Here is a 72,089-nt window from a genome sequence, read left to right on the forward strand (position 1 = left end):
ACCCTCCCACTACGACGAGGCATCGTCTGTGGTTGTGTATCATGTGTGACACGTGTTGCGGCTCTTGTGGTACTTCATCTTGTCCTGTTCTCAAGTAGACATGTCCTCTCTAAGTTCTTCTAAAACAACTTTACATCGGGCTTGTGATCCATTATATAGTCTTCTTCTAAAAAGCGGGCATTGGTGCTAACAATGACCTTCCGGTCTTTAGGACTATAAATAAACCACCTTTCGCTCCTTTGGGATATCCTACAAACACGCGAACTTCAGACGAGATTCTAACTTATCATCATCTCGTTTCAAGACATGTGCTGGACTACCCATATCCGAATATGTCTTAGACTGGTTTCGCCCATTCCACAATTCTATGGGAGTAGAAGAAACTGATTTAGAAGGTACTTCAGAACGTATACTGCTGCTTCCAGAGCATATCCCCAAAACGAATTTGGTAATTCAATAACTCATCATTGATCTAACCATCTCCATAAGAGTCCTATTCCTTCGCTCGCTACACCATTCGCAGGGTGTTCCGGTGCGCATAATTGGGATTGAATCCGCCTCCGATAAGTAATTCCTAAACCTCCTAAGAGGTATTCGCCACCACGATCCGATCGGAGTGTCTTGATACTTTTACCTAGTCGCTTTCTCCACATCGACCTTGTATTCTTTGAACTTATCAAAGCACTCTGACTTATGCGCATTAGGTAAATGTATCCATATCTTGAATAATCGCTATGAAAGAGACAAAATATTCAAAACCTCCTCTTGCCCGGACATAGACCACACAAATCCGAGTGAACCAACTCTAACACTTCTTTGGCTCTATACCCTTGGCCTTGAACGCCTCTTGGTCATTTTACCTTCTAAGCAAGATTCACAAGTTGGAAAATTTTCCAACTCTAATGAACTTAAAGTCCATCAGCTATAAGCCTCTGAATCCTACTTAAGTTAATATGACCAAGCCTTAGATGCCAAAGATATGCTTGATTCATTTCTGAAGGTTCTTTTCTCTTATTAGAATTAGAAGATGAATTATAAATTTCCATGTTTTGCTTTGTGGAAGAATTTGGATTTAAAATATACAAATTGCCAACTAATGCACCAGAACAGATAATCACTTTATTTCTTTTAATAACTACATCATTACTGAAAGAAACTGAATATCCATCTAAAAATAGTTTAGAAACTGAAATTAAATTCTTTCTAAAACTGGGTACATAAAGACAATTTCTTAAAACCAAATTTCTATTTCTACTAAAAGATAAGTAGACGTCTCCCACTGCAACAGCTGCCACCTTAGTAGCATTGCCCATGTAGACGGTAATCTCCCCTTCAGATAGTCGTCGGGTTTCCTGGAACCCCTGCAAGGAATTGCAGACATGATCAGTGGCTCCCGTATCTACACACCAGGTGCTGGTAGATAACACCGCTAAACATGTTTCAACAACTAGAGTATGAGATATACCTTTGTTTTGGTTCTTACGAGGACAGTCCGCCTTCCGTCCTGCCTGCTTATAGATGAAGCACTTGCCCTTGGCTTCTTCATTCCACTTTAAATCCCGTACACTGAGATTTATTCACTTTCTTTGCTGAACCAGTTTGTTTCTTCTTCTTACCTTTCGTTTAGAAGTAGAACCATTTTCAAGATAGTGAATTTGAGCATTGTGACGAAATAACCCTTCTGCTTGAAGTTCGTCAGTAGTTCCCCTAATGAATAAATCCTTTATTCATATTATAGTTCAAACGGAACTGCTTCTAGCTAGGGTTTGGAGGATCATATCGATCCGGGTTTCCCATCAATTTCTCCTCCAAGGATCCGTATTTCGTTCAGATAAGCCATCATGTTTAGGATATGATCCTTACAGGAGTACCCTCTTGCATGGTGGCTGCCATTATCTTTCTCATAGCTTCTTGTCTAGAAGCCCTATCCTGATGACCAAAGAGTTCCTTGAGATTATATCATAAATCGTTGGTAAATCTTTATGTCGATGTTGCAATACATTTGACATTGAAGCCAAAATGTAACACCGCCATCTCATCCGCTTTTACCCATTTCCTATGATATTCAATCTCCTCTTGGGTAGATTCACCAAAGTGCATCAGGCAATGCTCAACAAGATAAATTTATAGCTTTCAAAGAAAACAATATCCGTGTTTCTTTTCCAATCTATGTAATTTGGTCCAAGAAGTCTATTTTGTTGAAGTATGATGGACAAGGTTGAAAGTCATCCTAAGAATCACAAATAACTTTTGGTCGAACTCTAAATTTAGAATAATATTGATTCCTCAAACAATATTATTTTAAATTAACCAACACCTTAAAACACCGTGAATTTTGTATGCCACGTTAATGTGGACGATACAAATTCAACATTTGTAAAGGAGGGTTTTAACCCATTAATTTTATTATCTTGTCAACCTAACTTTTGACAAATAAAATTAATAGTTGGTATTATTTGGTCACACAAATAATATCAGTGACTCCGATTGGGAGGATACTATTAGATGTGTCTAAGTGTACACCATTACTTGACACTAAGTCCATTAATAAGATTATGCCCCTTCCGCTGGGGAAGATCACACGCCTTAATTAACTTCCTCTAGTCATCCAAAATGGAAGTCTGTTCTAGTGATCCGCAAACAAGCTCATCCGTTATGGAGGAAGGCACTCGAGCCAACGCGCAAGCTTGTTTGCATCACTTACAAACCAGAATGGAGACCATGGGATTTACTTAAAATTCCTCTCCCACTTAGTTATTTATAAATGAGGAATTTTAACTATGCTAGCCTACTAAACTTGTAAACTAACATGCACACACAAGACAATATAAAAGCAATAAATAGAAAATCTAATTTTCAACTATTATGGCTTTTATCTTTAATTGTCCTCCGTGTGTTGTCATCCCAAGCTGCTGCCATATTTGGCCACCGCCATCGGGTCTAACTGTCGCATCCATCTTGCTCCGAGTTCCACTGCGCCTCGGTCCTTAGAAGGTTCCACGCTTTGCAAGATTCGATCCATGACATAAATAGAATTTTACATTTTGATCCTATATTCCATAAAAGGAATGTACATGTATCTAGATCAAAAATAAAATCTAATAAAACTAAATACAGCTCCTCTGTATTTTAATACAATCATGCACACACATATAAATTGCCCTTGACATGTCCAAGGGTCCAATCACACACATAATTAACTAAAAGCCATAATAGTTGGATCCTGCATCCATAGAGTTAGCACATCCTACTATTAACCGCCTAAATTATGTATGACATGTGCATAATTAAACTAAATACCAAATACAGAGGCAAAACCCTAGCTCGATACCAATTGTTGGTTGCTACTCTAAAGCCTATAGGTTCCACTGCATAAAAATTTTGTACAAAGGTCGAACCTTTTCCTAGCTACCATGTGTTCTTTTAAATTAAATTTTGGATCTGCTGAACTTAACACGTTTGATCCAAAACTTAATCTATTTGTTCTTTTAGGTTTTGACTTGGATCTCTTGAACTTAACACGTTCGACCCAAGTCTCCTTAAGTTATTAATTCCATTAAATATTAATTTCCATAAAAGGTTCCCAGTACTGACGTGGCGAGGCACATGGCCTTCTTGGATATGGGAGCAACCACCACCGACTAGACAAAACCTTTAATAGAAAGCTAATATTTAATTTCCTAAAATAACTTTAGGTTAACCAAAGAGAACAATCAAATCACAAGGAAAAGAAAGAAACAAAAGAACACAACTTCGAAAAAACATATTCGAAATACTAGAACGTAAGCCTCTTGTATTTGGTATTATTTCCATAAATAACTAGCATGATGCGGAAATAGAAATTACTAGTTATACCTTGTAGAAAAACCTCTTGATCTTCTACCGTATTCCTCTTCTAACCTCGGACGTTGTGTGGGCAACGATCTACCAAGATGAGAAACCACCAACCACCTTCTTCTCCTCCAAGCAAGGTTCGGCCACAAAGGAAGAACTTTACCAAAGAAGAAAATCAAAATACTAACCAAGCTCCAAGAGATGCTAGCTTTCTTCTTCTTCTTCTTCTCCAAGTAGTATCCGCCACCACAAGAACTCCAAGAGAGATGAAGTATTCGCCACCACAAGAGGAAGAGAGGAGAGGGTAATGGCCGCCACAACACCAAGGAGAAAGGAGAGAAAACAATAGAGGTTGTGTCTTGTGAAGGCACCTCACCCCTTCTTTTATATTCTTGGCCTAGGCAAATTAGGAAATTTAATTACAATAAAATTTCCTTAATTTCGACATGATTTATTTGAGAAAATAAAATAAAATTTCCCAAATAAACTCTAATGGTCGGCCACATCAAGAGGAAGCAAATTGGACAAGTTTTAATCAACAATTAAAACTTTCCTTATTTGTTTCCGGAAATTTTAAAAATAAAATTCTCTTTAAAATCTCTTCATGGTTAATAAAAGGAAATATCTATAATTTTAATTTTATTAACATGTGAATAATTTTAAGAAAAATAAAACTCTCCAATCTATAAATAAGGAAAGAGATCTAATCTCTTTCTTTAATCTTTGTAAATCTTTTACAAGAGAGATATTTTAATTTTAATTCTCTTTAATAAATTATATCTTCCACATAATAAAAATTAAAATTAAAATTCTTTTTTAATTTAATTATGGTCTGCCCTACTAGCTTGGGTTCAAGCTAGGGCCGGCCACCCTAAACCCATGCTTAGGCCGGCCCTAGCTTGGTTCCCAAGCTAGCTTGGCCGGCCCCCTTTAGGTGGGTATAGGTGGGTATAGTACTCTATAAATAAGAGGCTACGATAGGGACCGAGAGGAGGAATTAGTTTTGGTCTCCCGATAAAATTAAGCATCCCGTGTTCGCCCCGAACACACAACTTAATTTTATCAATAATAATTCATTCCACTATAGAACTATTATTGAACTACCGCACCAATCCCAAATTACATTTTTGGGCTCCTTCTTATTATGAGTGTGTTAGTCTCCCTGTGTTTAAGATATCGAATGTCCACTAATTAAGTGAGTTACTGACAACTCATTTAATTAATATCTAAGTCCAAGAGTAGTACCACTCAACCTTATTATCATGTCGGACTAAGTCCACCTGCAGGGTTTAACATGACAATCTTTATGAGCTCCTCTTGAGGACATTATCAACCTAGTATCACTAGGACACAGTTTCCTTCTATAATCAACAACACACTATGAGTGATACCATTTCCCAATTTATCGGGTTTATTGATTCATCGAACTAAATCTCACCCATTGATAAATTAAAGAAATAGATATCAAACATATGTGCTTGTTATTATATTAGGATTAAGAGCACACACTTCCATAATAACTGAGGTCTTTGTTCCTTTATAAAGTCAGTATAAAAGGAACGACCTCAAATGGTCCTACTCAATACACTCTGAGTGTACTAGTGTAATTATATAGTCAAGATAAACTAATACCTAATTACACTACGACCTTCTAATGGTTTGTTCCTTTCCATTTTGGTCGTGAGCTACTGTTTATAATTTATAAGGTACTGACAACATCATCTTCTGTATGTGACACCACATACTATGTTATCTACAATATAAATTAAATGAACAACTACAAAACAAATGTAGATAATTAGACCAAATGTGATTCTTTATTCATAATGAATATTTACAAAACTTAGGCTTTCAGTATACACTCCAACACAACTCAGCTTGACCACGTCAATGCCTATCCACTATTCAATCGACTGAACCCTAGGTTCAGTCGAACCTGATTAGCTCACTGGAAATCCAATCTTTTTGGTTGGAGATTCGGTTGATTGACCCCTGGTTTGATCAACCGATTAAGGTCGAAACTAACCCTGCACAATTATTAGTTTCCCTGCAAAATAGACATTAGAAAATAGGCAGATAACATGTGAAGTAAAACCTGGTTTGATAGTCATTGGACTGTTCGGTTTTGACTTTCGAATTTTACCAGAAACCCTAGGTCAAACTAAGGTCTACTGTTCCCTCTTCAGAGAACGCGTCCTCAACTACTCCTCTCAGGAGAGTTTACCTTTTGCAGACCAGTCCTCCAAACCGTCTGAACTTTTGCTCAACGCCCGAGACTTCAGGTCTTCATGTTGGACGTCCGCTCCACGACCCGTCTAGTCTTTTACCTGGTCCGCGACTACCAAGATTTTCACCAAGAGTCCCCGACTTTAGGATTTTACCCAAAGTTCATGATCCACCAAGACTTTCCACCTAGGGTTACCACCCCTTAGGACTTAGGGTTACATCCCCCTAGAGTTTTCCATAATCTAGGATTACCAACCCCTAGAACCTAGGGTTATCTCCGCTTAGGGTTTTCCACCTACTTAGTATCCACTAGGAATTTTGCCTAAGAACCCATAGGACTTTCCTATAAGCTCAATTGCACTTGTTAGATAACAAGACAATTTAACTTTGAACCCTTTGCCATTATCAAAACATAGATTCGATCATTTGGTGCTCACTACACCAATAATTTGCATCTGCATTATTTCATCGCCGTTAAAATCGGACTTGGTGGATGTATACCACAAGCTGGCGATAGGAAGAGGAGGAGAAGAGGCGGCTATGGAGAAGCAACGAAAAGTAGAAGCGGTAATGTCAACGAAAATCAAGGAGTGGATGAACAAAGGGAGAGAGTGCTTACGGAGAAATATCACTGCCGACGAACAATGAAGAAGAGAATTGGCAAAAGGCGTGCGCGAGGAAGAAGATACGGTGAAGCAGGAGAATGATGGTGAATAAGGGTTTATAAACCTTGGAGACGACTATTCTGAGCCGTCCGATCGAGGACTATGCAAAACAAGGTCAAGATCTAGCTGTTGAATTTAAAACAGCGTTTGTCACATCAATCGCGGATATCCGCCTATCACATCAAAAGTGTGGTGGCAGAAAGCAAGACATGTGGCGCCTAGCGATGGGGAGGCATTAATGAGGTTTAATTAAAGTGCATAGGCGACGTGCTCGACAATAATGACCAAGAAATTAGGATGACGTCAACAACCATTAAAAGATACTCACTCACTAGAGGAAGCGGTGGGAAGTTGAAAAAACGTCAAGTGATGCCCATGAGCACCTCGACCGGACAGCGCGGATTGGGATATAGGCGAGAGGTGGCTCAAAATCCAGGGCAATATGTGAAAGCTGAGCGGCGGCTCTAAACCCGTGGCAGAGAGCAATAGCCGAGCGGCGGTTCTAAACTCATATCAGTAATTGATAGCGGAGCAGTGGCTCTAAACTTATGTCAGTAAGTGATAGCTAGGCGACAACTCTAACTCATGGCGGAAAGCACCTGTAGTATTCACCATAGCTGAGTGGTTGTCCTAAAACCAAGAATGTCTGATTAGCTGTGGAGGTCACCGGAAACACTACTCGTCCAGTCAGTCGGACTTACAACCTCCTTCTATTAGACTTGAGGGGAAGATTTATGATGTGGTGGTAAAGGGGCCCACCAGGTATGAGTAAAAGGAGGAAACAACAACCGACGTGGAAGTCAAAGTCAAGGCTGTCAGAAGCTGGAAATCGCTAGGTCAAAAAAGTTGGCCAAGCAGGTGGCAATGAGTCGAACGGGCTTGAAGGGTCCGATTGGCTAGAAGGCTCATCGAAGTAGATCGCTCATCCACATGGAACAACTATACAGAGAGGACATCAGATACTCGCAACTGTAACGACCCTATAAGGGCTAGTCCGACTGGATCGCATGTTTGGTCGCGCGAGGAACAACCTACTGAGCCAAGCGACGGTAGAGAGGAACAGCTAAGATTAACCATGCAGGGAATCCCGGCCAAGCGACTCCTCCACTCGGCCAAATAATGTGACCCTTCCGCTGACAACAGAGCATGGTCAACAGGCAAATCGTACGACAGAAGCTTCCACTATTATATCAGGGATTTGCACGCCCTGTTAAGTAATGGTGTCAGAAACACTTTCCTAACATGTCTTTTTATAGGGCAGTTGAGAAAATGTGCATGTGTCTTGAGAGGCGTGCACATTTGCTACTGGAGCACTCTATAAAAGGGGGGGGGGGGGTCTAGACATCGACAGAGGTATGCGTTATTTGTACTTAAGCTCTTCTGTTGCTACAGTTCTTTACCATTTTTCCACTATTCTGGTGACTGACTTGAGCGTCGGAAGACCAACATCGAGAACCCCTTCCCTGGCCCGGCACTGACGTTCTTATTTTTGTAGAGCGGAGTAGGGTCTTCACAAGGTCAACTGCTAAGCCACATCCCCAGCTAGCTATCTTTACCATTTTCGGATAGGATCATAAGAGAATTGCACAATGAAGATATTTATAATGTTTATGCCTAATTCTACATCTTTACGATAAGTTATGTGTATGTGTCAATCATCTTAAAGTCATAAACTTTGAAAACTTTCTAAGCATTACTGTTAATGATTTCAAGTTAACATCTTTAGGCACCTATATACTCCGTGTTACTTTAGAAACATGTAACACTTGGAATTGATCCAATCGGAACTCTCTAGATATATTAATAAATTTTGACTAAAATCCATTGATGAACCTAGAAGATTTAGATTTCTGAAAAGTTGACATGTAATGAAAGAGGGTAGTTCAGTAAAAGTATATATATTGTCCATGCCTGATTCTAACATCCATATGATAAGCATGTGTATGTAATTATCAATTACTTGCTTTTAAAAATCATAACTTTTGACTCGGGTATTAGAACTAGACAATATTTTTAAAATCAAATCTCGTTTAGAGATCTACATTTGTTATCAGGTGAAACCCATGATACCTCAATTTCAAACCTAAAAAATATCGTTTAAAATATTTTTGAGTTCATTAAGAGGTTTCGTTTAAAATCCATTGATGGACCTAAACAGTTCCGATCAGAATCATTCCAAATACTATAGATTTTTGAAGTGCTCCAAAGTCTATATATAACAGAAATGTCAACTTGAAGTTATTATAGTAGTGATCAGAAGGTTTTTAAAGTTTATAATTTTAAGATAATTAATAAATACATATAATTTATCGTAAGAATGCCAGAATTAGGCATTGACACTATAAATATATTCACTATGTTATCTTCTTTAATTACATTGCAAACTTTTTAAAAATCTAAATTCCTTAGGCTTATCAATGGATTTCAGTTAAAACTCATTAGTGTACTTCGAGAACTCTAATTAGACTCATTTCAATTGCTGTAGATTTTTATAATTTTCCAGAGTTTAGATATGTCATTCTTTACTATTGTTTAAAAAACTAATATCACAGCTTAACACAATAGATAGTACTAGTCTTTATAAATCAATATTACCGTAGTTAGGGTTGTAAATAAGCTAAGTCAAGCTTTGGGTTATTCAAACTTGTTTAATAAGGTAACCAAGCCGAGTCGAGCCAAGCTTAAAATAAATCAAACTTTTGAAATGAGTGTTCAAGCTTGACTTGGTTTATTTTTTATGAACTTGAGCTTGTTTGAAGCTTGACTTGAGCTTGGCTCGGTTAGATGTTATCAAGCTCTCAATTCAAGTTTGGCTTGAGCTTGGTTCAAGTTTGGTTCGTTTAGATGTTATCAAACTCTCAATTCAAGTTTGTTTGATTATTTGAAACTTTTAGTTGTTTGATTGGTTATTGAGCTTGATAATTTAAATTTATTTATTATTTTATTTTATTATTTATTTAGTATATTGAAAATAATTTTATTAATGAATATGGTTCATGAACATTGTTCACGAACGTTAATGAACTGAACACATATATGTTTGAGTTTATTTATTTAGCTTAACGAGTTGTTTAAACTTGTTTGTTTAATTAAGTTTATATATATTGAACGAACATAAATAAATTTTTACCAAGTCGAATATTGAATTTATTTACGAACGTTTAATTCATTTATAGTCTTAACCGTAGTACTAAATTTTAGAAATTAACATTTTTATGGTACTAATTTCTAAGAATCAGAATAGTCGTGTTGTTGGTTTAAGAAACTAGTACCATAATTGTACTCGTGTAATTAAACCGATGTTGATTTATAAATATTAATATTACAGTAATTGTTTTATACGGTAAAGGAAAGAAAAAATTTTAATACGAGGAAAGAGAATAGAAAACAATTATTTTATATAAAGGAGAGCTGACAGAGAAGAAAAAAAAAAGAAGTACGTAAACGGAAAAAAAGACGCGTATATTTTCAAAACTTAAGGTGCCGTTTAGGCATTTTTAAATTTGAGGCGTCTTTTAAGCCATCCCAAACTTTGGGTGCGCAAAATTACCGTACTTCGCATGCATCAGCTGAGTTATTCAGATTGGTTTATAATTGATCAATTGATATATTTAAAAATTGTACCATATGTTATTAACCAGGCGCATTCCGCCAGATACGCGACTCAAATCATCATGCATCAAACGGCTGGGATTTCTTCATCTCATCCACAAGCAAACATGAGACAAGATCGAACGGCTGGCCCAGTTCGTCAGGCTGCGCCGATTTAAATCGATTGATCTTCCCTCTCACAAAGGCGATAACTTACTGTTTAACTCAGTTGATCTCGACCATTCAATCGGTCGATCGCTTCCTCGTTCCTTGAGGGTATTCGCGGGGTTGGGGTTTCGGCGTCAAAGTCTTTGCCAGGAAGAGGCTGTGCGATGGACGACGAGAAATCGACGATGCCGATGGGGAATCGAGAGCGGGATCGGGAGCTTCTCATCATCCCCGTCGTCGATGACGAAGCCGATGACAAGGCTTCGTCCTCCGCCTCCCCCGCTCGCCTCCACCATCCGCACCACTCTGGTAGAGAGGTGACGACTTTTGCCTCTTCTATGATTTTTTTTTTTTCGCTTGATCTGATCTGTTCTTTATCTCGATTTGATTTGCGACCTCCGCGGGTTCATTGTAATTTTGGGGAGTATTGTGCTTGGGGGTATCTCAGATTTGGGTTGATTTCATGGGTGTTAGGGTTTGCTCCGCAGCCTTATACCAATTTTCTGGAGCTGCTGCTATTTGTTTGACATTATTGAGCTGGAACTCCAAAACATGCCCATGATTTTGTTCATTTTTTTTTAATTATTTACACAGTTTGGAATTAGCATTGGGGAAAAAAAAATCCGTCTCTTCTTCTATTTGTGCCTACTTATTCTACACCATTGGAAGCAATTCTAGCTGTTGTAAAATCGGGTGAGTTAATTGTGAACAGTTGTGTCATACTCCTGACCTGAAAATGTAGGCAAAAGTTGAGAGTTTGTTCACTGTATCAATGATACAGATTAATTGAAAGGAAAACTTGCAAACTGTGATATGTTTTGCACTAATATTCCTGATACTCTTATTTTATTCCTTGTTGTTTTCTTCTTGCTATGAAAGGTCTGCATCATACCTGCATAATCACAAGGATTCATTAAAGAATTCTTGATTTAATATGTAGATACATAGATCTGCATTTTTAATTACTAAATATCATATCAAGAAGATGAAAATCCTTTGATATCCAATTGCTCACATTTAGAAGATCTTGTCAAGGACTATGATAACGTGCAAACTCTATACTTCTAATGCTTATTTTTCACACACTTGGTCTTTCTAAATTAACCAGCTCTACAATTTGCAGGCATTCTATAAAGTAATACGTAGTTGGGCTTCAAAAAAATTCATGACCGGATGGTAAGCTTCTTCAATTGTCCGGCATGATATTGGATTTTCCCATTCTTATCTTTTCTTAAACAAAAAAAAACAAATATATTCTGTTGTTAGGCATTGTGTTTTCCCATTTTCCTCTTTAACAATTGTAATTCCTAAAATTGGACAGCTCATAAGGAGGTTGTCATCGAAGGCTGAGATTGGTATTGAATAGTAAAGGGCCGTTGCAATGAGTGCACTGGACCCAATTATAACAGAAGAACAAAGTGAAACCAAAATATGTTTGCGTGGGTTATATATATATATATATATATATATATATATATATATACAGACATATTTTGGTTTCACTTTGTTCTTCTGTTATAAAGTTCCTTTTTTATGGATCATCAAGCACTGTGAAGTCCAAAAATGAAGTAGATTTAACAGTGGAGGTGGAGATCTTCTCTTAACAATGATATGAAGTAGATAAAGTTATTCTAATAGATAGTTTTGTTTTTTTATTTACTTGTTTATGACAGCACACTATAATGATTGCTAAAAAATCTCTTAAGTAATGTCTATTGTTTCAAACTTTTTAGCTTCATGGCATACTGCTGCATTTATCTTTTGAACAATTTGATGTGGTGGTCGTCCCAGTAAACTTCGATCAAGGTTTTGATTTTCTCAAAATTGCTTTTGTAACTTTCACCAATTTAGTGGACCAAAATATTTGAGAGGATTCATTCAGCAACATTGGTTGGCCATCGGATCAACCTGACTGCAGCTCAAGTGTTAGCTTGCCTTCAAGTACCAGTGTACCACATTTATTGTTCAAGGAACCCTCTAAATTTCTGCTTGGTTGAAAGCCACTAAAATATAATATAAAATAATTAAAAATAATCATAATTTATCATGAGCTACCAAAATTGAACTTCTTTTTCTTGCTAAAGCCTAAATTAAGAACATCAGTGATATGCTTATTTTTGGAGATCTTTTAATGTGATCTTCTCTTGCATCGAAGAGGAAGGATTGGATCTCAGATGCCAAGCCCTTTTACTCGGGGTTTATAATATTATTAAGAATGGAAACTATTTTGAAGTATGCTCTATCTTCTGGTTTGTGATATCTGCAACTTCTACAAGTGTATGAATTTATGCAAGTATATGACACTTGAACTTACGATTACCAATATTATCAATAGTTCTTCTACTCCTGGTTAATCAGAAGAACTAAAAAAACTCTGAATTTCCAGATTTTTTTTCTTCTTTGTTGTTGAAGTTGTTGATCTTTAACTGACTTAGAGCAAGGTTGTATTTTGTGATATGGCCTCTTTGAAAATTCCTCTTCTTCATCAGTTAGCTCTAGTAGCATTCGTTGCTTAGATTTATTTCCCAATTTTTATAGATGTAATCATTGTACATTGTACATTTATAACATCATATATTAATGCTATCTATTAAACCATACAAGTCTTATTTATCAAGTTTTACAATCTCATTCATTGCTGAGATTACAATGGCTAACTGGACCAAGAGAATGCCATCGTCGTGCTATGCTGACATGTGGAGCTAATGGCATAAATTAGGATAAAGGAGGATCTAAGAAGAACAAAAAGTAGAGGAGAGGTTACCCAAAGGAGAAAAGAAATATTTGTGTTTTCCCCCTTGTGTCTCGAATCTTGATGGAGCCAAAGCAAGGAGACAAAATGGAAGTCTGTACTTTCTGCCTTGTCTCTACATAGCTTGAGGATGAAAAAGGCTAAAGTGAGTTTTTGGTTTAGTTGAACCCACATGTCGTGATAGAGCCTAAATGAAAAAAGATGTAGCAAAGTGTCTTAAGGTAGCTTTAATGAGGAGGAAGTGTAGAGCATTCCATGTGTGGTTAGCTAATGAAACATTATGTTTCATATGTGCCAACGGACACAACAATGTAATTAGGTTTGGGCAAAAGTCAAAAGGGCACCTCTTTTTTACGGAATCATCAAATGGGCGTCCTATATTGATTTTTATTATCAAAAAGGCACCTCATTCCCCTATAAAGTGACACAATTGTCCTCCAGTACTGATATCACTATTATCATGTCTCTTGCCTAAGTCGAGCGTGCTGTAGCAGCCATAAAATCGTAGCTGCTACGTAGTAGCTACGAAATTGTAGCTGCTATATAGTAGCTATAAAATCATAGAATGCAGTAACTACGAAATCGTAGCTGCTACATAGTAGCTACGAAATCGTAGCTCTCACACAGTTGTAGTAGCTACGGTTTTGTAGCTCCCATAGTTATAACAGTTATGGTTTCATAACTGCTAAAACATGAATGTTAAATCCTAAACTTCGAGAAGTCATAACTTTTGACTTAGGTTAAACCATGGGATGCACAATATATCAAATCGAAGCTCGTTCAGAAATCTATAACTGGTTACGGGGTGGAACTTGTAATGGCCCGGTGCATTGTTGGAATTGAGACTGGAATGTCAGACGGCTCTAGATTCAAGGGTTTTCTGCTATAGCCGAGCACGAGGGAAAGATCATTTATACTGATCCTCACAAGATTATTTTTGCAAGTAATGGAGACACTACTACAAGTAATGGAGGCACTACTACAAGTATTCCATTAGTTATCTGTCAACGTTCCAACAAAAATACTTGTATGCATAAAAAAACCTCGGTTTCGTGAGGTAAATGCATATAAAATGTACAAATTTGTGTAGCGGCTACGGTTTCGTAGCTACTACAACGTAAATGTTGAACCCTAAACTTTGAGAGCCCATAAGTTGTGATTTGGGTTGAATCTAGGGATGATAATGGCTAGGATTTGGTCGGATTTCATATCTTCCGTACCCATCCCTATCAATTAAATCCATCCTCATACTCATCTCCATACCCATCGGGTATTTAACTTTCATCCACATCCCCATACTGATCCGAGGATCGGGTATTCATACTCTACCCATCACCCTATTACTACCTGCAATTCTTTTTTTAAAAAATAAATAAATTATTTCAATGAATTTATGAATATTTATTAAATTCTTGTACTCGCGCTTCTTCGATTGGGTGAGGATTTCTTGTGGAAAAGAAGATGAGATACGTGTTGGTGACCGGATAAAGAAGCAACTAAGTTTTTTTTCGAGGAGGGAAGCGGGCTAAAGTTTTTTCTTTTCCAACAAAATAAAACAAGGCTTTATATATATATATCAGTGTTTTAAATCGCGTAGCGTTGGTTCATAGCGTTTTTGTCTTGTCATTGCATAGCGTAAATAGCGTAGCGTATAGCGCAAGCTTTTCGTGCACGTCAATGTTTAAATTTTAAAAAATAAAATATACTTATATAAGTAAAATAAAAATAACATAAAGGATCTGGCCACCGATCGCTATTCGTGCGATCCAGCGATCGATCCAGATCCTTTCTGTTCGACCCTGGATCGATCGCTGGATCGATCCAGATGCCCGACTTCTGGAAATCGCGAAATCGTTTTTGCTCCTTCGAGAAAAAAAACGAGAAGGAAAACCTAAACGAAGAAAACGAAAGGAAGGAGAAAAGCTTACCTCCAATCGCTGTCCCTCGCCACCACTCACAGGTCACCGCTCGCCGCTCGCCGCTCGCCGCTCGCTGCTCGCCGATCGCCGCCTGTCGCCTCTGCAGTCTGCCCTACCTTCGCCTCTACCACAGTCACGATTCGACTCACCTTTGCCCTAGCTATTGGTAAGCAATTTGTAATTTTAGCGCCCGCTATGGGGCGCTAGGGCATGATAGCACACGTTATGTGCGCTATCGACGCTTTTGTCCCGAATAGCGTGGGCTATTCGGGACAATCGCGATTCAGCGAACGCTCTGCAGCGTTCGCTGGTCGTAGCGCGCTATGTAGCGCGCTATCGCGATTCAGCGAACGCTCTGCAGCGTTCGCTGGTCGTAGCGTGCTATGTAGCGCGCTATTCGCCGCTATTGAATACACTGATATATATATATATATATAGATCGGGTAGGGTATGGATAGGATTTTACCACATCCGCCCCCATTCTTGAACTCGAAAATACCCATACCCGAATACCCGATTATTTAATTGGGTCTAAAAATACTTCCCATACCCTCCATTCGGGTCGGATATCGGATTTCTCATGGGGAAATTGGCATTCCTAGTCGAATCACGCTACGCATAATATATCAAATTGAAGCTCGTTCAGAGATCTTTAACTGATTATTGGGTTAACGGCTCGGTTTTAGCAACAAAAAAAAACGTCGTTTAAAGCCTTTTTGGAGGCTTCGAACAATGTCTTAAAAAAAATTTCCATGTTGTAGTAGTAGCTATGATTTAGAAGTTACTACAATTGTTAAGCAGCTACGGCTTTGTATCTATTTCAATGCGCTCGATTTAACCGGGAGATATAGGCAAGAAAATAATGAGAACAATACCTAGGGCAGTTGTGTTATTTTATAGGGGATGGGACACCATTTTGATAAAAAATCAACATAGGGTGATCCTGTGATGATTCAGTAAAAAAGGTGCGCCATTTTGACCTTTGCCCATTAGGTTTTTAATATTATTAGTTGTTGAGTGGAACTTTAGGGTTTTCTCCTCTCAAATCCTTAAGTAGATGCCACAATCTTAGTTATATATTATTGGATAATTGCCAATGGGCCCTTAGAGTTATATAATTACAAATGGATCCCAACACTTCCTTTCAAGTTAGTTCAAATATATTAGAGAAACCTACCTTGTTACAAATATATTCAACTCTAAGTCCTTATAATGATCCAGTTATCTAACTAATTGTTTGAATTATATAGGAATTAACAATTTCTTTAGTTTATATTTTCTCCATGATAAAATGACAATCAATTTCTATATGTTTTGTTTTTGTGAATACTAGATTTGAGCTTATATGCATTAATGTTTGATTATCACGGTAAAGCTTTAGAGACTTTGGAAAGGCTTATCCTATCTCAGTCATTGAATGTTTAACCCAAATAAGTTCACATGTTGTGAAGGCCATAGTTCTATATTCTGCCTCTGCATTCGACTTGTCAACCACTCTTTATGTTTTTCTTTCCCAAAAAATAAGTTTACCTTCTAAGAGGATATAATAACCTAATGTAGATCGTTGATCTTAGGAGAGCTTGCCTAATTTGCATCTAAATAACCAATAATCTGAAAACAAAATATCTTTTCCTTGAGTATTTTGAGATTCTTAGGGTGTAAGTCAATGTGGTCCAACCCTTCTCTAGGAGCCTGCATTGGCAAGAACTTCGTGCATTGGGCTGCCCTTAGGGTTTCAAGCCAATGATCATGACATGAGTTCTATAAAAATTGACATGAGTTTTTGTGAGTGACTATGAGATGGTTCACTTTTCCCACTAGCCTACTGTACTTGTACTTGCATGACTTTGATGCTCCTCCTATCTTGGGACTTATCTAACAATAAAGATCCATGGGAGTGCCTACCATATTAGTCCTTAGCATGCCAACCTACTTGAGCATGTCTAATACATGCTTGCATATCTAATACAAATATTTTTATTTTTATTCATTCTAGTTTATTCCAATTATCTCACTAGTTTTATTATGAAGTGTCATATTTATCTTGGTTTAATCATGTTATAATCACCTTTCCTTCCTTTTTTGGCATTTAACAGTGTGATCCTCTTTCCAATTGCAATCACCTTCTACATCACATGGTGGTTTATTCATTTCGTTGATGGATTTTTTTCTCCGATCTATGCTCAACTTGGGATAAACATATTTGGTATGGAAATTGTTATTTGTTATATTTTTGGTCCATTATTTTAATGCTATAATGACATGTTTAATTGTTGTAGATTTGCTGTATTTTAAGCATTTTCCTCCCCATGTTAAGCATTGCTATGTTTTTTTCACCATTGTTCTTCTGTTACTTCTGCATAACTGTCTGTACTGCAATAATCAATTTCTCTTATTGCTTTGTTTCTGAGATTAAGACTGGTTTGTATTTTCTTCTTTTGCCTTTTACCGTTTTGTAATCAATTTTCTTTTAGATCTTCCATGTTAGTATATTATTTCTTCTTATTTTCCCTACTTTGGTTATCTAAGCCCAAACCAGTTTGGCTTGTGTCATGCTTCATATCTCTAGAAATTCACTGCTTCCTGTGGAAGAGTTATAACTGTGGTTCAACTTTAATTGCTCAAGCAAGATGTATGTTTTGGATATCTTGATGTTTAATCTTACTCTGCAAGACCTGGCATCTCCAGTGAATCATTGTCGTACCAACTTGAAAACCCATGTTCTAGAGTAACACATTTAGGGAGGGAGAGCTTTAAGTGATGCTTTGTGATATAATTTACTATCAAGATATTCTGTTATTCACTTTCTTTGACGAGACAAAATACATGTCAGCCCCTATGAATTGTTATTTCTTTTTCTTTACCAAACTTCACTTGCCTTAAATGCATAAACGAATCCTGGTTTTTGACTTTGTCATCTGTCTTGGTTATGTTTTTTATTTTATGGTCGCTATCTTTGTTTTGTGTTTTTGTATTCTAGCAAACAAACATGATATTTTCGTCAGCCTCCAGATACGTAAACATCTACTTGACTGAGAGTGCCACATTTGCACAGATGTGTGCATAAAAAGCATGCATGCATCCTTGCAATTAAATATATTCTTGGTTGATCATTTTGAAGCTTATAAACCTTTTTCTTATTTTGAAATAAATATAGGTGTCAAATACTTTAGCTGAAGCATACTTTATGTATTCTACTTGTCTATGGTTTTTGCGGAACAACATAGTTTGTCTTTCCAGGACTTGGCTTTGTGACTTCCGTAACATTCATCTTCTTGGTTGGAGTGTTCATGTCTTCATGGCTGGGAGCTTCTGTTCTTAGTCTTGGTGAATGGTTTATCAAGAGGATGCCATTTATTCGTCATATCTACAATGCCTCTAAGCAGATTAGTTCTGCTGTATCACCTGGTATATATTCTTGATCACTATTTTCAACCTAATAATTATGACTGATGTCCTCCCTATCTATAGATCAAAATAAGCAAGCTTTCAAGGAAGTTGTAATTATTAGACACCCAAGAGTTGGTGAATATGCTTTTGGATTCATCACCTCCACTGTTATCCTTCAGGTAGTTGTTAATTTTTTCCACTAATAATACATGATGATTCAAATTTTATACCAAGTTTTTTCTTCAGTACATTTTCCTGTTATGTGCTTAAATGTTTTGCCCCTGGCCTATATATATGTATATATTTTCACACACATACACACACCTGATCACATTTACCTTTCTTTTTTGGTTTTTTTGCAATTTGCATTATAGAATGTTTGTCTCACCAGGTTCATTGCTAAGTAATTCAATCTCTGTTCTATTGGTATCACCATATAAAGGTCTTATAAGTTTTGGCTGCACTTCGTGGATCTTTGACTGAAATATCATATGTAGTTGTATTATTATCTTTGTATGTCTTTTTTTTTTTTTTTTGCTCTTGTTGCATCAAATGTGTACAAATATTTTTTCTGTGGACAACTTTTGGTCTAACTATCTCTGTTAATACAATTTGTGTATTTGTGCAAATGAGTTCTTGTCGAGGACCTCATGTTTCCTTCTCATTTGATGTATCAATAGAGTTATTCTGGCGAAGAGGAACTCTGCTGCGTCTATGTACCAACCAACCATCTTTACATTGGCGACATTTTTTTAGTGAACACAATTGATGTCATTAGACCAAATCTTTCTGTTAGCGAAGGAATTGGTAGGCTTATTTGTTTTTCACTGTCAATCCACCTTGCACATACTCAAATATTATGCAATTATATGAATTCTCACGATGTGATTTTACGCCAATGTTCTTCAATGCAGAAATTGTTGTTTCGGGTGGCATGTCAATGCCTCAAATTCTCTCAACCTTGGGTCCGCATACAGCACATAAAAGAGCAAGATCCAGCATAATTTACACTTAGTTGTAGCAATACGTCTGAGTTGATTTCTTTTGTATTCTTGTTTTTTTTGTTTTTTGAAAAAAAAAAAAAGGTTTTTCTTAACTTGTAGCTGTTTTGGCTATAAGCATACTTCTTTTAGTTTCATTTTTTTATTGTAAATAGGTCATTGAAATTTGGTAGAATTCCGTATGCGTGCCGATTGACCTCAATTTCCAGTTTTGCCAATTTAGATTCACTAACATTGTAATTTATGACAGTCAACTATTTCATTTCTGGTACTTATGCATTGTAAAATTCTGTTTTACCAAACAATTTGTTCACCAATATGTTCTTTCAAGCTGTTGTCTTGCAAATTATTTTTTTGTTCGATCACATTAATTACTGATATAATTGAGCATTAGAATGTGTTGTGGTAGATTGTTTTGTATCATACAAAAAATTCACAGTCGTTAGTCTCGAAGGCCTTGCACATCCATAAACACGAGAAGGACGTGCCAACTTATACAAAATCAAAATCAACAGCGAAAGAGCAGCCGGGCTGAAACCAATGATTCATACATCAATGACTACGTCGCACTTTCGGTCAATTGAAGAATCGACTTCGACAAAACACAAACAATAAGTATCTCTATTAAGGTAGAAACTGTTGGTAACCTTAAACACAAGTGAAAAGTAAAATCTGTCAGGGAGATCAGCGGGCCAAAGTGGACACCGATCAAAACCACATTTACTATGAAGATTATGATCACCGAATCCATCAGTTGCTACTTGCAATGCTTCGAATGTGAACCGAAGTGGAGTGCCAGGTGAAGATTGAAACTTGTGTTTCAGATTCAGGTTTGGGAGGAGCAGAACCTCTTGTTGTGATTATAACAGGCTCGGTGGGATCAGATACATGTTCTGAGGATACAGAAAAGGTTTAAGTTGGTATTGAGATGTTTGTGAAGAACGATTTTTATATATAAAGAAAATGCTGAGGTAAATATTATAATGAAGTATTTGTATTTATTTCTGAAAATTGATTAAAAATAATAATAATAAACTATAAAAAAACTACACGCCCGGTGGGACTCGAACCCACAGTCGCCTGATTAGAAGTCAGACGCCTTATCCATTAGGCCACGGGCGCCCTTGCTTAAGTATTCGAAAGATAAAAGATATTAACATTTATAAATAAAAATAACCCTTGTACGTTTTTCGAGCATAATTGTAGCTGATTGAATAAGTTAATACAGTGATCTGGGCTAAGTTAATCTCTATTTTTTTTTTCTCTCAAGTATTTATTCAATAACCGTGTTATCAGTTTGTAAACATCAAGTTAGGATTCTAGTAACTTTTCCCTATGATTACAATATTATGTAAGTATAATTTGGTCCCTGGAAGACTAATTTACTCATGCTTCTTTCGTAACAATAACATGAAGAATTAACTAGATATCCAGGGTCAAATCATAGCTGCGGCACATTATAATAATTTTTCTCCTGTGGAACGACAACCCTCAATTATAAAAAAAAACATGAAAGGTTAGGGTTTAGTGTTATGATGTAGTGACAGGATGCTCATGCAAGTGAGGAAGCAAAATTCTCAATGAAGCAATGAAGCAAGCTTCCACAAGGAACAAAATTCTTCATAAAAAAAACGCCAAGAGAAATTCGTAGGGCAGTGAGGAACAACAGTGAGATTCATGGAGTGATTTGCACAACCACAGAGGAACATCGAACTATAGATGAGAAAAGGCAACACTGAAATCAACTAATGCCATGTGACAGTATCGAGAGTTTGGATGGATGTGCATTGATGCCTCAAAGTAACTACAAATGCTTCATTTCAGATACGACGAATATTATTTAATTTCTTCATCGAGGAATTTATGCTATACAGCATCGATCACACTATATCCAAATAAATTAGAGTTGTTCCTTCTGATCTATGATAAAAGCTGGACAGCTGCGATGGCAGGTATCTTTTCTCGCAGCTTCTGAGTTACCGCAACTCGAACAGTCATGACACCGGCAGCTTGGCCAGTCAGTCGAATCTTGGCAATGGGCTCCTCAATTTCAACAAGCTCAAGCTCTCCCCCACCAGCTCCAGTAAGGTATGGCCTGATCTCATCAAGTACCTAAGATCGAACCAAATTAACTAGTAATTACACTTCCAAGCTATTATCTTACAAGTTCACAGGTTGAATTAGGTATGTACCCCATTTGAGACAATGGCAATACTCAGTTTATATCATATATGATAGAAATAACCACCCAACAGATCAAAAGTGGCCATGAAAGTGATATTAACCGAAAAAAACTGAAAAGGTTAACTAAACTTAAACTATGAATGAAACTTCAGATCAGTAATGTATGATTCTAGGACTTCCCTAAAAAATCTCCATGACTTGTATAACAAGCTATCATAAAGAGTGGCATTGCTTTAACAAGTGTATATTTCATAAAAGGCAGCCCGGTGCACAAAGCTCCTGCCAATGCGGGATCCGGGGAAGAGTCCCTAAGGAAAGTTAGCATGATAGTCCTAGCATCAATTATGTCTCTTCAATTGATTCATTCTCATGAAAACACACCTTAGCTCCTTGAGGTTCTAAAGATTGAGCACAGAACAAGATTGGAAAAGATAAGATTTGGAAAAAAAAAAAGTTTGAAAAAAAAAACCTAAGTTCCAAAACCCGAAATTCAATAAGTTAAAAAAAAAAAAGAAACAAAGTTAGCCGTCAAAAAGAAGGCAAATTTTTAATACATATCATCGGATCACTTGAATTTCAGAAGTCATAATATAATTTATGAGGTGATGCAAATAGCCAATTACCTTCTCGATATTTTCTTGGTTTAGTGGAAGCCCAGTCTCCTCATCAGCTATTGGTTCAACCGCAACAATTTCTGGAATCCTTTCCATTAAGCGGCGCTCAATTCCCATCTTCATTGTCATTACAGAACTTGGACAAGACCCACACGCACCTTGCAATGTTAGCCTTACAACATTTCCATCTATCTCATGAAGTGCTACATTCCCTCCATCAGCAATAAGATATGGCCGTACTTCATCCAATACTAACTCAACATTTTCAGCAGTTAGGGGCAACTCCACTAACTGATTCGGAGCAGCAACTGATTTAACCACTGTAGCAAAGGAAGCAAGGATGTTCATCAGTTTATCACAAAAATCAACTAAAACAGATAAATGAAAATAAGGGCATCCTTTGATTTAGCAAAATTATGATAAATGGGAGGGGCTTGGGATATCTTACATGGATTGACAATTTATTGTGTAGAATACCTTCTATGATAAATGGGTGGGGGCTTGGGATATCTTTGTAAAAGAGAAAGTTTTCTCATCACAATAATCCGCTTACATGTAGATATTTATATACATAAAGAGGGGAAAAGGATCATATAATTATGGCATGTCTATTAATCATTAATTACAATCAATCACAATTCCTATAATCAAGCTAATCTAAATCAATCATAATCCCTACAATTAAGGGAATCTTTAGAAGTACTCAACACTCCCCCTCAAGCTAGAGCATATATATATATCAATCATATTCATCTTATCACAAAGTTCTGAGAATCGTTTTCCTCCTAATGCTTTAGTGAAGACATCGGCAACTTGGTTGGATAATGATGTGAATGGAGTGATAATTTTCTAGCTCATTACACATTCGCAAATAAAGTGATAATCAGCCTCAATACACTTAGTCCTCTTATGAAAAACTAGGTTATTTGCAATGTGAATAGTTGTTTGGTTATTAGAGTAAATTAGCAATGGTTCATTATAGGTGAATCTTAATTCTTCAAGCAGATTCTTCAACTATAATATCTCGGTTATAGTGTGTACTCAACTTTGGCAGTCAATCTAACAACAACAGTTTGTTTTTTACTTCGCCATGTTACTAGACTTCTCCCTACATAAGTGCAATACCCAAAAGTGAACCTTCTGTCGGTCTTAGATCCAACATAGTCGGCACAAGAATAAGCTTCAATATTTAGGTGTCCATTTCTCTTAAATGGAAATCCTTTTCCTAGAGATTTCTTAATGTACTTAAGAATCCTAATAGTGGCTTTGCTTCGCTCAAACACTTGAATTGATATCCATAGGCATATCAACAGGCTTCGTTCCAAACAATCTAGTTTCTTTAAGTAAATCTGTAGCATACTTCCATTGGTATAATGAAACTCAAAATTTGTTGTGAGCAATTTCAATTCCCAGGAAATACTTAAGGCATCCCATATCCCTCGTCACAAAGTGTTATTACAAATGTTTCTTAATTTCGTCTATCCCACATATATCATTGTCAGATATTAGGATGTCATCAACATAAACAATAATAATGATAATCTCATTCATACTCTATCGTATAAACAAAGAATGATATAATTTGCACAGTTTGAAGACAATAACACTGATTATATTACTAAATTTATCAAATTAACCGTTGGGGCTTTGTTTAAGACGATGAACTGAGGAGGTTGCTCCATAAACACAGTCTCGTGCAAATCGCCATAGAGAAAAGCATTCTTCACATCTAGCTGATACATTGGCCAAAATTGATTGATAACAAAGGAGAACAGAACTCTAATAGAATTCCAGAGAGATCCTTTGACCACCAAACGAGTTTTGTATCAATCAATAGTATCATCAACTTTAAATTTCAGAGTAAATATCCAACGACAAACAACGATATAACAGAAGGTGATGCAACCACCAACTCCCAAGTACCACGAGAGATACGGGAAGACATTTCATCATTCATTGCAGTTCGCCAAGCCGAGTGTTGATAAGCCTCAGAGTAAGAAATTGAAACTTATGTAAATGATAGAGAAACAACAAAAGTGCGAAATGCAGGACCAAGGTAATCAAACGAAATATGATTAGACAAAGGATGAATAGTGCAAGATCGAATATCTTTACGAAGAAGAATTGGCAGATCAATATCGAAGGGGCGAGCATCAGGATCTGCAGGAAGAGGAGATGAGGGACATGAATCTAGTTCTGGTCGAGCACACCTCGTGTACACTTGCAATGGTTCAGGAGACAGAGCATATGTAGCGGGAGACATGGATGGTGGAATCGGTATATAGGTGTAACTACGTTTTGTTAGTGGATCAAGACAATGATATCTTTTTTATGTGTGAGAATATCCAAGCAGGATACATTTAATAGAGTGAGGTGACAATTTATCCAAGACAGGAGTAAAATTATGAACAAAACAAACACAACTAAATGAGTGAGGTGAAACAGGGGTGAAAATAAGAGAATGGGATATCCCATATAACTCAGTAGAAGACATCCTATTTATAAGAAAGCAAGCTGTGATTACTCTACAAAAACTTAAGAACATGCATGTGACAAAGAAGAATATGAGCTATGTCTAAAATATGATAGTGTTTGTGTTCAGCAACTTCATTTTGTTGAGAAGTGTATGAACAAGAGGTTTGATAAATTATGCCATGAGAATTACATAATGTAGACACTATCTTCTGAGTGGACTCAAGTGCATTATCGGTACGAAGAATGCACAATATTGAGTTTTTATTTCATTATAAAATGATATTAACACCTAAACCTCACTTTTATGTTTGAGTAAATATAACTAAGTCATGCGAAAATAATCATCAACAAATTATAAAATACTGAAAACCTCCTCTCGACTCAACTCTACTAGGTTCCCAAACATTACAATGAACAAGTTCAAAAGCAAAAGAACATGTTTATCAACTCTATAATTCACACTGGAAATCAATAGATGGAACGGGAACTAAACTTTTGAGAGCGGAAGACGATGGGTGACCAAGACACTGATAAGAAGACATAGTTGTTGCGAGTGATGGGGAACTTACAGGGTTAACCGAATCGAGATATTATAGGCCATCATTCTCATGTCCTCCACCAATTATCCTTTTCGTGTGTAGGTCCTGAATAATACAATAGGATAGATAAAAAGAAACATAACAGTTGTGAGCTTTTGTTAGATGGCTTATGGACCGTAAACTAACCGGAAATTTAGGTGCAAAGTGAACATTATTAAGAGTGGGATTTGTAGTGGACCTGACAACACCTCTTCTCATAATTAAAGAATAGGCACCATTGGCTAGACAGACAAGGAATAAAGATGAGGAAACAAAAGAGGAAGAGAAACCAGACTTGTTACCAGAAATATAAGCAGACGCACTGGAATCCAGCATCCAAGATTTATCACGAGACACAACAAACGTAGTGGCAAAGGGAATTCTAGCAGAAGAGCTACCAATTTCTCATAATCAGTACGAGAAACCGAGATCATATCATCATGACTGCCAATGTCTGCTTCGTCCAACACTTCTCGGAGGCATGGTTGGAACGACCACAATGAACATACAAATGACTACTCCTAGTGGTATCATTTTCACGTCCACAACTACGACTACTATTACGACCCCAAAAGAACCCACAACCGCAAGTAGTCATAGTTGCAGTATCGGAAGATAAGGAAAACTGGTGTCAGGATGCCCATGATCACACGAAGAACCCGAGGCAGAAAAGGACATCGACGTAGAAATCAGTAGCACAAGACGTTGAAGTCGAAATTTACAGGCAAGGACGGTGGCACCGAAATCGGCAGAAAAGGATGTCGACGTCAAAATCAACAGCAGTAGTAGGAGGCGACAGTAACAACAGGAAGCAACAATAAGGGGCGGAATAAAAATTAGATGAAGGAGATCCCTGCTCTGATATCATGTAAAAGAGAAAGAGACCATATATTTCTCATCACACACTTACATCTAAGTATTTATAGGAATTTATATGCATAAGGAGGGAAAGAGGATCCTATAATTATGGTTTATCTATCAATCATTAATTACAATTAATCACAATCCCCATAATCAAGCTAATCTAAATCAACCATAATCCCTACAATTAAAAGAATCTTTGAAAGCATTCAACAATCTTAACATGGAGTGACAATTTTATTGTGTGTAGAATACCTTCTAGGTGAAACAACAAATACTAATACTTTGATAGTATCATCATCATCAAAGTACTATTAGCCTCAACTATTTGTGGTTGAATGCATGAATATCCTTCCAATGAAGTATATGCAACACTATGTTACTCGTAATAAATAGATCTTTTAAAACACTTGATTTATTAATCAAATTTTTGTATAGTTCCCTTTATCCACATACCTTCAATTTTAATCAAGTCAACTTATCAAATTATAGCCTATTGATTGTCTTTATACATGGCTTGATTATAATGATTGACCATCTTTAACATGCTAAAACCATCCTACTGTATCATTTTTTTTTTCATCTGATGACGTTACACCTAATTGCTCTTAGAAGGTACTATTTTTAATTCTTTTTTTTCCAATAACCCCATTATAGTCTCCTTTTATCAATTCACTGGGATGAAATTAATCAATTATTCACAACATTCTGAAAGATTCTCCGTCTCATATTTGTTAAAAGCACATGGGTTTAGCTTCAAAATGTAGATCATCATCCACATGTTATGTTTGTTTCACCTATTTGGGTTTAACTACAATAGCCTTCTACCAAGTTTATAAAAGCCTATATCCCTAGTAACATTTAAATTAATAATCATGTTTGTTACATTGACCTATTTTTGGACTTCACACTACCTCTACACTAGATTCAACTCTTCTATATATAGAATCTACGAGAGGTCTTTGAACTTCTTTATATCATCTCAACTTATTTTCTCTCATTTAATTATATATATTAGAGCTACAATTACTCACTCTTAAATATAAATATTATTCTATTCTTTCTTGTAACTCCACATATTCCTCTTAGCATTCTCATATTTTCTATAGTAACTTTGGGTACTTATTGCCTTAATAGCCCAACACTCTGATTCGCTAAGTATAACAATCATACCATGCTCTTATAAAATTTTCCTTTTTGTGTTAGGGTGAAATGACAATCATACAAGACTCTGGAAGCTTTCATCTGGTATTAATATAGAAAAGATAAGGACTTGGATGTGATCCATGATGCTAATTTTTATCCTAACCACCGCCATCCACTAATTCTAGACCTTTCACTGAAATGTTCTTGTATCTCAAGTTGCTAACCTAATCTAATAATCTTACCTGAATTGTGGTGAAATTATTTTAAATCAAGACATCCTAGCTCAACATTGACAATTTTGACTTCTATTTGTACATAAAAAAAGATCAAAATCATTGTTACCTATCCAACCTATTGCCTTTGATAAAGTGAAGAAATTCTGTTGTTGACTTTATCTCATCATCCAACTACCATTAGATTATCATCCGCGGGGACAAACATTCTCTCATATAAGATTCATTTGACAATTTCCCATTTTCAATTTAATGTCCTTCATTGAATAGTAATCTAGATTAGCTCGAAACTATGTTGATGTTGTACAAAAAGACTAATTTGAAAGAAAAATGCTATTAGAAAAGAAGCCATGTGGAATTACACTTCTGGAAAATGCATATTCTTATCTTCTACTAATTTGTCTCTAAGTAAGCCGCTTCTAAGAAAATTAGCATTCATACAAACTACAGAAATCGCAACACTAGCTGTAATTCATTTGCACCGTAGTGACAGCTTTATCATGTTAAAGAAAGAATTGATGCAAAGAACCAAAAGTCACTATCTATGTTAACCAGAAATATTGGATCAATTTGATGTGTATGCGAGATAAAAAAAAACACTACGTTACGTCAATAAGTTAATAAGTCTCTTCCAAAAACATATCGCATCATAAATTCGGTACTCAATGCCTTCCGAGCACCCATGCCTTCTTTTCTCCGAGGAATCAGATACTTTTCCCCACAAAATTAAATCTTGAAGGATGATTATACAATAGAAACCCAAAAAACGCAAATCATCCGCCAGAGCGAAGACGAAAGGCATCGAAAGCTCACCGATTGTCCTCCTAGATCTAGAAATCGACCGGCAAGAGGAACTCCTCAGCGGAATCCCAGTTCGCACGAGGCCCAACTCCTGTAAACAAAACCAATCAAATCCCATATATCGGGGCTGCCGATCCAAACCTAAAACACGAAAAATAATACCTTGGAGAAGCGAAGACAGAGCGGTAAGAAAGAGGCGGCAGCGGAAGAGCATGCGGCTTCCATGCAAGGTGAGGGATTCGTCAACACCAAGGTTCGGATCATAGCAAACAGGAATCCTAACTCCTCCGAACTCCTCTTCGTCGTTCTCCGCTCTTCTGACGTCCGTTTACTTGAAAGAGAGACAAGAGAGGAATCGAGAGCGTTTTGCTTTGGCAGAATGAATGAAATAGCAAAAATATAAACTAAATTAAAATTGATAATAAAGGAGCCACAGCCAGTCGGTCCGCAACCACATGTTGGTGTTGACCCGTAGCCACGTAAAGGCAATTTAACCGGACGAAAGTGGAAAGCAAGATAAAAAAAAACAAAAGTACGGCATTTTGACGAACGACAGACCGGATCCTCTTCCAAATATCCCCGGTCTATGTATCCCATTCGTTATCTCTAGTCTACCGGTCTAATTAGGATTATACCTTCGAAGATCCATGTCGGTAAAATAGACGTCGGAATCTGAATCTAAACAAGAGATCAGATCGATAATAGAGAAAATCTTATTTAAATTCGATCAGATTTTGACACCGATTGCCTCGACTGTGATCCTCTAAATTCACATTCCCTAAAATATAATTCTAATCGGGCTGATGATTGGAAGTCACCGACACTGGACTAGGGACGACGAGTAAAACATGAGAACCAGAGATATTTGGGAGAAGATTTAGATTAAGTAAATTTTAACATCATCCATGTTTCGAGATCGGATCCTCTGATCCATTTTTTATGGATCAAAAAATAATTCACAATATAATTATAGTCAAATCGTAGCATTTAATCCGGTCATCTATCCACTGCCGATGACCTGAACCTAGAGAGAAATCCTGATCTAAACAAACACGAGTAAAAGTCGCGTATTCAATTTTTTTAATTTTATCAGGACATTCTTATTGATGTTAACACGTGGGTATGAATATGTTGAAAGATGTTAATGAATATATTTTATAAAAGAAAATTTTAAATATAAAAAATAAAGTTAAATGGTTACAACGAGAGGTGTTAATATCATAACAGATTTTTAAAAAAAATGTGGCATATATTAACAGTCGAATTAAAACGGTACTCCAGATGATAAAAGATAAATATGTTCATCCCAATATCTCTATCAATATATTCCAAAATCAACACGAAGGAGAACTAAAATGATACTCAAGTACTTATTAATTATTATGGAACGTCTCAATCATTTTAGAGGTCCAAAAAAAATATTTTAAACTTTAGTATTTTTTAAAAATATATATATATATATCAGTTTTTAAAAGATAAATTTTTATACAAAAATTTAATTTTTTAATGTAAAATCGTTAATATATTTAAATTTTGATAATAAATCTTTTCAAATAAAATTATTAAATTATTATTTTTTAGATATTATTGAGTGTAAATAAGGTTTTATTATTTTGTTGCAATTTGATGACATTTTAAAATTTGATACTATTACTTACCTGCACAAATATAATAAAATAATAAATATATATTAACTTTTATTTAAACTAATTAGAATGAGCATCGATACAAATGAGCATCTAGAAAGATACAAATTTTAAAAACTATGTAAGAGATTGTTCTCAAATATTAAAGAATAATAAGTATTTATTTTATATTTTTAGTTGATATTATATATCTAATTTTTTAAATCAATCAATCTATATACAGAAGTTTCCTACCAGTATTTAGAATCTTATTAAATAAGTGATTTAGTTACAAATATCAATAAAAATAAAAATAAGAGAGGGAAAGAACGTCAGATTACCATAAGAGAGACTGAGAGAGGAAAGAGCGTGGAATTACTAATGACTATAAGGGAGGAAAAGGGTATATTTTTTTAAAAGATTGATGTGAAAGAGAAGAGTCAGTTGGGTTTTAAAAAAATAAGATACCAGGGTGAAGGTGAAAGTGTTTGTTAGTTTAAAAAATATATATAATTTAAAAAATGGTGAATATGTGTATAGAGAAGAGGTAGAAGAAAATAGAAACTTCATTGTGAGATTTTAGTCCATATTAGAAGTTTCAAGATATGTTGATTAGTTTATATTGATTTACATATATTGAGGATGTGAATAAATATATAGAAGGAGGCTCTCTCACTTAGTTGATCTACATACGTTAAATGTCAGATTAATCTGGACAAAAATATGACTCTTATAACCTAGGAGCCAATCCCACTTATTACATTTCTATGCTTCTTTCTCTTCATGACAAATTCATTTTTTACTACATGAATACATTAAAAAGACTTGTATTAATATATTAATTTTGATTTAAAATTATTTGTATTCATCAATTAATTTCTTGAGAATGTAAATGGAGGATAATGAATTTTTTTAGCAAATAAAATAAAATTTTAAATATATATCAAAAGAGAGGAGATTATGAGTGATACTATTTTTGAAATTATAAAAATTAAATACATGATAATGTTAAAACTTTCTCACGTCGATATAAAATGCTAAAAGAATAAGAAAACGGGAGGCAAAAAAAAATGGTCCAGGGGATGTGCCACTCGTATTTGTAATCGGATCATGATCGTGATCCAACCGTAAATAGTTGCGATCTTTTTCTGGATTCATCACCCCCACCAAATTATAATTTTTGTTCGGAGCGGACGGTCGGAGATTGCCTGGAGGACACCCTCACTCGGCGTCCAGTAACCTGACCACTTATCCACCACCGGAGGTCTCCGGACGACCTCCGACCGTCCGCTCCGAATAAAAACTATAACCTGATGGAGGGCAGTAAACCCAAGAAGGGATCGCAACAATTTACGGCCGGATCACAGTCATGATCCGATCACAAATATAAGTGGCGCATCCTCTAAACCACAAAAAAACGATCAAAAAAATCTATGCTCAGAAAACGATGGCTTGAGTTCACCCTATTCTAAGTGACTCGAAAATATGTTAGAGTACCACTTTATCTTTAATCATCTTATTACCTTTTTTTGTTTATAAGTCTTTCCTAAATTACACGAAGGGGGACAAATAACGGAGTTAACTTATAACCGACAGTCAAATAATTAGGGATAGAATAAATTTTTTATCTCTATTCTATTATAACAGCCCTCTAAGTTACTTGACACCCCTTAAAAGACATCTTACTAGCTCTTTATAATTGATACACATACCACCTCTATTTATTTGACTTGCATTTTAAAATTAATCTAAATAATTAAATTTAATTATTGAAATTAGTTCCCATATATTAATCTCTTAATTCTGGATACCTTTCATTACATAATGAAAGTATCTTTGTCTGCGATTACTACAACATCCAACTCAGCAAGAGTTCATTAACTCTAAAAGGATACTAGTGAAGCATGAAAATGAAATGTCAAACACAAGCAAATAAGCACTGCTAAAAGTAAATTCCACTATCAGTCTGATTTCATGTCATCCTGGCGCGACTCAGAGGAATAACCCAGGTGTTGAATGCCCTCCCTCTCTGTGTTCTAGTTAGAGATGAGGTGTAGTTGTATGGTGCCTTGGTTCGTCGGAATTATCTAGGACAAGCTCCTCCAAAGATGCTCTAGATGAGCAACGAGACAGGGTTCCAGATTCAATTGTATTGGTCTCGTCGGTCTCGTCTATGGTTGATCCCAGTGAGCAAGTTGATGTAATGGTTCCCGTTCGATAAAGCATTGGGTCACGCTTCGACTTCTCTTCTATGGTTGATCCCAGTGAGCAAGTTGATGTTATGGTTCCCGTTCGATAAAGCATTGGGTCACGCTGTGACTTCTCTTTCACTCTCCTACACCAGCTATGAAGAGACTCCCTTACTCTCTCAGCAAGCAGAGACTTCTTGAATTTGGATCCCATCTGTACTTGCAACAGAAATGCAGTTAGATCGCAGTGGAGGTAGTATTACAACTGGCAAGTAGCGTAGGTTTATAGAATCTCTCAAATTTAAATTTAAAGAAATAGCAATTTGAAGTTGCAACATGTATGTGCTCGCTCGAGTGTGTGTATTCTTCCTGGAGCATTAGCACCAAACAAACACTAACTTTACAATGCCGGTTGACATCAATGCTGAATTAAGGAGGAAGAAATCCTAAAGTTTTAGGAAAACCTGACCTGAGAAATTATCACATTAAGTGGTAACGTGCTGTAGCTGCACCAAAACTGAACTAGTAGCCTGCAAGATGAACCATGTCAGGCAAATCAAAGGCAAAGTATATGCCGTAGATGCATCTGCATAACATAAGATTCATTCAAGATGTTCATGGGAGCTACTGCATGCATTGATAATTCAGTGTCAAATTTCTGTTACTTTGTATAATTGTTTTGGAGAAAAATAAATTTTCAAGTAATTCTCACAGTTGATCATTATAACAATTGGTTTCGTGGCTCAACTTTGTATTTCTACAAAGTTTAGTTGCATTGTATACGACAGTTACATCGCTTGCAAGTTAGTTGGTATTGGCAATGTCCATAGACGCAGTCAGTTTGAAAAAGAGGTTCACGTCGTACCCCTTCACCAAAAATAATCCTAGTGAACTGCAGCACAGCTATATTTAAGAACAGAACTTAACCTCATTGAAACATTGGTTGCAAATTGGCTTATTGTTGCAAAATGACCTAAATTAGTTATATTTCTTGTATACCCTCATTGAAATATTGAGTCGTTAATGAGATGGAATCCATTTCAAGAACTCCTAAATACCATTCAGGATGCGACTACAAAAGCAAAAAATATCAGAGTTCCCAGTTATATACAAGTGACTATTTGAATCCTTCCCTGCCATGGAGCACTCCTAAGAGCAATAGCAATATTCAGATCAAGGGGTATTTATTGCATAATCAACATACTTACCCTGAAATCAAGCGAATAACAATCATAAAATGGTTGTTCATGAAACATGATTGTGAACTTAAATCCCACTGCAAAAGGAGTTTCCATGTTAGTAATTTGGTGAGAATGACTAGCATAAAAGTGTAAGAAGCTATGTTCAAATACAATTATCAGCACAACAAAGAATTTGAGGAGACAACATAATGAAGAGTTGACTTCTTTTCCCTAATAAAACATATAGATAAGAAAAATGTCATATACGAACCTTTCAATTATTGTTGCATAATATGGCAATTTGAAACCAGAATCCATCTATTTTTTATGGCATGTGCTGACCGATACTTGGGCAAGTTGATTATAAAAACAAAAAACCTCGTCTCAACCATTTGGGATTAGCCACATGGAACTTATCTCACCATTAAGCTCATGTAAAGGTCATAATACCTATGCCATTTTGTTCTCTTTTATTATATCAACAAGAGTTTTCTTTGATCACCTCTTAAACAAGTTAGAAATACATACTACATAAGACACAATTATTTAGACAATATATTTTCTATCTCCTTTCAACTCTAGAAAATACCCAAAGGACATACATCTTCTATTTACAACAGTTGTAACCCAAAGATTCTACATATGTACGAGAAACTTCAATTAGACAAATAAACGACAAATATATATGAAGGTCGTGCTATAAAAAATTATTTAGAGATGTCCAGAAAAGTCAAAACCCATTTTTAGACTAGTTAAATAAAATACATTTACTGACATCTTACCAAAGACCAGATGAATGTTGCCATCTCGAAAGCATTCTGAAAGATTTTTTTTAAAAAAATGTTAGAAAACAGAAACAGAAAATACAAGCAACAATGTTTGATTCACCTGAAAGGAAATGAATTGTATCAACCACAATAGTATTTCAGGTTTGCCAAACCAAAAGAGATCATCACGTGGCTTTAGCTGTGTTCCAATGCATGGATCTGTTGCCCCAGCAACATCGAGAGCTAATTGAGCAACAACTTGTTCAAGTTTGGTTCCCACTAACATTGCCAACTGTGTAATGTCAAAGAATGGAAGCTACAAATGGGATACAAAGCAGAAAAAACATTCATATTTTGAGATTAGAAAAGAACATGGAAATGCTTACTATGGCAGGGATGAAAGATAACCAGAAGTAGATATTAACCCCTGCAAAATTGAAGACATCAAAGATGTTGTAGAAAAAAAGAAAGGTGTAAGAAACTTCTTATTAAAAAACAATTCTTGCCATGAATGTTCACAAGAATACACAATATTGCATATGCCCAAAGTGGCCAGCTGCAACACAAACAAACAAAAGAACTCCAATTAGAACAGCTAATCCAGGTTTGTTAAACTTCATCGAAATGAAATTGATATTGTGCTAATTTTAAGACAAGATGTAATTAGAAAAAAAAAAAATAAGAAGTAGAGGTGTCAAACAGGCCACGCATAGCGTGGCACTGGCCTAAGCCCAAGTTGGGCAGTATCTTGCTATGCCACTACAAAAATAGTCGTGAATAACGACTGAATATTCCGTCGGCATTCCGTCGGTAAATGAGATTTCCGACGGAATACCGACGGAATTTTTAACATCGGAAAGAATTGGGTCGGCGCTCAATTTACCGACGGAAAATATATTCAGTCGGTGATTACCGACGGAATTCATAAATTCCGTCGGTATATATTAACGACAGAAACCTTGCCCGTCGGCAAAGGGCAAACGTCGTGTAACGGACTTTACCGACTGAATTATAATCCGTCGATAAATCACCGACGGAATTAACATTTCCGTCGGTAATTACCGACGGAATGAACATTTCCGTCGGTAATCACCGACGGAATAGTAAATTCCGTCGGTGATTACCGACGGAATTTACTATTCCGTCGGTGATTACCGACGGAATTAACATTTCCGTCGGCAATGTATCGTAAACATCCTGTTCCAGTTCGATAGATTACCGACGGAATAAGAATTTCCGTCGGTAATTACCAGTAAAAAATTTGAAATGCTTGCTCTGCATTTCTCACTTATCATATATACAATTTTTATATAATAAAAATCATCACAAACGATGGTAACACAAACACAAATCATATATAATCACAATCCACACAATCAACAACCAACACAACATACAATATGCTCATAAACAAATGATAAAACTGTCTAAAAAACAATACAAAACATATAATTATACTAACAAGTTCCCATATCTCCAAAATTCAATACAAAATAAAACATAACCAAATATCAAGTACTTACAATCATACATCCAAAAGTACTGACAAGTCAACGTCAAATACAAAATATCCAAACTTATCATGATACATCACCTACACATATCCAAATATAATCCTGTAAAAGTCCAATATAAGAGATTATAATTAGACTGAATCGATATAAATGTAATATATAATTCAAGAATTGTAATATATAACTAATTTTGTATGTAATAAAATACCTGAATTATATTGTAGATATTCAATGATAGTACGGTGGTGAATGTATCAATATGAACTCCTATAAAATGCAATACAATTTAAGATAAATATCTAAATTTGTTAAGAATCTGAAACCTAATAAGAATCTAAAATTGTAATGGCTACTCTATCTTATAAGAGATAAGGAATCAATGAATCACATTCAAGCATAGTAGAAAGCAAGATGGATGCAACATGCTCATGGTAGTGTGGTATGAGAGCTCATCAAGGAAATAAAAAAGGTAGACGCTAAAAAAAATAAAATATTAAAGGATGAAAAGCTCCCTACTAAAAATCCTAAAGCACAGAGATGTGGTATGAGAGCTCATCAAGGAAGAATTCATGAACACCCTGAAAGTAACATGTTTAGTCTCAACAAAGAAACATTGTTTAAGAGGGCATCATCAGACCAGTGCACTTCACCCTTTCCTCTTGGCTGGTCATATAAACTATTATAAGTTCAACTGCCCATAATAAAGTACATCTAATTTACTAATCTATTGTGAACAAACTAAGTACCTGTGTATTAAAGTAATCAAGTAGCCAAATGCTTTTAGTTGATCAGGTAGATAAAAGTAATGGAAGCAAGTTAAGATTAAAGTAAAATAAACAACAAAAAACTATAATTAATATCATTGCAATTGATAAACTATTTTTTTTTAGAGAACCCTACAAGTGATGTCTACTTCAGTGGCCAAGGGTTTCATTTTCAAAGTTTGCCTCCTTAACCATAACTATTAGCAATCCAAATTATTTATTGTTACCACCAAATCACCTGATCAGCAACCAATAATGGGCGTTTGTCTTCTAATCAGCAACCAATAAAGGATGAAAAAGACTGGTGAATTAAAAAGAAAAAAAATTAAACATATTAGAGAAGAACAAGAGAAAGAGATTAAGTAAAAGTTGTGAGAAGTGCTTTTATAGAAATGCTCATTCTTAATAGTTAATATTATAATTTAAAATTATAAATAATTAATCCAAATGGTTATGCAATGGTTATTAGAAATTTTATGATGGAGAAAGTAAATCAGATGTTCGGTTCACAATCAAACAACATTAATATTGAATTAATAACAACTAGAATGATTGCACTAAGAAAAAAATTTAGTTGTAATTGAACATACCTCAGAAAAATCTAATCATCAGCAGGGTGTAATGGATCTTGAGTCTCCTGTGACTCAATACCATGCTCTGACTGGGGATCCTGTGACTGGGGCGGCTGTGATCGGTCACATCTAGCAATGACTGCTCGCATCTGGGGCAATGCCTGCTCCTGAACAGTCCATCTCTCCTCCCACCTCTGATCCATTACTGCTCACAAGGGAAGGGCTCCAACAATGACTACTGAGATAGAGCAGGACTACCAAAGGGCAGGAGTCTCTAAGCGGCTCATCACTTGTCTCCCATCTCCAAATTGGTATCAAGACAGGTACATGGATTCAAATAAAGCAAAAAAAAGGAAAAAGAAGCAACTGAAATATCAAATGGTGCAGCACAAGTCTCAGTGCAAGAAACGGATCGAAAAATTGGAATAGTACAGGCAGAAAATGTACAGAACCAGGTGGTTACAAGGAAGGAAGAAGGGAAAAATAAAAAGCCTGCGGCTGCCGCGAGCAGCGGCATGCGGCGGTCGGCTGTCGCAAGCAGGGGCATGCGCCGCCGGCCTGCAGTGAACAGGGCCCAGCGGCGCGTCAAACAGAAGAGAAGAGGAGGAGAGGAGCATACCAGAGTCGCCTGTTGCTGATCGCCGAGAACGAGAGAGGACACGAGGCTGGACGCCGAGATCGCCGGTTGCCGATCGCTGAGGATGCGGAGAGGAGAGGAGAGTTCGCGCGGAGAGGAAAGTCATACGGGGCCCGTGCCCTAATTTTTACTATGCTTTACCGACGGAATGTAATTCCGTCGGTAAATACCGACGGAATTGTGATTCCGTCGGAAAATGCCGACGGAAGCATAATTCCGTCGGCAATTTCCGACGGAATCATACAATCCGTCGGTACCCAATAATTTATCGGAGCGCCAGAATACTGGTATTTACCGACGGAATTTTAATTCCGTCGGTAAACATCAATACCCGAATCCGTTAAAAAATTTGCCGACTGAAGATTATATTCAGTCGGTAAATACCGACTGAAATATAAATTCAGTCGGAATATTACCGACTGAATTTAATTCAGTCGGAATATTACCGACTGAATTTAATTCAGTCGGTAATTCCGTCGGTATTTGCAGGTTTTTTTGTAGTGTGCCCAAGGCCACACCCATTATCCAAATAATCCTTCTTTTTATTAACAATCAATTAAGAGGATGTTTTAGCTCTTTTAAAATATTAATCCTATTTTTCCTTTCTTCAATTACTCATCTCATTCTCCGTATAAAAATTATGAAAGAAAAATATCATATTACTTATGCTAATGGAATAACTATTACATAGGTATATATAGGACTTTAGAGTTAATCCTAACCTAAAACACAAACCGCTCCATCAATAACCATATTAATACTAATAGTTCTAACACTCCTCAAGCAAGAGCATAGATATTTTCTATGTCCAACTTATACATGAACTAGAGATACCCTAATAACAAGACTATAAATTGCACCAAATAACGAAATAAAAATATGACACTTGCATTCAGGTGAAACAAAACTAGGCGATAGGATTGCAAGCATAAGCTACCAATGGGTATGCCCACATTCTCTTTTGATCAAAGGATTTAGGATAAAGCGCGACGCTGGTTAGCCTCTCCTCAAGGACAACCTCTGTGAAAAATCTTTTATAACCTTAAACAGGTTGCCATATAGAAATTATGGAAAGGAAATATTATACAAATAATTAGTATACGGCTATATAAGCCTCTGGTCATGGCCTAAACTTAAAAAATACTTGAGTGGGATTCTCACATTCTGCAATTCAACTGGAGCTAACTTCATGGAGGTTAGAGCCCCGAGATTGCAACACAGCTTATGGCTGCACATATTCTTTTGTCCCGTCTTAAAGTTGAACTAAGCATCTCTTATCTAGCTATCTAGATGGCAGCTTTATGGGGGCAATATATCTTCTAGACCAGGTTGGAGCTGAACCAACAACATCCAAACACTCGACAGTTAAAGTTCCATACATCAGCAAGCATTCATAGAAAAAACATTTCTTCAACATTCGACAGTTAAAGATTAGAATATGTATCCATTAATTAACATGTTCATATTATAAATATATTTAGAATTATAAAAAAAAATTACAGCATAAATCATTAAAAAATAATAAAATGGTTTTATGTTATTATATTTTTACGTATTTTGTTTCTTCTCAAACCCATAAGTCCCTGGTACAGCCCAATGACATCTCTAGTAAGAAATCCTAGATATTGTAAAGAATATAAATGTCAGATGCAATTAATAGAACAGTATAGAAAAGGCTCAAAGTGAGAGATGGGCAGATATAGAATTTAAATGCTAGTCAAGATCCTAGAAAGTATATGAATATCTTCAAAGAAGTAACTACTATGTGCTTCCTGAACCTAAAATTTAAAAGAATACCAGTAATGGCACTCATCTAAGAGACAGTATTATAAAGAACAAAAAAAGGTGAGGGGCACAAGGAAAGAGCACATCAACCTAATCAGTTTTTACTTTGTTAAAAGAGTACATCAACCTGATCAAATTTGTAGAGAGAACAACCATACACATCAAAAATTTGAACACATCAGGACATTAAAAAGTCATGGAGAGGATCTGGTCAAGTAATTAATCTGCCCATATTCTCTACGACTACTAACTATGCCAAGAAATTTAGTAAAAAGGATGTCAACATCAGTGTCTCATCGTGTAAATCACACACAGTGTCCATATTGTTAGGACCAAAAGTAGCTAGAGGGGGGGGGGCGTGGGCGCGGTGCGCTTCGTTGCTTGGCGTTGCTTGTTTCTTCTTGGATGTGCAGCGGAAAATACAGAAACAAACACAAACACGCTAACACTAGGATTTTACTTGGTATCCACCTCACAAGAGGTGACTAATCCAAGGATCCACACCAACGCACACACCCTCCACTATGAATAACACTCCTTTATGGTAACTACCAAAGGCGGAGAAGCCCTACAACACTCTCAATACAAGAAGAAGAAAGGGAAATACAAGTTAAGCAAAAGCTTACAAGATGTGCAGTAAAAACCCTAACCCTAACTTCTTCCTCTTGCAATAGATCCGCCTCTTGACTTGGAAAGCCTCCAAGAACCTTCAAGAACTGGCGATCACGTGCTTGTAGAGAGCGTGGAGGAGCGGAATGAATCGAGAAGAGCTCGTAAAGGAATGCCAAGACCACGCCGCTGCGGCTTTAAACCCCCGACGGTCGGATCCCGATCGATTCAATGTTCCCGATCGAGCCTGGATCGATCCACGGATCGATCCGGCGCCTGCTCGAGAACGCTCCGATCGATCCCGGATCGATCCCGCTTATCTCGCGAGCAGATCGCCCGATCGATCGGCCGATCGATCGGGACCTCGATCGATCCACGGATCGATCCGTGGCTGTCGACTGGAATCGGATCGATCCACTAATCGATCCGTACTCCGATCGATCCACGGATCGATCCAAGACTTGGTTTTGCCCAAAACCAAGTCCCAAACCTCCCTAACCAACATCCGGTCAACTCGACCTGCTGGTACATCATGTCTCGCATCCGTCACCCTCGACCGCCAGACTCCCACCAAGTGTCCGCCAATCCTTTGACCCACTGGACTTTTACTGTCGTGCAAGTATCCGGTCACCTATCGACCTACTGACTTCCACTGTATGTCCGGGTCAACCTCGACCCATCTCGACTTCCTTCCTCGCCAAGTATCCATCAATCCTTTGACCTACTGACTTCCAACACCGGATGTCCGATCATCCTCGATCCATCTGGATTTCCTTCTGCCGGCTTCACTCACTGGGACTTTCACCCAGCTTCACTCACTAGGGTTTTCCATCCGCCTAGCTTCACCACTAGGACTTTCACCCAGCTTCACTCACTAGGTTTTCCATCTTCCTAGCTTTACTCATTTCCGATCAAGTATCCATCAACCTCGACCTACTTGACTCTTCTTCAATCAATATCTTATTGTCAAACATCTAAACCCCAACCAAGACTCACTTGGTTAACCAGGTCACCTGACCGAGGGATTCGCACCAACAATCTCCCCTTGATGTTTGACAATACCACAATAACACTTACAATCCCACATGTAAGTTAAGCTAATCCTATAGCCTCCTTCTTCACGCCACTAGGTAATGAACCCATAAATTGCTTTCATTCTCCCCAAGAGGGCAAACCCCCAGGTAACGAAAACCTAACTTACTTCCTTTCATTCTCCCCTATCGCACACATCAACCCCTACTAATAAAACACATCAACCCGCTTTGGACACACATCAACCTATGCTCCAATTGGGCACACTTCAACAACTCCATTTGTTCAAGACTCAAGAGTTGTTCATCGTGATCACAATTTCACTCATTGTGATCAACTCAATATCAAGGTCCCATACCCTTCATTATCCTTAACTCTTCAATGTCGACAAATACCCAACCTCGAGCATTTTCAACCACTGAGTTGCCACTTGAAATGATGAGGATATCCACCCCCATTTATCCCCATTTCAAGTTTAAATGCTCAACCTCGAGCAAGTTCACAACAGAAGGTTAACCACCTTCCAAGGTTCATGAAAAATAACTTTTCATGTCTTTAAAGAGTCCATCCCCCTAAAAACATGGTGGTAACTTCTGTCATTGCACCAACTATGACTTGGAATCCCTAAACCTTTAAGAAACCCAGATTTCGAAGTTTTGAGGTTCAAATATTCAAAATTTGAAACAAACCTCAACCTAAACTTCATGAAGTCTTCCTTAACCATTCCATCCTTGTTTTCACACGAAAACACCCTTTTATGTATACAAATGTATTTTAAGGGTTTCGAATGGTTACCTAGACTAAAATAGGTTCAAAGTGCTGAAATCCAGCTTTCCCACCAAAATCAGCAACTTGGATCGATTCGAGTTGGGTTCCAATCGATTGAACCTTTCTGAATCGATCCACCGATCGATTCAGACTACTGGATCGATCGGCTGATCGATCCAGTGATCTTCCGCAGATTTGCCTTCTGAATCGATCCATGGATCGATTCAGGCACTCCAATCGATCCATGGATCGATCGGAGCTCTGATAGTTGCTGAAATTCCATTTCAGTCAACTTCAGAAACCCCTAGAAAATTCTACAAAAATCCAAAAATTATGAAATTTCGTGTAGACATTGTTTAGGGCATATATTATCAAGGAAAAATAGTTTTCTATGAAAATACATCATATTTTCAAAGATTGACACAAACTTGAAAACTTGCAAAAACTTTAGTGTTTTCTTCAAGTTTGTGTCTAACTATTCAATGGTGATTACTATCAAAAGATAGCCTTCACCAAGGTTTTCCAAAATCATTTTAAAAACGTTTTCAAAACCAATATCCCACCATATTCCTTGGGCTTAATGCACATGACTTGTACATTAGCTTTCCCAATGATGGGAAAACACATATCTATGTGTTTTGATGAAACTAAAACTCAAAAGAATGCACTAAATCAACATCTTGAGTTTTGTTCATCATCCTAACATCTCACTTGTATCTAATGTGCACTAAAACACATACAAGTCATCTTATAGATCTTTGTGAGATGTAGAGATTGGTTTTGCCCTAATCTAGGGATCATGCATACTATCTAGGCATTTTGGAGATATTAAACACCCACCTAGGATGTCACTTGTTAATAAGTGTTGTTAAATGCCTTTTGTCCTTGATTACAAGGAATTAAACTAAAGCATGATAATGTTATGGCATACATCAAAATAAAATAACTTTCAAAAGAAATATTCCTATAACTACATGATGTATGCATGACATGACATGGTATTTTTGTATTTTTCATAATAAGTCATGAATGCAAAAGTAGACATGATGTCATGGCATATGATGGGCAAACAATCATGGCAAGATTTAGCATAAATAAAATATACCTAGATTAACTATCTAAGTATCCTTAAAACCTTAGCTAAACTTACAACTTAAACCTAGATTGCCCTTAAGTGCGTCAAGAAAACGCCAAAACCTAAATTGGCATTTCTAATTCCCTTGATTAATTTATGCCAATTGAAATTAAGCATATTCCTCAAATGTTGGCATATTTCATTTTTCCACAAGAGTAGCACTTTAAAGTTAAGACCCGGATTGCCTTAAATTTCCTAAGAACATACCAAAATCCCAACTTGGTAGCTCTTATGAATTTCCCAATATGTGCCTTTTAAGATTAAAATCAAATTTTCACCACTAGGCACATTTTACTCTTTCAAGGAGTAAATAATAGTTCCATTTCATTTTCAAAGGTTAACAAAACCTTGAAAATGCTCCTCGAGTGTCAATTTCAAAGTTGGGTTAACTACCCTTCTAATCGAGTTGACACTCTCAACCCATTTAGGGAAGATGCTCCTAGGAACCCAACACCTATTGGTGCTCCTTGGATGCTCTAGGTACTCACTAGGATAACTTCCCTAGATACCTTCCTAGTGACCTTGTTGGGCTTCTTAGAGCCTCGTCACATTTTCTAGGTCAACCCTGGGGATAGCCTCCTTGTGACCTTGTTAGTGACTTTCTTAGACTTCTTAGAAGTCTTAGTCACTTTGGTTGCAAAAATACTCTTAGGGATGACTTCCCTAGTATTCTTGACTTGACCACTAAACCTAGGGTTTGTTCCATAACTATATGGAACCCTATGATAACTAGGCACATCCTTCTTAGCCTTTGGTTTGTATCCCAAACCTCTATGGCTATTTGATGGCTTTGACTTTCCTAGCCCTAGGTTTTGCTCATTTTGCCCTTTTAGGATATTTTCCATCCTTTTTAGGGTCTTTTCCATTTTATCAAGTCTTGATCTCAAGACTTGATTTTCTATCATTAAATCCTTAGAATTTGGTTTTTCATTAAGTCCATGAGCATTTTGGTTTCTCGGCTTGTATCTAAAATCCTTAGAGTTATTGCCTAGACTTTTACCTACATTCCTAACCCTAGGAGTGATAGTCTTAGCATGTAGGCCACATGTTTTCCTTAAACCATGCTTTCTATTCTTATGGTAAATTGCATTAAAATGATAAAAGTTAGACCTATCATGCTTTTACCATAATGTAAAGGAGTACGCTCAATAAATGTTACCTTCCTTTTTGACTAGTGCCTCCTTGAGCCTTGACCCTCTTCTTCCCTTGGGGCATTGACTACGATAATGCCCTTTTGATTGCAAGAGAAGCATATAATATGCTCCTCTCTTCTTCAGTGTTGGGATGGCCTCCTTGGGCTTCACCTTGCCCTTGCGCCACTGGCCCTTCTTCTTGGCTAATTTAGGGCACTTGCTCTTGTAGTGCCCGCTTTCCCCCTCAAAACATATTATATGATTTTTATTTTAATTGAAATATTATTACCTTCGTAGGGGTGGCATCTTTCCTTGGATCCGGAGAGACTTCCTCTTGATCGGACCTCGATTCTCCTCCATTTGATTTTTCTTGACTCGTGGAGGTAGAATCTTCTTCTTCGTCTCTTGACCCGGATGTAGGCTTCTCCTTCTTCTTGATCGCGTCACCAAGGATCGCTCCCCTCAATCCTAGAGGAGGCTTCATCATCTTGAATACGAAACAAGGAGTATGCTCCCTTCTTCATTGCATTCCCTCGAGGATGAAGCTTCTTGGATTTCTTCTTCGGAGGTTGAGCATTTTTCAACCTCGGAATCCTCCTCTTGGTCTTGCTCCAAAGAGTCACCCTCTCGATTCTTCTTGATCTTGCAAAGTGGGGGATCTCTTGTATTGTCGCCAATTTGCTCCAAAGCTCCTTGGCATCTTCAATTCTCCAACTTGAGCCAAGATGTGGCTAGGCAATAAGTTGACCAATAGCTTGGTCACTTTGTCATTTGCCTCGCCCTTTGAATTGCTCCAGCTCCATCCGCTTTGTAAGTCCTGGAGTTCGTTGAGCTGCCTTCCATTAGAGCAAACCATTGCTCATCTCCATCATAAGAAAATTTTCGATTCTTGATCTCCAAGAATCGAAGCTTGAGTGTATGGTGGAGCTACCCTGTGTCAAATCCAAGTCCATCTTGGAATTGCATCTTGAAGTCGAGCTTGATAAAATCTTGAACTTGAAGAAATTGCTTCAACTTCTTCACCCTCTAGCTTTTCTTGATATGCTTGACCCTTCCGGCGATGATTCCGGTGAAGAGCGGCCTGCTCGATACCACTTGTTAGACCAAAAGTAGCTAGAGGGGGTGAATAGCTCGTCGCGTTCGTGCGCTTCGTTGCTTGGCGTTGCTTGTTTCTTCGATGGTGTGATAGAAACAAACACAAACACGCTAACACTAGGATTTTACTTGGTATCCACCTCACAAGAGGTGACTAATCCAAGGATCCACACCAACGCACACACCTCCACTATGAATAACACTCTCAATACCAAAGGCGGAGAAGCCTACAACACTCTCAATACAAGAAGAAGAAAGGAAAATACAAGACAAGTTTGCGCAAGAAAACCCTAACCCTAACTTCTTCTCTAGATCCGCCTCTTGACTTGGAAAGCCCAAGAACCTTCAAGCGCGATCACGCGTTTGTAGAGAGTGGAGGAGCGGAATGAATCGAGAAGAGCTCGTAAAGGAACGCCAAGACCACGCTCGCTGCGCTTTAAACCCGACGCACGGTCGGATCCCGATCGATTCGAATGTTCGAATCGATCGGAAGGCTTGATCGATCCACGGATCGATCGAGCGCTTATCGCCAGGAAGCGCTGGATCGATCCACGGATCGATCCACGCTATCTCGCGAAGATCGTCCCGATCGATCGTGATCGATCGGGACCTCCGGATCGATCCACGGATCGATCCGAGCTTCGTGAGGAAGAACCGGATCGATCCACTAATCGATCACGGCGGATCGATCCACGGATCGATCCAAGACTTGGTTTTGCCCAAAACCAAGTCCCAAACCTCCTAACCAACATCCGTCAACTCGACTGTTGGTACATCATGCCTCGGCATCTGGTCACCCTCGACCGCCAGACTCCCCACCAGTGTCCGTCAACCTGACCCACTTGGACTTTTACTCGTCGTGCCAAGTATCCGGTCACTCTATTGACCTACTTGGACTTCCACCAGATGTCTGGTCAACCTTGACCCATCTTGACTTCCTTCCTTGCCAAGTATCCAGTCAATCCTTTGACCTACTTGGACTTCCCAACACCAGATGTCCGATCATCCTTGATCCATCTGGATTTCCTTCCTTGCCTGGCTTCACTCACCAGGACTTTCACCTAGCTTCACTCACTAGGGTTTTCCATCTGCCTAGCTTCACTCACTAGGACTTTCACCTAGCTTCACTCACTAGGACTTTCACCTAGCTTCACTCACTAGGGTTTTCCATCTTCCTGACATTCCAGTTAGGACTTCCCAGTCAAGTATCCAGTCAACCTTGACCTACTTGACTCTTCTTCAATCAATATCTTATTGTCAAACATCTAAACCCTAACCAAGACTCAGCTTGGTTAACCAGGTCACCCTTGACCTGAGGGATATTGCACCAACACATATAAGAAATGAAATTTACCGCCATTAAATCATTATACCTCCCTTAAAATGTATCTATCAATATAGATTGGAAAGACAAATTGAGAATATATCTAGAATCAGAGTAACTAGAGGCTTTCTAGTAATGCTATGATTTAATGGACCAGTTGATAGTCACACATAGAAACACAGCTATTATGTCAAAGTAATAGCAGTGCCAAACTATATCAAATTACTTGTAAGTACCTGATACCAACACTTCGATAAAACTCATCTTCCATGCTCCGGACCATATATTTGTGAAAATTATAAGAAAGTGGCAATTTGTGATTCTGCAATGCAAAATAGAAGAAATATGTTAGCTAGATCAAACTAATGCAGTGCGCCCCTCAAAGAAAATTAATATAGTCCATGAATCATTCAGTAGCCATGGTAATGTGGTGTAAGAGATTGATCGGCAAAAAGAGAAGTTGCATGCCACAGGTATGTAGGAAAGGCTTGTGAAAAAGGTAATGCATCAGCAGCTGTAGATGAAAGTTTCAAATGAGATACTTACAGTGATGAAGCCTAATCGCAGTGCTAGGTAGTCTGACTTTGCTATAGAACCCTTGAATTGGCGAATGAAACAAAGCTACAAGGAAGTCGACAACATCAGAACTCAGAAACATGTTTGACACTGCTTACGATGTAAATCACCATTAGTAACTGGTTGGTCAAATAAAGATCTTTCAGCTCAAAATATGTTGCTACAGTCCATTCTTTCCCTAACAACCAGTGTATTTGTCATATGGTTTGTTGAAAGGCCAACCTGGCTATTTGAATTTTACACATCAAATGTTTCTGGCATCTGCAAAGCCTCACTGTTTGGTAAGTTAATATGACACATTAGTATCATTTTTAAAACAAAGATTATGAATTGGTTAGAGTGATACACGCTGGCTTTAATCTTTTTCTCATTGGAAGTGTTGTAGAGTGGAATTTGATGAGTTCAAGTAGTTGGTCACTTCACAACCTTATTATAATTGTTTATTCTACTACCATTGGAAAATCAGAAACGATGATGGCACACATGCTTCGACGAGGGTAAAGATCTGTATTCTCCAGAAACTAGATTTGTCAACAAAGTCATATTGGTAAGTATCTTAAATGCATAAAGTTACAAAACTGCTGATTTGCAATCTATACATTTTTCATTTTAACTTCAGGTACATACTATATAAGAGTGCAGGCAACTTGGTATATAGTAGTCATAATTAATAATACGTCTTAAGCACTAGTAAATATTTTCTTAGCATACCCTCAAGCATGTCATAAGTAGATAAAACAAGGCCCCCACGGGCTGGATCAGCTGGAGAGGTGCCTGATTCTTGCAGCTAAGGTTCTGGGGTCAAAGGTCGCCAGCTGCACACGGGGTTAAAATCCTGGTCTGCTCTGCCAAAAATTCCTGCGACCCCCAGTCACCTCTCTTGCCCAGCATTAACCGTGATTTACTCCCTCTGGAATCCTGGGGGCCAGGCCCAGGGTGTTAGAGTGTATACTAAAAGCCTAGCTTTTGGTATAAATATTTATCTAGAAATAAAAATCACATTGGTCAAATGTCTACATTTATGATAAATGTAGTTGCTCAATTAATTTATATTGTAGATAACATGGTGTGTGGTGTCACACACAGAAGATCATGTTATTAGTTCCTTATAAATTATAAACAGTAGCTCACGACCAAGATGGAAAGGAGCAAACCATTGGAAGGTCGTAGTGTAATTAGGTATTAGTTTATCTTAACTATATAATTACACTAGTACACTTAGAGTGTATTGAGTAGGACCATTTGAGGTCGTTCCTTTTATACTGACTTTATGAAGGAACAAAGACCTCAGTTATTATGGAAGTGTGTGCTCTTAATCCTAATATAATAACAAGCACATATATTTGATATTTATTTCTTTAATTTATCAATGGGTGAGATTTAGTTCGATGAATCAATAAGCTCGATAAGTTGGGAAATGATATCACTTATAGTGTGTGTTGTTGATTATGAAGGAACCGTGTCCTAGTAATCTAGGTTGAGAATGTCCCAAGAGGAGCTCATAAGAATTGTCATGTTAAACCCCGCAGTGGACTTAGTCCGGCATACGATGATGAAGTTGAGTGGTACTACTCTTGGAGCTAGATATTAATTAAGCGAGTTGTCGAACTTACTTAATTAGTGGACATTTGTTATCTTAAACAGGAGACTAACACACTCATAATAAGAAGGAGCCCAAATGTAATTTGGGATGGTGCGTAGTTCAATAATAATTCTTTAGTGGAATGATTATTATTGATGAAATTAAGTTGTGTTCAGGGATGCTTAATTTCATCGGGAGACCAAAACCAATTCCTCCTCTCGGTCCCTATCGTAGCCTCTATATATAAAGTCTTGTATCCATCCAAGCCCATCTTCTAATCTATGTTGTTGGTGTTGCTATCCAAGGATGCTCATGTTGTTGTGATTAACATGATCAGCAAGTTCATGTTTGCTTGCTGTGAGATGCCGTTTATTGGTGTTCAATTGCTTCAACATTTTTCTTGCCAACTGTTTTTACCGTGAGAAGCTTTGAGTTGTCAACGTGAAAAGTTGAGAAGCTTTGAGATATCAACATGAAAATCTTTTAGAAACTTACCAAAAGATGATGTGTCAACGTGAGAAATTGGTGAGGCTGATCCCATGGAATTAAAAGGAGTTTAATTTTAATTTTTAAATTCTTTTTATAACTATCCAACCAGCCAACGTTGATATGATTCATGTGAGAAATTGGTAAGGCTGATCACATGGAATTAAAAGGAGTTTAATTTTAATTTATTAAATTCTTTTTATAACTATCCAATCATGAAGGGATTAAAAGGGGAAATTTTATTTCCGGAAACAAATAAGGAAGTTTTAATTTATGTTTAAAATGTTATTTGCTTGGGATTTTAATGTGGCCGGCCATTAAAAAAAGGAATTTAATTTTAATTAATTAAATTTTTTATGGCAAAAGAATTAAGGAAGTTTTTATTTAAATTTCCTTATTTGCCAAAACCAAGGATTATAAAAGAGGAGGTAGAGGAGGCTTCATAGTGAACGTCTCTATTATTTTTCTCCCTCTTTTCTTCTTTGGGTGTGGCCGACCCTTTCTTTTCTCTCCTCTCCTTTGTGTGGCCGAAACTTTCTCATGGTGGAGATAACTTTGGTGGCCGGATCTAAGAAGGAGAAGAAGGAGAGAAAAGATGCCTCTTTTCTAGCATCCCTTGGAGCATGGTGGTGGTGGCCGAACCTCTTCATCCGAGAAGAAGTTTTGATGGCCGAAACTTGCAAGGAAGAAGAAGGTGCTTGGTGGTTCTCATCTCGGAAGATTGTTGCTCACACAACGTCCGAGGTTAGAAGAGGAATACGGTAGAAGATCAAGAGGTTTTTCTAAAAGGTATAACTAGTATTTTTCTTTCCGCATCATACTAGTTATTTTTGGAAATAATACTAAATACAAGAGGCATACGATTCTAGTGTTTCGAATTTGTTTTCGATATAGTGTTCTTTTGTTTTTCTTTTCCTTGTGATTTGATTGTTCTTTTCGGTTAACCTAAAGTTATTTTAGGAAATTAAATATTAGCTTTCCATAAAAGGTTTTGTCTAGTTGGTGGTTGCTCCCATATCAAGAAGGTCATGTGCCTCGCCAGTACTGGGAACCAATTATGGAAATTAATATTTAATGAAATTAATAACTTAAGGTGATTTGGAACGTGTTAAGTTCCGCAGAGATCCAAGTCTAAACCTAAAAGAACAAATAGATTAAGTTTGGATCAAACGTGTTAAGTTCCGCAGCGATCCAAAATTTAATTTAAAAGAACACACGGTAGCTAGGAAAGGTTCGGACTTGACAAAATTTTTCTGATGGAACCTCTAGGTTTTAGTGTAGACCAACAATTCGTATCGAGCTAGGGTTTCGCCTCTGTATTGGTATTAGGTTAATTACGCATATAATACATAATTTAGGCGAGTTAATAGTAGGATGTGCTAACTTTGTGGACGCAGGATCCAACTATTACGGCTTTTAATTATTATGTGTGATTGGACCCTGACACGTCAAGGGCATTTATACGTGTGTGCATGATTGTATTAAAATACAACAGGAGCTGTATTTAGTTTTATTAGATTTTATTTTGATCTAGATACATGTTCTTTTGGAATATAGGATCAAATGTAAAATTCTATTTATGTCATGGATCGAATCTTGCAAAGCGTGGAACCTTCTAAGGACCGAGGCGCAGTGACTAAGAGCAAGATGGACGCGACCAGACCCGATGTGGCCAAATACGGCAAAGAACTTGGGATGACAACACACGGAGGACAACCTAGAGATAAAAGTCATAATAGTTGAAAATTAGATTTTCTATTTATTGCTTTATATTGTGCTGTGTGTGCATGTTAGTATTATAAAATAATAGTAGGCTAGCATAGTTAAATTCCTCGTTTATAAAAACTAAGTGGGAGAGGGATTTTAAATAAATCCCACGGTCTCCATTATTTGGTTTGTAAGTGATGCAAACAAGCTTCGCACGTTGGCTCGAGTGCCTTCCTCCATAACGGACGAGCTTGTTTGTAGATCACTGTAATGCATTCTATTTTGGATGACTATAGGAAGTTAATTAAGAGCGTGTGATCTTCCCAACCGAAGGGCATAATCTTATTAATGGACTTAGTGTCAAGTAATGGTATACACTTAGACACATCTAATAGTATCCTCCCATCGGAGTCACCGCTATTATTTGTGAACAAATGAAACCAACTATTAATTAGTCAAATAGGTTGACAAGATAATAAAATTAAAGGGTTAAAACCCTCTTACAAACGATTGATTTTGTATACGTCCACACTAACGCGGCATACAAAATTAACGGTGTTCGAGTTAATTTTATTTGTCATAAAGATACGTTGACAAGATAGTTAATGGGTAAAACCCTCCTTTTACAAATGTGAATTGATATCGTCCACACTAACGCCGGCGTACGAAATTCACTTGTTTGAGGTCAGTGAATTTAAATAATATTGTTTGAGGAATCAATATTTTTTAAATTCAAAAGTTTTGTCCAAATATTTGATCAAAGAATGATCAACTATTAATTTTATTCATCATAAAGTAAAGTCGACGAGATAATAAAATTAATGAATAAAATCTCCTCTTCGATTTTATATACGTTCACACTATCGTGACATACAAAATTCATGGGGATTTTTAAGGAGTTGATCTTGACCAAGTATTTTTGTGATTCTTAGGATTTAAAATGTTTGTCAATACCCTAGTAGTCATACTATAAGAAAGACTTAGTAATCCCAAGTGTAATGATTGGAAATAGGACTTGGACATTAAAGCCTCTCTGAACTAAGAACAATATAGTGTATTTAATTCATTAGTGAAACATGTTTAGTGGTGTTATCTACCGAACCTAGATGTAGATATGATGCCATTAATTATGTTCCAAGGTTTCAGAAACCAAAGAACTAAATGAAAATTAAAACACCGCCTATATGGGCACTACTGTAAAAATGATACCAGTGGGAGATGTTTATCTTTGATAAGAATAAAACATGGATTTTGAGTAATTGTTTTACGCACCAAGTTTAGAAAGAACTAGTTTCTTCTAAACTATTCAAAGAACTTGATATTCTCTTTTTAACAAAGTCATATTAAGAAAAAGAGGAAGTTATCTGTTCTAGACGTTGGTTGGCAATTTATAAATCCAATAACTCTCACGATGCAACAAATGGAAATTAGTAACACATCTTCTAACTTTAAGAGAAAGTAACCTTCAAAATGAACCAATTATATCTTTGGCTTCTAAGGCTAGGTTATATTAACTTGAGTAGGATTCATTAGTAGTGGAAATCTTTCCAACCTACGAGTCTTACTTGGAAGGAAAAATAACCAAGAAGCTATTAAGTCTAAGGGGAATGGAGTCAAAGATATATTGGGATTGGTTCATTCTGAGTTGTGTGATCCTATGAGCATCCAGGTAAGAGGTTGTTTCAAATATTTCATCTATTTTATAGACAACTATTTGAGATACGGATATATTTACTTGATGTCGCAAGTCTAAGTGCTTTGATTAGTTCAAAGAGTACGAGGCTAATGCGGAGAAACGACAAAGTAAAAGACACTATGGTAAGATCGTAGTGGCAAGTACCTCTTGGAAGAATTTAGAGTCATTCATTAGAAATCCAAACTAACTACACCGTACACTCCAACAGAATGGTGTAGAAAAGGAAGGTATAGGACTCTTATGGAAATAAGTAGATGATGAGTTATTAAGAATATTATCAAAATCATTTTAAGGATATACTCGGAAACGGGAGTGAATATAGTACCTTCTAAAGTCGAACTCTCTCTCATATAGAATTCTTTGAATAAAGCGTGTTTATTTCAAGCATATTGGATTCGATAGACATACGCAGTAAGAGAGACAATGATAAGTTGGACAGAATTCACTTGTTTGTGGGTTATCCTAGTAAAATGAAAATAGGTTTATAGTCTTAAAATCGAAGGTCATTGTTAGCATCAATGACCGATTTTTAAAAAAGACTATGTAATAAACCATGTGCCAATAAGAAAATTTGTTCTTAAGGAAATAATAAAAGGCATGTCTAATCCAGCACCAACTGTATAAGATGAGATACCACAAGAAACTGCAACACGATCACAAATGATACACAATCGCAGAAAGTGCCTTGTCGTAGTGGGAGGTTGTTAGCAACCTAAAAGATTCAAGTTTTGGGAGAGTTTTTGGACTCGATCCCGGAGGACATGAACTGATCTCGGACATATAATAAACACTACAAGATAAAGACTGCATCTCGCAAAGAGTAATGAATAGTAATTAGAATATATGATTCTAATAAAACTGAAGCTTGTAGAACCACCAAACGGTGTAAAAAGTCTATAATAGGAAAAGAGGAATAGAAAGGAAGGTAGTAACTTTCAAAGCGAGGCTTGATGAAAAAGGAACTTTTCACCGGTAGCCACGCTTAAGTCTATCCGAATTCTTTTATCTATTCGCAAGTGGATGTCAAGACAAGATTCCTTAATGGAAGTCTTGATGAAAGCATCCATATAAAGCAACCGGAAGGGTTCATTGCATCAGATATGGACTCAAGAGTATCAAGTGCCAGTGAGCTCGAGGCAAAGCTTCAAGATTCGAACATCCGGTTTATCAAGTAATCCGGACCTATGGATTTATTGAGTAAACGGATAAGTCTTGTATATCAAAAGGTGTGATGGAAACGTGGTGGTATTTCTCATACTATATACGTAGATAACATTTTGGTAGTTGGAAACAATATCAAAATGTTGTAAGAATATGGTTGTCCAAATAATTCGATATAAAGGACTTGAGAATGTATATATTTTTGAGATCAAAGTGATAAGGGATCGAAAGAAAAATATATTTTACTTATCCTAAGCTCGATACATCGAAAAATCCTTGCTCGTTTTAAGCACGCAAAACTCCTCGAAAGGTTTCTTACCTTTAAGCACGGAGTGTCTTTATCTAAAGAGATGTCTACGATGACATCAAAGGAGATCGAGGACACGTAGGCAATTCTTTATGCTTTAGACAACCTAATGTATGCTATGCACGAGATCGAAATCTATTTTGCCAAGGGCATAGTTAGAGATATCAAAGTAACCCTAGACAAGGACATTGGACTGCAGTAAAGCATATAAGAGGCGCTAGAGATTATACGCTAGCTTACAAGGCAGTTAATTTGGTCCTGTGGGTTACTTGGATTTTGACTTCCAATCGGATAGGACAATAATAAGTCGACCTCGGGGTTTTGTGTTTACTTTAGGAGGAAAAGTCATTACTATGGAAGAATGATAAGCATAGGTGTTTTTCTGGACTCCATGAAGCTGAGTATATGGCAAGCCTCCGAGGTAGCCATAAAAGTCGAATGACTTAATTACCTCAAGATAGACTTAGATATGATTTAGTTTGTCCAAAGATTATTACAATTTATTGAAATAATAATGGTGCAAAGAATAAACTCGAAGAAACCATGAGTCTATAAGGCAAGTAAACACATAGAGCGCAAGTACTACCCAATACGAGAAATTGTATAACGAGGAGAAGTAGATTGCATCAGATGATAATCTATGGTCCTTAAGGCAAGAGCTGAAAGGCATGGAATCGGATGTATGGCGAGATATGGCGACTAGTCTTTAGTATAAGTGGGAGATTGTTAGAGTGTATACTAAAAGCCTAGCTTTTGGTATAAATATTTATCTAGAAATAAAAATCACATTGATCAAATGTCTACATTTATGATAAATGTAGTTGCTCAATTAATTTATATTGTAGATAATATGTTAGAAGATCACGTTATTAGTTCCTTATAAATTATAAACAAGAGCTCACGACCAAGATGGAAAGGAGCAAACCATGGAAGGTCGTAGTGTAATTAGGTATTAGTTTATCTTAACTATATAATTACACTAGTACACTTAGAGTGTATAGTAGGACCATTTGAGGTCGCTTCTTTTATACTATGAAGGAACAAAGACCTCAGTTATTATGGAAGTGTGTGCTCTTAATCCTAATATAATAACAAGCACATATATTTGATATTTATTTCTTTAATTTATCAATGGGTGAGATTTAGTTCGATGAATCAATAAGCTCGATAAGTTGGGAAATGATATCACTTATAGTGTGTGTTGTTGATTATAGAAGGAAACTGTGTCCTAGTAATCTAGGTTGAGAATGTCCCCAAGAGGAGCTCATAAGAATTGTCATGTTAAACCCTGCAGGTGGACTTAGTCCGACATGATGATGAAGTTGAGTGGTACTACTCTTGGAGCTAGATATTAATTAAGCGAGTTGTCAGTAACTTACTTAATTAGTGGACATTTGTTATCTTAAACACAGGGAGACTAACACACTCATAATAAGAAGGAGCCCAAAATGTAATTTGGGATTGGTGCGGTAGTTCAATAATAATTCTTTAGTGGAATGAATTATTATTGATGAAATTAAGTTGTGTGTTCGGGGCGAACACGGGATGCTTAATTTCATCGGGAGACCAAAACCAATTCCTCCTCTCGGTCCCTATCGTAGCCTCTATATATAAAGTCTTGTATCCATCCAAGCCCATCTTCTAATCTATGTTGTTGGTGTTGCTATCCAAGGATGCTCATGTTGTTGTGATTAACATGATCAGCAAGTTCATGTTTGCTTGCTGTGAGATGCCGTTTATTGGTGTTCAATTGCTTCAACATTTTTCTTGCCAACTGTTTTTACCGTGAGAAGCTTTGAGTTGTCAACGTGAAAAGTTGAGAAGCTTTGAGATATCAACATGAAAATCTTTTAGAAACTTACCAAAAGATGATGTGTCAACGTGAGAAATTGGTGAGGCTGATCCCATGGAATTAAAAGGAGTTTAATTTTAATTTTTAAATTCTTTTTATAACTATCCAACCAGCCAACGTTGATATGATTCATGTGAGAAATTGGTAAGGCTGATCACATGGAATTAAAAGGAGTTTAATTTTAATTTATTAAATTCTTTTTATAACTATCCAATCATGAAGGGATTAAAAGGGGAAATTTTATTTCCGGAAACAAATAAGGAAGTTTTAATTTATGTTTAAAATGTTATTTGCTTGGGATTTTAATGTGGCCGGCCATTAAAAAAAGGAATTTAATTTTAATTAATTAAATTTTTTATGGCAAAAGAATTAAGGAAGTTTTTATTTAAATTTCCTTATTTGCCAAAACCAAGGATTATAAAAGAGGAGGTAGAGGAGGCTTCATAGTGAACGTCTCTATTATTTTTCTCCCTCTTTTCTTCTTTGGGTGTGGCCGACCCTTTCTTTTCTCTCCTCTCCTTTGTGTGGCCGAAACTTTCTCATGGTGGAGATAACTTTGGTGGCCGGATCTAAGAAGGAGAAGAAGGAGAGAAAAGATGCCTCTTTTCTAGCATCCCTTGGAGCATGGTGGTGGTGGCCGAAACTTGCAAGGAAGAAGAAGGTGCTTGGTGGTTCTCATCTCGGAAGATTGTTGCCCACACAACGTCCGAGGTTAGAAGAGGAATACGGTAGAAGATCAAGAGGTTTTTCTAAAAGGTATAACTAGTATTTTTCTTTCCGCATCATACTAGTTATTTTTGGAAATAATACTAAATACAAGAGGCATACGATTCTAGTGTTTCGAATTTGTTTTCGATATAGTGTTCTTTTGTTTTTCTTTTCCTTGTGATTTGATTGTTCTTTTCGGTTAACCTAAAGTTATTTTAGGAAATTAAATATTAGCTTTCCATAAAAGGTTTTGTCTAGTCGGTGGTGGTTGCTCCCATATCCAAGAAGGCCATGTGCCTCGCCACGTCAGTACTGGGAACCAATTATGGAAATTAATATTTAATGGAATTAATAACTTAAGGTGATTTGGGTCGAACGTGTTAAGTTCCGCAGGAGATCCAAGTCTAAACCTAAAAGAACAAATAGATTAAGTTTTGGATCAAACGTGTTAAGTTCCGCAGGCGATCCAAAATTTAATTTAAAAGAACACATGGTAGCTAGGAAAAGGTTCAGACCTTTGTACAAAATTTTTGTACAGTGGAACCTCTAGGTTTTCCGAGTAGCAACCAACACAGGGGGCCGCTAGGGTGGCGGTTCCACCTTTTTTGCAGATAAGTAGATAAAACAAAATTGATAATCATATAGATGAAGCTCGATATCTTTTTCTTACTATTGGTAATATAGAGATTCAATGTGAACCTTAATCATCACTGGAAAACACTAACAAATTAAAATGAAGTTGCAATAAGTTTTGAAATAACCTTAATAGCTTATTTCTAAGTATTGTTTAAGTAACCAGATGGACCAGTGTAATTCACCAACTTCATAACAGCATAGAAATAGGCCAAGCATATCCAAATAGTTAGAATACACAGCTGGTTTACTGTCAGTGTATAGAACAAGCATCTCCAACCCCTATCAATTGAGCAGGTAAATAGTCATTGCCCAAATAAATATATTATTACAAGATAGAGGCAGCAAGTTCACTAAACCACATCAACTTTAAGTTTTGAGAATACATTCTCTAAGAAAACCAGAGGATAAAGCATTAAATGTAGTTTGAATCAAATCTCACCATCCAAATAAGAATCTTGTTCTTGCTCCATGGATGTGATGCATGATGAAATACAAATGTACTCTGTCGCTTCATCATATTTCTTCTCCTTGCTTCAATGAAAAAAGAAGCAGAATTCATTTAGATAGCCAAACATATAGCTCTGACAATGATTATTTGAAGAGGAAAAAAAAGGTGAAATAGCTGAAAGTTACATTGCCTTCTCATGCTGGTAGGTTGAATACTAAAACTATTCACAAAGTAGAACCAATTCATTAGCATATCAACCTCAACCACTAGATAAAAATGCTTGTCTAACTTAGTAGCTCACCCATCTAACATATAAACCCAGCTATTAGCTAACAATTCACCAAGTACAAGTAAATTAAGATGTCATAATCTTCTCACTTAAGCCTTGATGTCCCAATGAAATCTCATCCTTTACAACATCTGATACCAATTATCATAACCCACTCAAATAAGGAAACTAAAAGTTAACAGGTTCTTTCGACTCCAAGTTGATAGTAGCTCATTTATGTAAGTTCATAAATCTCCTTTCTCAGCCCAAGATCCAAATGTGAATAATCACCTACAAAAAAAGAAAATTAATTTACAAGCATTGTGAGTTTACCTTGCAAATCCTCAGTAAAAAGTGGATATGCTTGGATCTCCCATTTCCTCCAGCTATAAATCTTCAACTCCAAATGCATACTGATTTACCACTAGTACATATGACATGCTTGAAGGAGAGAGTACACAAAAAAGCAACAGTACCTTGATCATAGACAAAACAACGGTGACGAAGCTGTACAAAACATGAGTGATTCCAAGAATGAACAGGAAGCGGTGAAGCTGCTCCAATCCTTCAAACGAGACGAAGGGCTCATAACCCTGAAGACGAAGATCCATCAACCAGAATTCAAAGCAACGAACCAAGCATCTCCTAATCATAGCTCACTTCCTGACAATGGTTCGCAGGTGCTTCAAGTAAAGGGTCCCCAGTAATAACAACAGCCGAACGGTTCTGATCCGAGCTGCCATCAGTAGCCGCCAAAAGATCGTCAAAATCGGCCTCGGAGCAAATGTAGAAGCGGCTGCTGAAGAGAGACGACGGGACGCAAATATCTGATATCCACCTCGCTGTCTGGCTCAGCATTAACGAGATGAGCCCCAGCAACATGAGCTCTTCAATTAAAAAAAAAACACGACTTTTGCTCACAAAAGCATAAAAAAAAAAACTTTTATTATGGAATCGAAATGGAAAAACCGCGAGACTTTATGCAATCACCTTCACGGATCTTCTCGAGGGCGGCGAGCATGGCCTTCCGCTTCGTCTTCCTCAACCACTGCGGAGCGCAAGAACGCACCAGAAGAAACGAACAATAGGTAGAATAGTGATCTTCTTGTGACGAGTAGAGGACGGAGAGAGAGAGAGAAAAAAATAATTACCTTTCCGAACCGGTAGATTGATCGCTCAACGACGAAGCAAACGGCGACCATGACGGTGGTGACAGTGGCGACGGACCACGTCGGGGTCTCGGCGAGAGATCTTCCATCGCCCATATCCCTTCCTCCTCTCTCTCGCTCTTTGCTCGACCAATCCCGATCTCGCCATGTCTTGAAGCGGGTCGAGTGATGCGAGGAGAAAGTTTTTTTTTTTTCACTCTCTTTTTTAATTGCGGCGCATTTCGGGAATTCGAGCGTCAGTGGAGGGAAGGACCTCCGAGTCTCCGACATCCCCGTTCGCACAGTGTTGAAGGAAATAAATGACGTCTATATTTTAAGGGACACAACGTCCCGAACACAAAAGTTACCGGACCTCACAAGACATGGTTTGATGGGGCCAGATTAGCCGTATCTCTGGAGAGCAGAATGGGCTCAGTCACTTTGCGTACCTTGAATTTTTCCATTTTTGAAAGGGAGGCGGTTGCAAGGAAACGAGCGAGGTAAGGTGTTGACTAGAGAGCGACATTAGATCCCACGGTCTCTAAAGCATGCGGTGTCGAGCTTAAAAGAAGAATTCATTTATGTTGGGGTGGCACTCATAGAAAGCCCGACCACGTGATTGCACGTGGGGGGTGTGACATACGAAACGGGCTGGGTCGCCTCGGGCCTCAGTGTCGATCATGCGCTGGCCCAACCTGGATTGTCGGGATTTTTTTTATATAATTTTCAGTTTTATGTTCTATTTTTAAAAATATTTTTAAATAAATTTAAGATCATTTTTAATAATTTTTTGTACGATTTTTTTTTAAATCACAATCTTCGACCAAATTCCTGTAGCTTCACCCTGAACAAATTTATCAATTAAAATAGTAATAAATTTAATTACAGAGTCAATTAAAATAAGAATCAGGATTATATTACCAATATTTAGTTTAAATTCTAAATTCAATATGATTATAATTGATAATATTTATTTTGAATTAATATAAGTAATGAAAATTAAATAAATTTTCAGTTTTACCTTATTAAGTTAATGCATTAAAAATATTTAAAAATAATTTTTTTATTTTTTAAATAAAATAAATGTTACCTTAAAATTACGAGGCATTTTAGTTTTTTTCCCATTTTAATTTGTTTAGGTATTCCACCTATTCTATTATTAATTTATTTATTTATCGTTATTATTATTTTAACCATTACCGTAATTGAAGTAAAGTTTCTTTTTCTTTTAACCATTACCATAATATTATAATTGAAATAAATAATTTCTAAAAAATAATTATTCATATTTTTAAAAAAATAAAATAACAACCACCACTTGAAAAAGGAAAAAAAATATATTATGAAATAATTGAACCTTAAAAAAAATTAAATATATTATGGGAGACTATTGGATCTGTGATTACTTGCATAAGTTTAATATATGTAATATATCATGAGCCTCTCAATATATGTAATATATTATTTATAAAGTAAAGGAAAGAGATATTATATGAGCATTTAGCATTTTTGTAAGTCTGTAAAAGAAAATAAAAAAAAATATAGTACAACATAATCATAAATCATAATCTATTTTAGTTTTTTCCCATTTTAATTTGTTTATGTATTCCACCTATTCTATTATTAATTTCTTTTTTTTTATTATTATTATTATTATAACCATTACCATAATTGAAATAAAGTTTTTTTCCTTTTTAATCATTACCACAATATTATAATTGAAATAAATATTTTCTAAAAATAACTATTCATATTTTAAAAAAATAAAATAATAACCACCACTTGGAAAAAGGAAAAAAATACATTATGGAATAGCTGAACCTTTAAAAATATATATATATATATATATTATAGGAGACATCAAATCGCCTGATTACTTACCGAATCTGTGATTACTTGAATAAGTTTAACATATGCAATATATCATGAACCTCTCAATGTATGTAATATGACATCTATAAAGTAAGGAAATGAGAGATTATACAAGCGCTTAGCATCTTTGTGAGTCTGTAAAAGAAAATAAAACAATAAGATACAATATAATCACAAATCATAACCTATAAAACATGTATTCCATTCTACTCATCATCAAAGCAATCAAAATATATATCTAACGGATAATATTTATAAATCGTAAAATAAAACACATTAATTGGCATACCTTAATCCATTTGATATACCATGTAAATTCACATGCAATATTTTTTTCAACATCATTCCAAGAACAACTACTTTGCTTGCACTTTTCATTAATAGTATGGTACCTTCCCTTCAAGAACTTGATCCTAGAGTTAATGTGCTTCACTTTGATTGTTAACTGGGGCAACTTTTACATCATCAAACTTCTTATCTCGTTTATATAATTGTTCTTAAAACCACCATCTGTTTTCCAAAGAGAATCAGTAGCCATATCTTATAAACATCTAATTAAGACCCAGCTTTCCTCGATCCAAAACCACTTGTTCTTGCCTCTTCTATATTCCACATCATTTGTCTCTTGGTTATGACCATCCACTGTGTAGGCATCCTGAGATAGTTGTGATGTGATTAATCGAGTTAAGTTAGGTCCTGTGTATGTTTGATGTCTTGTGTCTTAGTGTGCAAGAACTTAAGAGTACAGGAAGTCGAGCGAAAGATGGAGCTAGTGAGAAGGATGGCACGGGAGAGAGTCGTCGGGCTCGGTGTGTCCGAGAGACGAGGTGTTGCGAAAGAGTACGCTAGCGGACGAGAAGAAAGCACGTAACATTTTTGAGGGACGAGAAGTCGAAGTGGAAGCTTGTTCGAGGAGAAGGACGGAAAATGGATTCGGGTGAGCCCCATTCTGAATGGACAAAATCACCCAAGCGAATAAAGCCGAAACGGAGGAGAAACCAGATGGTCAACTTCAAGTTGACTGTCCGAGCGCTTGGACTGGCTCGGGCACCTGGACCCCCTGGGCACCCCAGGGGCACCTCCTCGAACACGAGGCTGAGCAAGGGCGTCTGAGCGCCCAGACTAGGAATAGTCTATCATGTGCGAACCGTTACGATGTGGATAAAGTTTTATCCATGCCCAAGCACCGGAGCCATTCTAGGTGCCTGGAGCTACCATGTCAGCAACCGATCAGATTCAACCAACAGGTTATAAATAGAGCCCTAGTCTCATTAGTTCAATCATCACTTGTATTTAAATTCATTTTCTTTTCTATTCTACTACTTTATGAGCTATCAACGCCGTGCCTCTTTTTTTTATCAATTAGTTTATTAATTCTTTTATATACAAGTGTTTCTCTAACTTGGTTTCAAAAGATCGAGAAAGGTTTGATTTTATTTTTAGGGCAATTCACCCTCTCTTGTCAGCTACACCATAAAGGGACCTATAAGTGGTATCAAAGCTAGGCTCTCTTCAAAAGGACTAATCATCACCCGCAACAAAAGAAATGGCCGAATCCATCATCTATCCACCAGAATTTGATGGAGACTTCACAACGTGGAAAAAGCACATGGATGTATTCTTCAAGACCAATTTTGAAATTTTGTTAATCATAAAATATGATTTTGTAGCACCTAAGGATCAACACGGATCCGATAAAGAAAAGTACACATGAACAAAGAAGGAACAAGCTGATTTCGTGGCTAATGGAAAAACATAGTTCTATCTACTTAGTGTTCATCCGCTCCAGGAGGTCAGTCGGGACGGAAGCTACGACTTTGTCAAAGATCTCTGAAAAAAATTCTTGGAGCTTGACGAGGGTACTTTGGAAGCCAAATTAGCAAAGCGGGGCATCCTCCGAAGCCAACTTATGAACCTTCGGATGAAAAGGGAGAAAAGGTAGCCCAACTTCATGCGAGGATCAAAGATTTGATCACCCAGCTCAACAACCCCAAACAAAAGGTAACAAATAGTGACTCTTTAAGGTACACACTTAACACTTTTCTGAGAACTCAAGAGTGGTCAACTTTAGTAGATGCTTACTACATCTCTAAGGACCTCGAGATAAGTAAGCTTGAAAGTTTATTTTCTACTTTTGAACTTCATGAGTCGCGTTGTGTAGATACTTAGGACTTAGAAAAATCAAACAACATGCCTTAAAAGCTAAAAAGGAAGAATTAGATGATGACACTTCCCTCAACGATGACGAAACGACATTTATGGTAAGAAATTTTTTAGATCTAATAAATTTAATCAGGTGCGGGCTAAGAAAAGAAGAGTAAGGAAGATAAAATGCTACAACTACAATAAAGAGAGACATATCAAGGATGATTGCCCAAAGTTGAATAAGAATGACAACTAGAAATGGCCAAGCACAACAAAGCACAAAACCCTGAAGGTGACTTAGGATGAGTCATCATCAGAATCTGATTTGGAGGAGTACGTTGGACTTACACTGATGGCAAGTCATTAGGGGAGAGCATAGATGAAGGAGGAGACTCCTCAGAAGAAAGTTACAACGAGGAAGAAAAAATAAACTTCAGAGCGGATCTTGTAAGTGAGGTATGTTTACTATCTTCTAGCTAATTATATTTAGGTATTAAATCCATGACTAGATCATTATATAAGATTAAGTCTAAAAATAATAATTTGAAAAAGAAAATTTTAGAATTGAAAATAATTTTAGCAAATACATGTCCTTTAGAAATGTATGATAAACTAAAAGATAAAAATTGATCCTGTCCGAAAGATGAATCAACGGACGCTGGGCACGTGGCGCTCTCCGAGTCGCTGATGTAGATCTCCGACAGGTCGTACAAACTTCCGACGAACCTGCACAGAAGTCGGGCCGGGAAGGGGCTCCCGGCGGCGACCCTCCGACGCTCAAGTGAGGCAAAGCTCGACAACAAGAAAGTGGCTCCCAGAATTCTAGAACACGTACCTCCGGCGAACTATAAGGCTCCTTATATAGAGCGGTGAAAGAGCTCACGCACACCTACCGAGGCAAATACGGGTCCTCAGCCCATACCTCGGTATGTGTTTGTCAGAAAGCTTACCTGACACCATACTGCTACAGTCCAGGCACGTCTTCGATGGGACAGCAGAACACCTTGCCGCCAGATTTGGAGTATGGCCTAGTCATAGGACTTGACAGCTGTCATAAGATGTTCCTTGTCCTTCTCTCCCTACTCCATGCCGGGGTGTCCGGCCGGTCGGCACTCATCTCTGGGGAGATCCTCGGTAAGGTGCTATGTGGGGACTGCTAGCAGTATGTTACCTTATGTCTACGGCCGAGCATGACTTCCGCTCGACCCTTCGTTACTGTTCAATCGAGCGCCGGAACCCCGACTCCTGTCGGGGTGCCTTTTGCCATCAGTTATTCACCGGTCGACCGGCCGGGAAGTCGACCCATCCTTCTCCGGTCGGTCGTCCGGTCCGCCCTTCTCCAGTCGGCCACCTGGCCTTTTGACTTTCACGTGGCGTTGACCCCTCAAAATGGGGGTCCCCTGTTCTAACCGCCGGATAAAAATGAAAAATTAAAAGACCAAATTGAAAAATCAAAAAATTCTGCATGTGTTAATCATAATACTTCAAGAAATTATAGAAACTTAAATTGGTACCTTAAGTATCATATGGGTCAAATCAAAAAAGTATCGCAAAAATATGTTCTAAAGAAATTTTTATCAATCTATAGGTAAAAATTTATTTTGGGTCCCAAAAACTTGCTTAGTATAAATAAATGATTATGCATACTTATGTTTAGGAATATTAATTTTATTTATAAAATTAAGTTCATATACTTAGTGTTACCATTTATTATTAAAAAAATTTCCTTTATTATTAGAACGAGTAAGCTCTTAGCATTAAATTTTCAAATTTTATTATTATTTTTTTATGAATTTTTTATTAAAAAATCATAATTTAAAATTTAAAATTTTTTAGATATGTATTTTGAAAAACCTGATTTTTTTTTGGAGAATTACCATTATATTTTGAATGAATAGAAAAATTAGCCTAATTTTTAGGTTAATAAAACTATTTTTAAAATATTCATTTTCAAAAAAGAATTATGTCTGTTTAAAATATTTTTTGTATAATCTTTCTATTCGAAATTCTTATCCAATTTTTTTATGGTAACAGAACCGTTGAATTTCTATTTAAAAATATTTTTTATAAATTTTTTTAATAAATAATAAATTTTCTATGGATTATTTACCGAAAACCTTATTTTTAAAACTAAAAAGCAGTGCTGTAAATGGCGACAGGCGGTGGCGGGGCGGTTAGTGACCACCTACCACCTCGGCTGCCTAGGCAATGCCTAAGTAGTGCCTAGCACTACAAAAAATAAAGGATTTCGGGACAAAATTGGGGACGAATTTTGAAAAAAAATTCGTTGCAAAAATTTTTGCGACAAAATTTGGGACGAAAATTTTTTCGTCCCAAAATGGTTGATGCCAACTTTTGGAACGAATTATGGATTGTTGCAAATTTGGGGACGAATTTGGCGACGAAAAAAATTTTCGTCCCCAAATTCGTTGCAAAAAAGTATAGAAATTTGCAACGAAAACTGTTTTTGTTGCAAACCTAGGAACAAATTTAGGGACGAATTTACATAAATTATCCGCCAAAATTGTCTTGATTTTTGCAACAAATTTGGGGACGAATTCGGTGACAAATTATATTTTGTTGCCAAGTTTGTCCCTAATATTGCAACGAATTTGGGGACAAATTCGGTGACAAAATTATTTTTGTTGCCATCTTTGTTCCTAATTTTGCAACGAATAATAAATTTGTTGCAAAACTGGCAACGAATTTCGCAACAAAAACTTGCCAAGTTCATTGCACACCAGATAAATTTTCGTCCCAGAATTCGTCCCAAATTCTGGGACGAAATTTGGGACGAAATTTGGGACGAAATTTGTGGATTCGTCCCAAAATTCGTCCCAGAATCTGGGACGAATTTTGGGACGAATCCACAATTCGTCCCAGATTCTGGGACGAATTTTGTGGATTCGTCCCAAAATTCGTCCCAAAATCTGGAACGAATTCTGGGACGAAAATAATTTTGTCCCAAATTACGATAGAATTGGGACAAATAATTTTCGTTGCCAAATTCGTCCCTATTTCAAATAATTTTTTCCAGCTTCAATCTCTTTCTGCAATACAATCCAAATACATACAAACCAAATTCAAATAACAAATAATATGCATTCAACACATCCTAATTTAACATTCAACACATACAAATTTAACATTCAACACATCGATCAACTCATAATTCAAGAAGTATAAAGTTTGCAACAAAGTTTACAATATCCATCTTGTTCAAGCTACTAGAAAATATGATACAAAGTTCAACAACCCAATGTTTTATAAATCCATCATCCAACCAACAACACTAAGAATACATATAGTCATCTTCATGAGCCACAAAATCTTTGATCCCCATCAAATCTCTTTTGCCTACATAACAACAAACAAATAAACTAGATCATGTCTAACAAGAAAGATTGTAAATATTATACGATATGACCATGTAAAAAGAATAATTGGAAACAAAACATAAATATGAAATTGCTTAAACATTCTAATAAAAGCCCTAAATATAATAAAAGTCATATTTACCAACGATATGAATCATCTATGTCATAACAACGGTAAAGAAAATTATAAGAATTATTTTGAAGCTAAGTACATGTATCGTAACTACAATACAACCTAATATAATTGACACATCATATAGAGAAAAAGAGAGAGATATTGTGAAGTATGATATTAGGGTTTAAATTTTCTCACTTAGTTAACTTTATTTTTCATTTTAATTTGCTGAATTTATAGGTTTGTCTTTGGTTGATATTTAATGTAAACTAAAGGATGTTTAAAATAATTGTTCATTTCATTGTGTTAACTAGTTGACAATTTCATATGAATAACTTTAGCACATTTTTAACAACTCTTTACAAAATATTAAGGTAGGAGAATGCATCGTTATCTAGTAAAGAATTTTAGAATAGTGTAATGTAATTCTAGATGAAATATAAAACTTTTATGTATCTTTATAGTTTTGAAACTATACATAGATCAAATTCAGAACTTTTATGCATCATTATCATTGAAGACAAAACAAGAAAGAGTAACTTATCAAAAAGAATGAACACAATTAAACAACTATTTAAAGTTAATTTTAACATAATTATTTAAAGTTAACTTTATATAATTAAACAACTATAACATAATTATTTAAAGCTAACTTTATATATAGATCAGTCAATGCATATTAAAGAACTTAGGAATACCGAAAAGAGGTGAACAAATATAGCTGTCTTCAACTACATTGAGATCGGACCAACTTGAGACCTGCACAAACAACATTATCAAATCAGGAAAAAATAAAGTCAGAGTATTAGAGACTTCATTCATATTGCCTAATTATGCTTTAATTTTGTTACTGGTACACAACTAAGAATCATATAGATTAGTCTACGTCAAAGATAAGTCATCTCATACATTGACAGTGGAACAGTGCAAGACTTAACCTACAAATGGCAGAGTTGAAAAGTTAAAAACCATTGATTAATGTGTAAAGCAGAAAACATAAGAAAAAAAACTCCTCATACATTATTAAAATTATCAAAAATCATCACCGCCATCATCGTTATCATCGTAGGCATCATCATCGTCATCATTGGGAGGATTCTGACATTGAGCGGAGCTCAACTGAAGGTGTTGCATAATAAATTCTTGTTGTCGGCGCATTTCTCTAATATCTTTCTCCAAATTAGCCCGTTCTAGGTCTCTTTGCACCCTTTCTTGGTCTCTTTGCGAAATTATTTCCTTCAGATGACTAACCTCATCAGTCAAGGTATTTACTTGGGTCGTAAGTGTTGGAGGAAGAAGTTCCCTAATCTTAAGGTTTACCTAGGAAACCCATCCCAATCTTCCCTTTTGGTCCTCCACTGGCCTCTAACCATAAACTCAAATTATTGCCAACAGACTCCTCAGACCCCTGACTATCGATGCCAGCTTGTGAGCATGTTTGAGCTAGCTCGAGTTGATCATATTTTTCCTGTTTTGTAAAACACATACGATATTGATTAGATATAATAGAAACACATATAATATTAAGACAATAATGGTAGGTAACTAATTAAATTTAAACCATATATTAAGGTAAAATAAAAATTAATTCCAACCTTGACTGCTTTTGCTCTCGCCCCACTCCATGTGTTATCTTTTTTTTTAAAAGTGCGAGTGAAAGCATCAATGAAAGAAGGCTCCTTCCCTGTCTCCTTGGTCTAAAAAAACATTATTTCAAATAACGAAATAATTTGATATATATTAAAAATTTGTGAAAGAGTGAAACTATTACCATTCTCCGTCTATGCTCATCTATGTTAATGGAGCCTCCCGCATATATAGCACTTGAGTCACCAGAATTGTGAGATTGATTCATTCTATTCAGGTCACTCCTTTGTTTACTTTCCTCCGTTGCCCAAAATAGAGTGATCCTCTCCCAATTTTCTTCAGTGATGAAGTTTGGTTTTTTCCGCCGACTCTTTGCGTGACTTAATACATGTCTAATGTGATCGCCACATTTCTTTTTAAATATTCTTCGTATCTCCATTTCGTCATTCGGGTCCCAATTATTTAAGCGCTGAAATAGAAATTTATTTTATTATATAATCACTGTAAAATTGAAGTAAAGTTAAGAAAATTTACTTTGAACTCGCTCCACCAAAGTTGTTTTGTGGCTGGTGGAGTGCTTGAATATGTCAAAGAATCCCCTCCCCAATGGTTGTTCACGATCCTATTTATTTCTCGAACAACTTGTACCGGATTTTCAAAGCTGCATTAAATTACAAAATAATGATATTATATAATTAAGATAGATCTAACAAATAAAATATTTTATAGTACTTACGAATCACCGATGGGGACTAAAGGGGCTCTATCATTCCTAAACTCAGCAAATGAATTTCTTGCTGAGTCAGGAGGATCTGAGTGGACAGGTAACTGTTCTGGGTAAGGTACTTGTGGCGGCGAATATGAAACCGGTGCAGAAGGTACATGAGAAGGGCCCGGCTGATGAAGGGTGGCATAGGTACACTGGCAGGAGAATATGATGCCGGTGGAGAAGACACATGGGATGGGCCTGCTTGAGTAGGGGGTGGATTAGGTTCACTGGCAGGTGATGGATGTGTCTGGTCCTGTGGTCGCCGTCTACGTCCACCACGTCGAAATATATGCTGGAAATTTCAACAATTTAATAAAGTTAATTACAGATCTAATACATAACAAAGGATAATTAAAAACTTACCATTTTTATGTAAAGATTATGGAAAAGGATGGAGGGGAAATTTATGAAATGTGACCTCTGATGACCTGTAGGAATAAATACAATGTGTTAACAGATAAAGTAAATCAAATTATAAAAGAGACAGTATATACAATAAAATATGGGAAATTTCTTTAAATAAGCTAACAAAACTTACCCATCATCAAAAATCAAAGTCATCATTGTCATTATCATCCTCATCCTCCTCTTCCTCTTCCTCCTCCTCTTCCTCTTCCTCTTCCTCTTCCTCCTCCTCCTCCTCCTCCTCCTCCTCCTCCTCATCATCATCATCATCAATTTCACTTCTATCTACGTTGATTACTACACCGTTGGGATCTCGTAAAGTTGGAATAATATATTCCTCAGTCTGAAAGGTGTTTGAAACTTCCTCTTGTTGATATGCAATGTTTTCGTGCTTTAGTTTTACAAACAGCCCACCAATCAATCTTATTCGTTTCAAACTCGGATATGAAGAATAGAATACTTGAATTGCTTGTTGTGCCAACACAAATGGTTCATATCTCTTATAAAATCTCTTATGATTTATTTCAACTAAATTATAATGTGGATGCACTTTCATCCCTCTAACAGGTCAAACCATGACACATAAATAATATAACTTGCATTTGTGGTCCTGGGTATTCTACTTCTATAATTTCATCCAACAAACCATAAAAATCATTACTTGGACCTCCTTCATTGGATGACGATACGCACACCCCACTATTCATGGTATTCTCGCCCATTCCATAGTCTTGAGTATGAAAATTATATCCATTTATGAAATATGCTGGCCAAGTGCGTCGCATGAATTTGGACCCCATGACGGATGGATTAGCCATTCTTGTTCAAGGTGAGATTGATTAGCTTGAACCTAAGGTCAAAACACAAATTGTTAAAAGTATGCATATGTATCACACAAATATAGATTTTTACTTACATATGATTTGAACCATGCAGCAAATTCTTCTTCACAAAATCGATCGAACTCTTGTGCCGATAATTCAGAATATAAGTTGGTAAATATCCTACTCAAAAAAACATATTGTTACACAAATAATTGAAAAAATAAAGAAATAAAAATAAAAATATATACTTACTCGTAATATGATGATACTTGGACAATTTAGTAAAATATATGTTTGGGTCGCCATTCTTTACAGTTAAGTATCTTTGTTTACATGGTCCACTTGGTCGACCTAGTTAAAAATTGAAAATGAGGTAACATTTGGATCAATAGGACCCTCATCATTTCTGCTCTTCGCCTTTTGCATTGAACATGAGGTTCAAAATAATATGATGCAAAAGTGGTGACTTCCTCCACAATGTATGCATTAACAATAGAGGCTTCAACTCGTGCTTTATTTTTCACCTTTTTCTTCAAATGATATAAGAATCTGTTGAAGATATATAAAATTATATTAAATATATATATATATATAAATAATCCAGGAGTAGAAATATTTTTTTTTCATTCAAACATTCGAATTATACAAATAACACACTCTACCTTTCAAATGGATACATCCACCGAAAATGAACGGGTCCTCCAACTTTGGCCTCATATGGCAAGTGAACCAAAAGATGCTCCATGGAGTCAAAAAAAGAGGGTGGAAATATTCTTTCCAAATTGCACAAAATGATTGGAATATCTCTCTCTAACTTCTCCATGTGTGAACGTTTCAAAACTGTTGAGCAAATATCATGTAGGAAAATACTTAACTCCGTAATCGCTCCCCATACAAATTGTGGTAAGAGTTCCTTAAAAGCAATAGGAATCAGTCTTTGCATTATGATATGACAATCATGACTTTTCATACCAATTAACTTCCATTCTTTCATATCAACACATCTTCCAAGATTAGAGACATACCCATCTGGAAATTTCAAAGATTTCAACCATTCACATAGGACACGTCTTTGATCCTTATTTAATGTATAAATTGCCTTTGGCTTTGGTCCTCTACTATTTTCATCGACATCAAGAGTGGGTCTTTTACATATGAGTCGCATATCTTTTCTTGCATTGAGATTGTCTTTTGTTTTTCCGGTGATATCCATCACAGTATTTATCAGATTATCAAAAACATTCTTCTCAATATGCATTACATCGAGATTATGATGTATCAAATGACTAAACCAATACGGTAAATCCCAAAATATACTTCGTTTAGTCCATTTATGTGTACTCCCATATTCATAATTTGTACCATATGGTTGTTCAATAACAGAGGGAAAGTGATGCACTCTGTACCAAATATCTTGACCGGTCGATCTCGATGGCGGAAGTGTTCTTTCGATCCTATTTTTAGTGAATTCATCTTTATTCTTTACGAACTTATGATTTGTTGGTAAGAATTGCCTATGACAATCAAAATAACTTGGTTTCTTTCCGTGTTTCAATCTGAATGACTTTGATCTCTCCATACATATTGGGCATCCCAAGATCCCAGCAGTACTCCAACCTGATAGCATACCATAAGCTGGAAAGTCATTTATGGTCCAAAGAAGAGCAGCCTTCAGTATAAACATCTGGTTAGAATGAACATCGTATGTAGGAACACCTTCATCCCATAGTTGTTTAAGTTCTGCTATCAGAGGTTGCATATAAATATCTATTAACTTTTTTGGATTTTGCTGACCTGGTACAACCAATGTTAAAAACATATAAGGTGTTTTCATGCACATCCCAGGCGGAAG

The 72,089-nt window shown here is 36.5% G+C and overlaps 3 protein-coding genes and 1 non-coding gene across 5 annotated transcripts; 1 reads left to right on the forward strand and 3 right to left on the reverse strand.

Moving 5' to 3' along the window:
• Nucleotides 1-10,544: 10,544 nt before the first annotated feature.
• LOC122053124 (protein LIKE COV 1-like) lies at nt 10,545-19,607 on the forward strand. Its single transcript, XM_042615015.1, has 7 exons — nt 10,545-10,801; nt 11,608-11,660; nt 17,252-17,361; nt 18,396-18,563; nt 18,627-18,724; nt 19,226-19,352; nt 19,460-19,607. Exons 1-7 carry the CDS (start codon nt 10,649-10,651, stop codon nt 19,558-19,560), a joined length of 810 nt encoding a protein of 269 aa, XP_042470949.1. The 5' UTR covers nt 10,545-10,648; the 3' UTR covers nt 19,561-19,607.
• Nucleotides 19,608-20,595: 988 nt separating this feature from the next.
• Nucleotides 20,596-20,668, reverse strand: TRNAR-UCU. The gene has a single exon. It is a non-coding gene; the product is annotated as a tRNA-Arg (tRNA).
• A 634-nt stretch (nt 20,669-21,302) lies between these two features.
• On the reverse strand, nt 21,303-28,824 carry LOC122053130 (nifU-like protein 2, chloroplastic). Its single transcript, XM_042615029.1, has 4 exons — nt 28,601-28,824; nt 28,451-28,529; nt 22,354-22,664; nt 21,303-21,658 (listed from the first exon to the last, which is right to left on the reverse strand). The coding sequence occupies exons 1-4, from the start codon at nt 28,700-28,702 to the stop codon at nt 21,467-21,469; spliced, it is 684 nt and encodes a 227-aa protein (XP_042470963.1). The 5' UTR covers nt 28,703-28,824; the 3' UTR covers nt 21,303-21,466.
• A 3,024-nt stretch (nt 28,825-31,848) lies between these two features.
• On the reverse strand, nt 31,849-59,372 carry LOC122053136 (MLO-like protein 4). Of its 2 annotated transcripts, XM_042615041.1 has the most exons (15): nt 59,147-59,372; nt 58,986-59,043; nt 58,656-58,882; nt 58,472-58,588; nt 58,329-58,389; nt 57,719-57,810; nt 47,115-47,189; nt 46,805-46,890; nt 34,707-34,756; nt 34,587-34,627; nt 34,322-34,492; nt 34,216-34,251; nt 33,461-33,528; nt 32,722-32,782; nt 31,849-32,466 (listed from the first exon to the last, which is right to left on the reverse strand). In XM_042615041.1, the coding sequence occupies exons 1-15, from the start codon at nt 59,258-59,260 to the stop codon at nt 32,104-32,106; spliced, it is 1,620 nt and encodes a 539-aa protein (XP_042470975.1). In that variant the 5' UTR covers nt 59,261-59,372; the 3' UTR covers nt 31,849-32,103. The 2 variants fall into 2 exon arrangements, with proteins under 2 accessions (XP_042470975.1, XP_042470984.1); XM_042615050.1 differs by lacking the exon at nt 47,115-47,189.
• Nucleotides 59,373-72,089: the final 12,717 nt, after the last annotated feature.

The sequence above is a fragment of the Zingiber officinale genome, chromosome 1B (genome assembly GCF_018446385.1).
Source record: "Zingiber officinale cultivar Zhangliang chromosome 1B, Zo_v1.1, whole genome shotgun sequence".
NCBI classification, from domain to species: Eukaryota; Viridiplantae; Streptophyta; class Magnoliopsida; order Zingiberales; family Zingiberaceae; genus Zingiber; species Zingiber officinale.

What these genes read in the sequence shown, in the direction of transcription:
- LOC122053136 (XM_042615041.1), bottom strand. Translation starts at nt 59,260, where the DNA reads ATGGGCGATGGAAGATCTCTCGCCGAGACCCCGACGTGGTCCGTCGCC. An exon ending in ACAAGATTCTTATTTGGATG is followed by an intron (nt 47,190 to 57,718) that starts GTGAGATTTGAT and finishes ACTTCCTTGTAG; the next exon opens with CTTTGTTTCATTCGCCAATT. An exon ending in TGCGATTAGGCTTCATCACT is followed by an intron (nt 46,891 to 47,114) that starts GTAAGTATCTCA and finishes TTTGCATTGCAG; the next exon opens with AATCACAAATTGCCACTTTC.
- LOC122053124 (XM_042615015.1), top strand. Translation starts at nt 10,649, where the DNA reads ATGGACGACGAGAAATCGACGATGCCGATGGGGAATCGAGAGCGGGAT. An exon ending in CCTCCACTGTTATCCTTCAG is followed by an intron (nt 18,725 to 19,225) that starts GTAGTTGTTAAT and finishes ATGTATCAATAG; the next exon opens with AGTTATTCTGGCGAAGAGGA. An exon ending in TTCTGTTAGCGAAGGAATTG is followed by an intron (nt 19,353 to 19,459) that starts GTAGGCTTATTT and finishes TCTTCAATGCAG; the next exon opens with AAATTGTTGTTTCGGGTGGC.
- LOC122053130 (XM_042615029.1), bottom strand. Translation starts at nt 28,702, where the DNA reads ATGATCCGAACCTTGGTGTTGACGAATCCCTCACCTTGCATGGAAGCC. An exon ending in TAGATCTAGGAGGACAATCG is followed by an intron (nt 22,665 to 28,450) that starts GTGAGCTTTCGA and finishes CCTTTGCTACAG; the next exon opens with TGGTTAAATCAGTTGCTGCT. An exon ending in ACCAAGAAAATATCGAGAAG is followed by an intron (nt 21,659 to 22,353) that starts GTAATTGGCTAT and finishes GTTCGATCTTAG; the next exon opens with GTACTTGATGAGATCAGGCC.